The following is a 72,089-nucleotide window of genomic DNA, read 5'->3' on the forward strand; positions in this document are numbered from 1 at the left end:
GCGTTCAAATCCTCATACTCACCGCGGTAGAGGATGCAGTCATTAGGGCATGCATGTATCTTCTGCACCTCTAACCCTAGAGGGCAGCCAGCCTTCTTTGCTTCATACGTACTCTCGGGCAATTAGTTGTCCTTTGGAAGCATATTCTTTATCACTACCAGCAACTTTCCAAATCCCTTGTCAGATACACCATTCTCTGCCTTCCATTGCAGCAATTCCAGTGTGGTGCCCAACTTTTTCTTGTCAGCTTCGCAATTCGGGTACAACAATTTCATGTGATCCTCTAACATGCGCTGCAACTTCTTCTTCTCCAAATCACTTGCGCAGTTTCTCTTTGCATCGGCAATGGCCTGACCTAGATCATCAGCGGGCTCATCTGATGCCTCTTCTTCAGCTTCTTCCCGCATTGCCGGCTCAGCTTCTTCCCCCATTGTTGTATCATCGTATTCAGGGAACCCATGGCCAGGATAGCTGTCGTCGTCCTCTTCTTCTTCATTCCCTTCCATCATAACCCCTCTTTCTCCGTGCTTGGTCCAAACATTATAGTGGGGTATGAAACCGGACTTAAACAGGTGGACGTGAATGGTTCTTGACGTAGAGTAATTGTGACCATTCTTACAGACAACACATGGGGCATAAAACCATCCGCTCGCTTGTTTGCCTCAGCCGCAAGCAGAAAAGTATGCACGCCATTAATGAACTCGGGAGAGCATCGGTCATCATACATCCATTGTCGGCTCATCTTCATTACACAACACTGAAAAGACCAAATTAATACAAGTTCATACATATATATAGTTCATACAACACTTAAATGCAACAAACAAATAACTCTCTAGCTAAAGCATTTAAATGCAACAACAAATGCGATCAAGATCGCAACTAAGGTAACAATTGATCCAACAGCATAATAATACCAAGCCTCACTATCAATGGCATATTTTCTAATCTTTCTAATCTTCAAGCGCATTTCCTCCATCTTGATCTTGTGATCATCGACGACATCGGCAACATGCAACTCCAATTCCATCTTCTCCCCCTCAATTCTTTTCAATTTTTCTTTCAAATACTCATTTTCACTTTCAACTAAATTTAACCGCTCGACAATAGGGTCGGTTGGAATTTCCGGTTCACATACCTCCTAGATAAAAATATCTATGTCAACTTGATAGGCATAATTTGTCATAAACACGAAATGCAACAACTAGTTTTAAAAGAGAATATACCACATCTGAATCATAACAAGGACGAGGGCCGACGGGGACGGATATCAAAACCATGGCACTATGTATAACAAACAACGTACGGGTAAGATAATTATACGAGTAACTATATATCCAAATCACACAAACATTAATTTGGTAATGTAAAACATTCATGAACAAGAGGCTCACCACAAGCTAGGTGGTGCCGGTGATGGGACGGTGCGGGCGATCGACGGTGGTGACGACGGAGATTTAGAAGGCTCTAAGTAAACCACACCTACATATGCAAACTAATTAAGTGTTATTTTTGACCTCAAATTGCATATAAATCAAATACTAGCATAATTCCTCCCAAATACTATACAAAGCATTGCAAGAGCTAATCTAGCAATGAGAGATGAAAGGACAAAGTTGCTAACCTTTGTGATCATTTGAATGGATGGGGGCCTTCAAATCTTGACAAATTTTGGGCAAAATGTGTGATGAGCTCGAGAGGAAGAGGGGAAGAACAGAGGAGGAGAGGGGAAAGGGAAAGAACAGAGCGAGCTCGGGTGGATGAAGGGTTTATGTACGACGACCTTTAGTACCGGTTCGTGCCACGAACCGGTACTAAAGGTGCTGGAGGGCCCCCAGACTGACAACATCCTGACACCACTCTCTTTAGTACCGGTTCGTGGCACGAACCGGTGCTAAAGGTTCGCCACGAACCGGTACTAATGAGAGCGGCCGGCTAGCCGTTAGAACCGGCACTAATGGACACATTAGTGCCAGCTCAAAATCGAACCGGCACTAATGTACTTCACATTTGACCCTTTTTCTACTAGTGTCATCTTCTTCGTCGGAGGTGGCCGGCCAGAGGCTTGGTGATCGGATCTCGAGATCCATCATCTAGTCTCGGCTGCGAGTTGGGGAGACATGGTTGCCGGTGAAAACCGAACCGACGGCAGGCGATGGCGGCGTTCTACGCCGTTACCTTGATGGAGGCATTGTCGTGTAACTACGGTCGACCCACTCGTGCTGCTCTGGGGGAAACCCTAGGATCTAGTGTTCCAGGTCGGACGATGGCGGCACTGCGGTGTTGTTTCTCTCTTGGGAGCATCGTTTGTGGAGCAGGCGCTGGAAGACAGAGGCAGGAGGTGGAGCGGCTTCGTCTTGCACAGAGCTTCGGTGGAGATGTCAAGTCATGCCTGACCGGCAGGTGCTACGCACGACAGATGTTCCAAAGACTTCAAGCTGTGTCGGCTGGTGGTACTTGGCAGTAGGGTGCTGAGGTGTATCAGTGGCGAACGCGACACGTGCTCAGCTGTTTGCGCGCAGGGAGTTGGTGCTGTTGGGCGCCATGGTGGCGTCGACGACAGCTAAACCGAGCAAGGTTGATGCGTCAGTACAGCTGTGAAGATGGAGCGGTGGCAGTTGGCGTCGGCGGCCTCTGAGAGCGCGCCGGACTAGTGTGTGCCCCAGACCCGGCAAGTGGCTAGGTTGGGGCCTCGGGTCTTAGATGTTAGGCTTGGCTGCGAGGTCTGTGGTATTATGCCCGGACAATCAGCATCCCTTCATCAACTGGATAGGAGTAGCGACAGATGTTGTCTAGACGGTGGCTTCAGACTTACTGTTGTATTTCTTTGTAAGGTCTTTTATAAATAATTAATAAAATGGATGCATGCATCGCCCAGATGCAGAGGACGGGGGCCTTCCTCCTTTTCAAAAAAAAAGTGGAAGAGAAATTAAAACAGATACTAGGTGGCTGGAAAGTACTCCCGGCGTTCCATATTACTCATCATTTTTTGGGTGGGTTCATATTAGTTATCGTTGATTTGGCACAACTTGTAAATTAAAATTGATCAAGGCTTGTATGCCAAAATGCTCCGACCTACCATACGCCCATGTATCGATTGCCAAAGACTAACGTTGAAAAAATAGTTTTTAAACTAGACATTTGTTCAAATAAACAAAGAACAAATTTTAGATTATGAGCACTACTGTAGTCATCATGTGGTAAAAAAATAGTGTCATTGGCATATTACAAGGACTAATGTTAAAAATTTCGAAAAGATTGCCAAAGACTAACGTTGAAAATCTGGAACAGATTACAAGGACACTCTTTCTGGCAGGGGAATACAAAAATGTATTGTTATTTCATATGGTGAGATGGCTTAGAATATATATGTAGGGCTAGAAAAAAGGGGTGGTCTCGGAATTAACAACCTAGAAATATTTTAATGTTATAGTTTTGTTGTGCAAATGGTGGCGGAGATTGGAGACAGGGGAGATGGCATGTGATAAGGTATCGTTAGGAACGAATATAAGTTTCAGAATGGAATCTGTCATGCGAGCAGAAAGGCTGCTTATTCTGCCTCTTTCTGCATATCTGATCAAAGTCAAAGCCGTCATATCTGTTGGACAGAGCTTAGGGAGTTGCATATGGGAGACAGACTGATATCTGGTAGGATGTATGGTGGGGTTCAGCTGCCAGTCTGCCATCCATGGGACATCAGTATCCAGCCATATTTGATGCTAATAACGAAATGGGATGCACCGAACGTTAAGAAAATGGCTGATAACAACAGTTTTGGCACTGTAATTTCAGAAGATGGTTGAGCGAGAACCTGCAGCAGCTTGTGTTCTGTTTGAGAAGAAAGCTGATGAGACCATTTATATTATTTCATTTTGATCGCAGTATGATGATTCTCTCGGGTGGGATCAACCTGTGATGATGTGATCATGCTTACTTGTCAAACTGATTTTGACGTTATGATTAGGCAGATGACATGGACAGAAAAGTGGATCACGGTTGATGTGTGCGGTATATGAATGTCCTCTTCCGTGTTTGAAAGAATCCAGGGTTCGTGAAATGGCCCCTCTTTTATATATATATATATATATATATATATATATATATATATATATATATATATATATATATATATATAGAGTGTTAGTATTCATCACCCAGGGTGCACAATAAGTTATTCTCCACCCGAGGTAATCTTACAATCATTTCATAAATAAATTACATTTGAAATACAAATAGTTACATTCATATTGATTTACTAATATAGGTCAAAAATTGTATTTTATATATATATATATATATATATATATATATATATATACTCGCATCTGTGAACTAAAGCTTGAGCACGCAATCCTGACTGCCGATCGGAATGAGCCAGTGCTAGATCAAAAGCCTTTTGCTATGTTGAGAAACTTTGAACTTGTCAATCCACGTATCAGTCTGGCCAGAGAAACCAATAAGCATGGGCAGGGCAGAGTAAGCACTAATAAGCAGGCACAGCACACGTGTGGGCGGGGACACTGGGACGACACTGTAGGACGACAGAGCCCATGCATGCATGATGAATCCGTGATCCATCCGGCGCAACACCGCAGCTAGCTGCAACCTCTCTCCTGAGTTTTTTTTTAAACCAACTCTCTCCTGAGTTAATTGCACTGAGATATCACAATTAGAACAGTGTGTGCGGATTAGTATCATTTTTCGTAATTTTTACTCCCTCCGTTTCAAAATGAATGAATGAACTTTATACTAACTTTAAAGTTAGTACAAAGTTGAGTCATCTATTTTGAAACGGAGGGAGTACATGTCAGTATCATGTTTGGCCAGTTTGTTACAAAATAGTCTAAACCGCGTATAACAGTGTATCTGGTGCTGACATGGCATATTCTTTTGCGGAAAAGACCCTTACTTTTTATTTAATCACGCATCTATTTCTTGTTTGCAGAAAAAAGGGTCGTGCAAGGAAAAAAATAGTCGAAAGCTATACAAGAGCACGAGGCCAGGATACGAACCACCGCCGGGGCGTTGAAGCGAAAGCGCGTTCACCACTGCACCACTGCGACACTTTATTCAAGTTGCAGGCACATGTTTTTATACTATTGCTATTGACATGTCCTCGCTTTTTTATTGTTCCTTTTTTTGTATATGTGTTTTTTTGGATTTCTTTTATCTTTTTTCAGATCTTAGGTATTCTACGGGCCGTATGCAGTGTGCGTATCGTATATTAAAAAATTATGCACATTATGGACAGTGACTACAATTATATATTATACTGCCTACAAAAATTATAGTCACCGCGTATATATTGTATAATTACCTAATATACAATATAGGATGTGTATTTAATTATTTATACAAATAATATACAATATGTATATTGTCAACATTATAAGCAGTGACTATAATTATATAACACAATACATATATTGAAAAACTTATAGTATATCGAAAAATTATAGTATATTTAAAAAAATCAGATATCTACGTATACTGTATATTATACAGTTATGGCAGTGACTATAACTATATAATATACAATATACGTAGGACCCTTTTTCATAGATCATAACAGCATGCAGAATTGTATAATATACATAGCACCTTTTCTCAATACTGCCAACATTTTTTAAATTTACAATGAACATTTTATTATGCGATATTTTTCTGAAGTGTCAACATTTTTAAAATTTGAATGAACATTTTAGTATGCAATATTTTAAAAAACATATACACAAAATATGGAAGAGCCAAAAAGGCAAGGACATGTCTAAAGTGTATGAAAATTTATATGTCGTCTGTCCGAACATATATGTTTGCTTGTGTTTCCCTATTTACAAAAAAGTTCACCGTATATTACAAAAATGTGTATATTAAAAATGTCATATTAAATCAATGTTATATGATACTAAAAAAGGTTATACGATATTAAAAGAATGTTCACTGCATCGTATAATTAGGAAGATGTTCATTGCATCATACTATAAATGTATCGTATTTTCTGAAGTTCATCGTATATTGCAAAAGCATATCGTTTTTTAAAAAATGTTGATCACATCGTTCAATATATATATTAAAAAAAATATACAATGAACTTTTTGTGTATTATAAAAACCTTCATCGTATATATATTGAACATTTCTTAATGTATGATGTGTATTTGTATGGTGCGTACCCTGGGTGACACACACTATTGACACACACACACACACACACACACACACACACTATTCGTCACCCTGGGTGACGAATTATTATTCCTCACCCCAGCCAAACCATGCATGGTGCGTACCCGTAAGGAACAAAGGCTTGAGAGTTAATTTACTGTGCACAATGACGTAAGATTACGGGCGCAGAGTACAACCTGTACAAGAGTGTTGCACGGCATGACCATCGTAAGATACGAAGTCTTGCAACGTAAAATTACAACACCCATGCCTCCGTAGAGACAAGGAACCAACCTAGCCGCACCAAAAGCACCACCGTAAGAAACAAATCGTAAAACTACAACATGCATGCCTCCGTAGTTCACATATTTTAACAGATATAAAACAAACGGCTGAAACATCAGTGACGGTGCATTTTTTTTTAGAAGAAATTTTCTATCTCCTGTTTGTAGCTGTCTCCATAATTATTTGTTTTGTTTCTAGTTTTTGTTTTCTTGGAACACATCTCTGTTTCTTGCTTGATACTGCTACCTTCTCTTGTTTCTACATGAGATGATGCTCTAGCTCTAGCACCAGGTCTCATTCGCGCTCAACCCACGGAGAACGGGGGCTTCGACCTGGGCATCACTTCTCTTTATCTCTGGACGGAAATAACACTACTCAGCTGTAGAGTGGCCACCACGATTTGATCAGATCACATCAAACCGTTTACTTGCAGAATGGAAGGGCAGGAAGCTGGATCGGGAGATAGACTACAGTATATATGGACGACCCACGTCTATACATGCCTACAACTCATCAGATAAAGTAGACAAAATGCAGAACTACCATTTATTTTCATTGCTTCAGTGAAGAGATTAGCCTACACCCTTTTTCGTAAGTACAACAGTCTTTTGGATATCAAAAGATGTAATTAATAACTTCGGCAAATTTCTGCCATTTCATCAGCTCCAGACAACAGGATGTAGACCAACTAGAGTCCAGCCATGTTTCATCTGCATGCAAAGTATGAAACTCAATTAGATGAGCAAACTTACACCTTGTGCTAAATGAAACAAAACAAGTAGTTAGCAGAACCCGATATCACTAACAAGTAAAGTAAACTTGTACTGGATTCACAAATATCTTTAGACTCCTACAGTGCAACAACGGAAAAAACTAGGCACTGTCAATAGACAGTGCAAGACAGACAAACATGACGATCTTCTTGGGAGCAAGTCAATAACTAAACCACTTAGATCTTGTTACCTTGCTTGAGAAGATGCTCTGACAGCATCTCTGAAACACCGAGAGAAATTACGTTTTCATAGCCAAAGATATATTTAAGTCTTGAGCCACATAGTATGATCGTGCGATTTGATGGATCCTGCAACAAATTAAGCATAACAAGTAAGAATGTAAATGAGGTACTTTACAGAAGCTATATTTACATAGGATCGGTAAGTAGAACAACTAGATCGTTGCACAAGGAGCTTTATGTTGTGTACACACAAGAATAGATCCTAGAAAGTGGTTTCATTATGGGAGCTCCAGTTTTAGTTAGAAAAGGACATAATAATAGTATAGGGCCTCTTCCTGAACAACCAAATAAAAAATATGCCTGCTAGAGCCTAGAATACGTATTAACTAATACCTAGAAATCAAGATGCATCGACATACATAACTGAATATTCACCCATGAAACATCTCCATGATCCACATAAAGTACAAGGAAGATGACATGGTGAGCAGGGTTGGCGGAATGCACTATTTGACACCATAAATAAAGAAGCGTACAATCTGAGAGGCACAAATAATTTCATCAACATATTGCATACATGTTGATTTATCATTCGCAATGTCAAGCAAACAGGGAGAGAAACTATTAGGTGTGAAACTCTAATTTTCCAGTCAAGCCTTTTATGTACTCCTACTTAACATTCCTGGAAGACCAAAGTCATAATGAACATTTTCCAAAAATTCAAGGAAACTAACAAAGAATAATTACCAAAGGAAAAAATACATCAATCTTCTCCTGAGCATTGGGGTTAGCCAATTATGTTTACATGTAGATCTTATCGGCAAGCATTTGACACCAAAAAACAGAGACAATATAATATCTCAAAGAAGCACACAAACCTGAATGTTGTTAATTTGGCTCAGTCCAACTAGGCACTGTAAGAACTTATATTTACTTTAGTTAACTGCAGCTTTTCTCACTTCTTTGTCCAACCTGACTATGCTTTTGTCCAAACCAAAAACAGACCAAAAATAATGGAGATAACATCTACAGTACAATCCTACATTACCAATACATCAGTCCCTTGTATTTCCAATGCATATAGTAGAAGTAAATAGAACCACAATGACACACAAGTAGCGACAGAGTACTCAGGACAGTGATGGAGGCCTTGGCGCAAACCCTCGTGTGTTTAGGATGAAGCACGTGCAGCAGGGTTCAGAATGCCCATGAAGCAAGGACACGGACAATTCAGTGGCACCACGCCCGAATGCTATGGCAAGGTGGGTCGAGGCTGAGCCGGTGGTGGTGCACATCGATGCCTCTACTCGACCGTCAAAAAAAAAAAGAGGGGCGTAAGGGTCACACATACCATGATGTGTTGCTTGCTGGCCTGGAAGGAGAGCCTCAACTACGAAGTTGACACCCGACAGGAATGCGCCATACATGCTTGTTTTATCGCCAGGCACCAGCCACTCTGCTTTGGCCGTCAATCCATAGGTTCTTCCACCAGGCACATCGTCTCACCACCGTCCCATTTAGCCCAAATCCGGGGTCCAAACCCTAGTTGGGTGAAAGGGGGAGGTGCAGGGGAGCTCTCGGCTTCGAGATGAGAGGAGGTAGGCAGGGGTGGCGAGGAGATGGAGGCGAGGGTGGCCGGCCACGAACGAGGAGAGGCGAGGGTGGGCGATCACGGCGGAGGTAGGTTTGGGGAATCGATGCGGACATGCGGTGGCGAACGGCTCGGCGGAGTGGGCGCTCCTAAACCTCACGACCACATAACCGTTTACTAGTTGCATCGTTGCACACCAACGTAAAATTACATTAGTTGTGTGTGTGTGTGTGTGTGTGTGTGTGTGTGTGTGTGCGTGCGTGCGTGCGTGCGTGCGTGCGTGCGTGTGTGTGTGTGTGTGTGTGTGTGTGTGTGTAATTTTTTCTATATACGATATGCACACTGCTACGACCCAAAGAATACCCAAGATCTGAGAAAAGATAAAAGAGATACGAAAAAAAATGAAACGAACCAAAGGATGCAGTAGCGCACTGGCAATGACGGCACGTAGCGAACTCCATGGTTCAGGTTTGAATCCTCGCCCCGTGCGCGTTTAATTTTCGTGTATTTTTTTCCTGGCAGGAACCTTTTTTGGCAAACAAGGGATATATGTGATTAAATAAAAAGTAAAGGTTTTTTTTGCAAAAGAACATGCCACGTCAGCACATGAAAGGCGGGCCCCAACGGCCGGATACACACTGCCAATACACTGTTATTCGCGGTTTAAATTATTTTGTAACAGACTGCCTCAAATATGATACTGACATATAAATTTTTTGGAAAGTTGTACCAATTCGCACGCACTGCCCAGTTATGATGACCTTTCTCGGCCAGAATGATCTATTTTAGATTATCTTGTGAACGTCTTGTAATCCATGCATGATTCTCTTGGGATCAGCTCGACATAGTATGTGTGTGATCATGACGATACATGAGCGCTCTGTCTAATGACATGGACGACAAGCGACATGATTGATTCATGTGTGGTAGTACACGAGTTTTTCAACTTCAGACGTTGTGCATGATCTTGAGTTTTCACGAGTGGTCTGACCGGTGACACGGGCGGCATGGGATGACCCGAATAGGCATCTGTGTGGACTTCCTCGTGCGTGTTTATGTGGTGTTTACTCCAGTTGCGATGAAGAAAGAATCACGAGCTTAGTGCAATGGCCCCGTTTGTAAGCATGCAGAAGCTTTCAGGCTAACTGTGGCAGATACTTCCAGGATTGACACTGCACACAAACTCAAAAATATACAACAAGCATGTTCCGGTGCAAACCAGTCATGGATACTAATCATATTTGAAATTTTCCTATATAGTATATATGTACATAACTAATCCTTTTATTTACTAGCACACAAAATATATAAGCATGCATTCTGGAATCCTCGGTCAACTTTATATCTCTCTCTATTATGATATTTCACGAAACTATAATAGACATGGATGCCAACATACGCTTTTAATCCATCCAAGTGGCGCAAGTTAATCATTGATGATATACGCTAATTTTTTTTTCTTTTCTACTGTTCTCCGATCTACACAAGTTAAGCATTGAAGATATATGCCATTTTCTTTTCTTTTCTATGGTTCTCTGATCTAAAATAATTGGTTAAACCAAAAAAATAGTGATGCCTCGAGTAGGAAATAACTCAGTCAAACTCATGTGATATATCATTCAAATTTAGTTAAATTTTATTTCCAAACCCAATATTAAATATATATAATAACACATTGTATCTTAATACTTACTTGTACCATTATTACGTAAAATTGTACTAGTTAATACCACATGTTGAAAAGTTAAAAAGTTTAGTCTAAACAAATAAGAGAGTGCCCACATATGCAAGAGTAGACACGATATCAATTCCCCTGACTCACGGTTAGGGTCTTTTTCCTCCGATTTCGTCGCCTGCACGTCCTTATCCCGATCGAGTCATCTGCCCTAATTTCCTCTTGCGACCGAATCTTTTTTCTAATCGACTTATCAACCTGATCGAGTGTGTCCTCATACGAGTGTGTTCTCTTTCCCAAACTAGACCTCAACAGATGGATTGAGTCCCGCGATCAAGTATACCTCTCGCCCTCGTCCTTCCTGAGAGTGATGACATCTGCAGCGGATGCCCAATCGGAGAATAGCGGTGGCACGACTGTCGGAAAAACTAATTTGGTTGATTTTTTCGAGCAGCTGCATCTTAATGATGAAGCTTTTGATGACTTGGTGATACATGAGGATGATCCGGAGATCAAGAAGAGTGTGCAATGGATTGCCCCAGCTAGCGGTTCATATGAAAAAACTTTTAGTCAGGCCGCGTTCTATCGAGACATGTGTGATGCATGGAGTCCGGCGCAGCAGATATGCTTCCGCCCTATCAGACCAAATCTTTTCATGGTGTAGCCGTCTTGCTTGGGCGATTAGGAGCGAATGATGGATCAAGGCCCTTGGTTGTTGGGTAGTGTTGATGCGTCCGCACGACAGATTTAGCAAGACCGAGGACATGAGCATTGTGTTTATGCAAATCTGGCTTCAAATTCAGAAGTTGTCCGATGGCTATTGTAAGAGAGGCATTGTGGATAATTTTTTGTAGGATGCTGGTGAGATTATTGATACGAGGTTTAATGGGAATACATGGGGTGATTATATTCATGTTCGTGTGCGGCTTGATGTTCGGAAGCCCCTTACAAAATTTGTTAGTGTAGTCTGTGCAAAGGAATGCCAGGTCTACTTTGTGCGATATGAGAAGTTAGCAAGGTTCTGTAGTGTGGATGGTTTGGTTGGTCATGAATTTAAAGAGTGTGGTAATGGTGTGCATGATGAAAAGAGCAAAAAATGTGATCGCTGGCTATATGCAGATGCGCTAAGCAGACCACGTGAGGATCAGTTCGCAAGGGCTCCGGGAGGCTCATCGTCGGGCCGTGGTAAACCTGTTGATGTGATGAATCAGGCTGGGATGGGCACTATGAAGGAGCATATTTATCCGGAGGTTGCTGACTCTGTTACTAGCCCGAGCAAGAATGAGGCAGGACTCATGGACGTTTACTCAACGGTGAGGAAGAGGCTGCATATGGATGGCGATGGTACAAGTGTTGCTAGCACGGCTGAGGTGGCACCGGGTGGAATTCTGGCTCTGATTGAAGGGAAGGGGGGAGCCGTTTTTCTTTGGTTTTTCTTGCAGTGCTTGTAGGGCAGTAAAGTCAAGGGCGGGGGCAATTTTTCTTTGGTTTTTGGAACATTTTTTGTGTCAGTTTTAAAGAGCCGTTTTGATCAGTTTTATGTGTCTTTTCCCGCTTATTTTCATTTTTCCTTCTTTTTACCTTTTCCATTATAAAAAAGTGGAGTGTTAAGAAGACACTCGACAAGGCTTGGAAATAATTGATTTCCGAGGTGGCGGAACTATTTTATCAGTTCAGGTCAAATGGTAATTACCGACTGCATATTCAAGTGATTGGTAGTCGGTATAGTTATCGGCACAATAAGGCGCAGTGCAAGTAGTACATGCAAAGTTTTCGTGTTCGAATCTTTTTGAATAGTTTGGATTGCTTACCAAATGTGTCTAGTGGTAAGTTTGGATCTCTAGCTAACGCGCGTGTGGGCTTCGAATATTACGTAACACGCAAAGCCACTCCCCAGGCTGCAGCCTTGTTTCTACAGCGTATCTACAGTATCACATGTATCGTGGCCGTAGAATATGACCGTGGACACGCAAAGGGGCATGCACCCTGGGCCGGGAGTATCATGGCACAGTTTCACACTGTATCCACAGTATCACATGTATCATGGCACCTGGGTCGACTTTATGTTTTACGTAGCATTCCCTTTAACCTTTTTCTTTTGGCTTTGACAAGATGCATGCATGCATGCGCGACGCAAATAAGATGGAACGCCAACCCTTGAAACTAGCTACACTCTTGTTTCAGTGCCCTGGATCCAGTACGTACCTTGAGTGATTGGAGCGGTATGTCTGATATCTGGAGCGTTGTGCGATGGTGGGACGATTGGCAGCTGCGCATCCTGGTGCTGGGCAGCCTGGGCCTGCAGTGGTTCCTCCTGCTGGCCGCGCCCATGCGCAAGTACACCATCCCGCGCGTCTTCCGGACGTGCATCTGGCTCGCCTACATCTCCAGCGACGCGCTGGCCATCTACGCGCTCGCCGCCCTCTTCAACCGCCACGCCAGGGGCAGCAACTGCGGCGGTGTCGAGCAGTCGCGCGCCCTCGAGGTCCTCTGGGCCCCCGTCCTCCTCATCCACCTCGGCGGCCAGCAGGAGATGACCGGCTACGAGATCGAGGATAATGAGTTGTGGACGAGGCACACCGTGACCCTGGTGTCCCAGGTCGCAGTCGCCCTCTACGCCTTCTGCAAGTCGTGGCGCAGCTCCAGTGACTGGAAGATACTGGCGGCGGCGGTCCTTCTATTCGTCGTCGGCGTCCTCAGCTTCAGCGAGAAGCCGTTGGCCCTCAACAGGGCCAAGATCAAGAGGCTGGCGGCTGTGTCGGCCTGGGTGCAAGGGACAAAGAAGCCTTCCAAATGGAGGAAGCGCGTCAACCAGTTCTTCTTGTTCGAGGAGAGCAACTGCTTCACCGGGATGCCCCCACAAAGCAGTGGCGGTGGTGGAGAAGAAGGAGCCGGCGGGAAGAAGGAGCAAAAACCACCGGTGGTGGCCCTGACGGAGGCAGACAAGGTCTTGATGGTACTTTCGGACATGTCACTGCTAGCTGCTGCCAAGGACCTGGTGTCACGAAACAAGGCTAGCAAGGTGGAGGATGTTCTGCCGCCTCTACCTGTCGCCGAGAAGGCCTTGCCGCGCTGGCTGCGCAGTGCATTCGCCTTCATCTACACCAGAGCTACCGTAGTTGTCACTCCTCTCTACCTGCTCTACCACCTGCTGGTGGTCCCTGTCCTGCACATGGCCGCCCTGGCGCTATTCGCGGCAAGCGACAAGCACCCGTATCGGCGCGCCGACGTGAAGATAACCTACATCATCTTGTGCCTCACCGCGGCGCTGGATGTCCTGGCGGTGTTCATCCGGCAGCTGCTGTACCGGCTCATGTTCATGACAAAGGTCCCAGCCCTGTGCGAGACGGTACCCGGCTATAACCTCGTCGATGCGGCGCTTCGGGAAGGTGACAAGAGCATCGGGTGGATATACAAGTGTGCTAGGCGCATGGGCTTCAACTGCAAGGGGGGATGTCTTTCTTGCAGGCCTCAACTTGGTCAGCTGTACAAAAAGGTGGCACAAACCGTGATCGCAGATCTGGTGGATGCTCAAGACCGCGACCTTGCCAGTTACAGGATCTTGGATTCCAACAACTGGGCTCTGAATGAGGAGCTGCAAGGACACTGTGGCGAGGAGATGAAAGAAAGCTTGCGCGTCTCGTTCGACCGGAGTGTCCTCCTATGGCACATGGCCTCCGATCTTTGCTTCCGCTGCATTGACGGTGCCACATTGGTCGATGATGATGGTAGACAGGAAGGAGAAAGAGGAGGAGGAGCAGAAGAAAAAGGTGAAGGAGTAGAAGAAGAAGAAGAAGAAGAAGAAGAAGAAGAAGAAGAAGAAGAACAAGAAGAAGAAGAGGAAGAAGAAGAAGGAGGAGGAGGAGGAGGAGGAGGAGGAGGCAGAGCGGAAATAGAACAAGAAGAAGAAGAAGAAGAAGAAAGGAATAGTAGGGACCCGGCATTACGGCTCCATATCAAGTGCACGGTTGCAATATCCAACTACATGGCGCACCTGCTCAACTTCAACCCCGAGATGCTTCTCACCGGCAGCAGGCACCATCTCATCTCCGAAGCCGTGGAGGAACTCAAATCCTCCTCTTTGTCCAAGAACAAGGAAAAGTTAGGCCAAAAGGACGTCAATGAGCTCATTGCCAGCATACTGGACCGAGCAGCTGCCTCCGACCGACATGGGCAGTGTGACACTAGTATCACGTCCCAAGAAGTTTTCCACATCCTGGAGGCATGCAAGCTCGCCAAGGAGCTGCTGGAGATACGGGACCCGACGGCGCGGTGGATGCTCATGTACCGGGTGTGGCTGGGCATGCTCTGCTACTCGGCGAGCATGTGCAGAGGTTATCTGCACGCCAAGAGCTTGGGTGAAGGCGGGGAGTTCCTCTCCTTCGTCTGGCTCGTGCTCTCGCTCAAGGGGGCCAAGAGCTTGGCCGACAAGCTGCAGATGCCGCCGGAGGCTTCTGACACGGCCAAATCAAACGCGCCGCCGCCGGTTACTTGATTCTATTTTCCTTGCTTGGTTTCTAGTATGCCCCCGTTTGCTTGTTTGTGTGACGCCGCGCTGCATTTGCCCTTAATCTGCTTCTGTTTTGTGTGCTGCTTGCTGCTTGCTAGTCGATCTTGCTGTTTAATTGGTTGTCGTACGTGTGCCGCCAAAGATAGACTTCTCCCGCCTTGATGGATGTGCCTTAATATTTTGCTGTAATAATCTTGCAGACTATCAACCCTTACATTTGTCTGCCTCGATGATACTTCGAAACCTTTATCATTAGTACTAGATAATTATTTGACCGTGCGTTGCAACAGGATAAAAAAGTTCGGATACATTAGTCCCTAATTTAACTGTTCATATTAATGTGATTGTGTAAATAAATATTATCAAATTCTGCCCATGATATACGTATCTAAATATATATTAGTATATTATTTTTTAATCACTTATTGGCTTGCCGAGAAAACAAAATTTGTTTGGTAAGTCAGTAAAAGGTGTCACAAGTAGATTGATTTGTCTGGCTCTTGTTCCCGCTTCGATGAAATTTGACTAATGTGGCTGCGGAGAAAAATATATTATTTAGGTGGCAACTACAAAGTAAGTCCTTCCAGTACTGCTCACCAGAAATCTTTTCAGATGAAAAGTGAAAACCTAAAATAACAGCAATAGCTATTAGTTTTTTCTTTTTGAAAAGAAGAAGATTAAAAGCTCAACCTCTGTATTATGATACACACAACTATTTTATTAATTATTAAGCATAGTACAACTCAAAGGTAGTGAGGAAAAGGGTAGCCGGTGATCTTGGTGTGTGATCGTGGCTTCGGCAGCGGCGGCAGCAGCCCTCTTCTCTGGTTGGGTCGACAACCTTGGTACCATGGGTGACACGGGTGCGGCTCCGAGTGAAAGCTCGATGCTGCGGCGCCACCGACGGCAATGCATGCGGGGGTCGCTTCCCTCTTGGTGGTGTCGTTTTGGGTCCCCTCCTTGTGCTAGAGTTCCGAATGAAAACTCTAGTCTCACTTTTTGGGCTGGGCGGTTACCCACTACGGGGTGGAGTCGTGGAGTCCGGTACCTTCCGGTTGCAGCTCGCTAGTGACTTCGATCATGCTTTGATCCTGGCGTGTAGCTTTCTCGACTCTGGTGTGAGATAGTCTCGATTGTCTCTTATCTATTACATCTTGTTGCCATCGTTCTCAGTCGTCATGATCTCCTGGCAGCAACGGTGCTCCATGGCCCGAAGCACAACGGCTGACGACCCTCTTTGGTGATTGCTTGGTGTGTTCAGTGCAACGGTGACCGATGGTTTCCTAAGACTGTGTGATTCCTTTCTGAGCTGGTAGTCTTCGTAGCTTCTTGTTAGGTGTAGCATCTCCTGAATTATTGTGTAGCATCTCCTGTATTATTGCTTGGCTTTGCGTTGTTGGCGTTGCTACTCTTAAGAATTTCATTTCGCTTTCGATCTTTTTGTATGAGAATTTTCTCAGCATTGTATTGGTTCGTCCGTTTGAGCTTAAATTATAATGTGGAGCGAAAGGCTGCTTCGAGAGTAAATGCGACACTACGAAAAAGAATAACGAAATGCATGGCTGTAAGAGTTGGCAAGAATCTTCACGGCGTAAAAGGAACCGCAAGTGGAGGTGGAATCCCTTCCCTTTTTTTTGAAGGACAGGGTTTGGAATAATCTTTAGGTGACTCTTTGATCCTCTTTTCATGGCACTAAGTTTAATTTGGTTCCCTTTTACGATGCCGACCCCTTGCCAAATATTCGCCGACTTTGGTTACTGATCTATCCAAGTTCAAGTTTGTATCCGTGCTTATGAAGGATCAAATGAAATCAACGTGTTGCAAATGAGCATCTAGCTAACTAGGTTTGATAATAGGATTCTTACGTTTATTGAAGTATAGCGCCTTATTTATATATTTGTTTTGGTTTGTAAGATTTTTTTTTTGAAACAAAGAAAGGCTTCACCCCTTCCGATTTCCATTAAGGGAAACCAAACACCTCAGTTCTTCCTACTAACTACTCCCTACGTAAAGAAATATAAAAGCATTTAGATCACTATTTTAGTGATCTAAACACTCTTATATTTCTTATAGAGGGAGTATAGCTACTAAAGAGACTAAATAATTGCGACGAGCTGCTTTAGGCTGTAGTAGTGAGAATACCAAGGAAGGAGAGACAGGCGCACCGTGATTGCATGTGTGAACATCCATCTCAACTTTACTTTAATCGGTTCTCAAAAAAAAAAACTTTACTTTAATCGCCGTGACTGGCCGGCCAGCATCTATTCCGTCCCATCCAAACACTGAAATGTCGCTCTCTTATCATACACATACCCCACCAGCTTGAGGCCTAAGCTACAACCATCTATATATTGTCATCGATCACGCCGTGGGAGCAAAGGCGGCATCATGTCATTGACCACCAGTGTCGATGGTACGTACGTATGACTACTTTCCTAAGCTTGGCGATGATGGCTAGCTTGCCGACGGAATATTTTGTCCCGCCGTAAATATTTTAACTCTTGTTGTGTTGTGCAGTGTTTAAGGCGCCCCGCAGAGGCTATTACTGGAGTTATTACATCATCACAAGTTCTCTGGAGCTAGAGTCCGCCCTGGCGCACCCTCTAGCGCAAACCTATCCGGTGCGTCCGCAATCATTTTAACTGTTGTGTTTCTCTTTGGACTTAATGAATTTCTGAAGCTCTGATTTTTCTGTTTGAAATTAAGGTGGTGCTCATGTTCTGGGCGAGCTGGAACGAGCCATGCAGGGTGATGATGAGACCCTTCAGGGCCATGGCCGTGGCTAAGAGGAGGGCCGCCATATTCTGCCAGGTGGACGTCGACAAGTTCAAAGTATGACAACGTACGCGCGCGTGGATATTACTCCCTCTGTAAAGAAATATATTAACGCTCTTATATTTCTTTTCGGAGGGAGTAACTAATTTTGGATCGGATAACCAAACTGTGCATATATAACTCGATCACTGCGTACTGCACTGATATATATAACCACTTACACAGGATATCGTGGAGCGGTACCGAGTGGAGGCGCTGCCGACGTTCTTGCTGCTCAAGCAAGGTGTGGAGAAGGGCAGGGTCGTCGGCGCCAAGGTCGGGGACCTCAGCATCATCATCATGGCCAACATATGAATGATACAGTACTACTGGTACTAGATAGGATCTGTCGACTGATGGTCTTTTCCATCAGCCGGCCTTTCCGTTAGGTATATTATTGGTGAATCAACGGTTGAGATATGTATCAATTTATCTCGTCGAAAATCTCAATCACTTCAGCCCTGCGGCACTCTGTCATCTAGGAAAGTACTGTGCACACGACATATAGGGTGAACGACCATTGCACAATGGTCCGATAAGCGGTTTGCAAACAGTTTGTTGCCATGCATGGACGGCTTCACTGGATTGTGGTTCAAAAGTCGTCTACGCACTGTCGCCTCCATAGAAGACCAGATATAAATAGCATACTTACTGTGCCTGAGTTGTGCACTTGCCAATACAAAGTGTTTAATATTATTTTTTGAATGTATCTATTTTTATGAAGCATTAAGGTTTATCTATTTATAAACATATTATAGCATCAGAAAATCATTTATTTCTAATTTCAAGTTTTGCTGTCCAATTATTTCATTATATCTGGCATTGAATCGCTCCATACGGGTAAACCAAGCAACCATTAAATCCAAACAACACCAAAGAGAGACGATCGCACATCTATCTATCTATAGAGATACTAAGCTCCCTTGAATTGAAGGGTGCTTTGATGGTTGTGCGAGTCGCTGAGGACCCCACGCGCAAGTGTGTGGTGTTTAGTTTTTATTTCTTCTTTAAGATCCCCTGAATTGAAGCGTTCTGGTGCTTTGACGGTTGTGGTAGTCGCTGAGGACCCGACGCGTAAGTGTGTGGTCTTTAATTTTTATTTCTTCTTTTTCCATGTTTTAATTTATGAGTGTTTACTTAAATTTGTGTACTTGGAAAAACATAAACATATTTTAAAATCTTCTTCTGAGCTAGCAGTGGGGGCGAGCGAAATAAACAAGCGAGAGGACCAGGGAGCCTAGCTAAGCGAATGACCCGTGTGAGCGTTGTAGTAGCAATTCCATGGTTTTAGTGTGAAATAGGAGCAAACAATCACCACCGGCTGACACCAAGGCCGAAATGTGCAAAGATTTCACAACCACGCATCAAACACCTCACCTATCTTCTTAGAAAAATGTTGCAACAGCAACCCAACATGATAAACGAATAAAAAAACACCACCAATAAAAAATTAAAACACAAAGCTAACAAAGATAAAATCAAAACAAAACAACTGATTGCAAGATATAAAATAGTTAATTTCACTAGTGTAGAATGGTGTGGTGAAGCGTGCGTTAGTCTCTAGTATCGATTTTATTATATATTAAAAGTACATTACCGGCTAACCAGAAAAAATATCCCACCAAAAATTAGAAACGTCTATCCATTAGTTTCATGGACCTTTATTTAACTTGCTATTAGAACGTTAGGTCTTTGTGATAGATCCACTTGATCTAATGTGTAAACAAAATTCTCATGGAAATCCATTGACTATACATATATACATGCAATCTATCAACACATAGATGTGATGTGCAAGGAAACTCCATCCAAATTGAACATGTACGCTATGATGGAATTCTCATATACCCAAAATCAGAAACATCTGACCATTAGATTAGTGTGGACCTTTATTAAACTTGCTATTACAACCATTAGATCTTCGTAATAGATAGTCTTAATCCAATGTGTAAACAAAATGCTCACGGCTATCCATTGACTATAGGGATGTGAAATTTATCAACACAAAGTGACGTGCAAGGAAACTCCATGCAAATAGAGCATCTACGCTAGCTGTGATATAAAGTCTCATATACCAATCTGCATTTAGGAAATCAATCCTTTTATTATTATTTTTGAAAGAAAATTCAATCCTCGATTGCATCTGACTGACCCCACGCATGGCATCTGCTGCCCCCACGCATGCATAAATTGGTACCTTGTACCTGATCAAAGAGGTAAACATATCATTGATGTAAATGGGTGTATAGAGTCAAGAAAAAGGCAGATGACTTGATCGATAGGTATAAAGCATGTCTCATTGCAAAAGGTTTTGAACAATATTATGGTTTAGATTATGAAGATACCTTTAGCCCTGTTGTTAAAGCTGCAACCATTAGGCTTGTGCTAGTTATTGTTGTGTCTAGGGGTGGAGTTTGAGATAGCTAGATGTTTAGAATGTATTTGTGCATGGTGTTCTGGTAGAGGATGTTTACATGAGACAACCATCTAGGTATGCAGACCAGAAAACACCCCACTATGTATGCAAGCTTGACAAGACTCTTTATGGCTTGGAACAAGCACCCATAGTATGGTACTCGAGGTTGAGTTCTCAGCTAAGGCATCTTGGTTGATATAATTTTGTAACAACAGACAAGCCACACGAGCTTTTTATAATACATGAATTTCATACATCCACAGATCCAAATTAAATGCAGTTCGAAGTTTGGCTTAAGTCTATGAAACTGTGTGTTTGATTTGCTGATTTCATCCTATGATCAGATTACAATGTGACTCGATAACGTTATAACTGTATGGTTCGCATTGACTAGTAACCAGTGACAACATAATCAAAATACGACTCTATTCATTATCAATACGATCAAAATCTGTTGTAAAGAAAGTGATGTCGGAGTAAAATCTTACATGCTCATCTCGCCGCACCTGCCGCCCAGGCTTCCCTGCACAATGAGGTGTGTCGCCTTCCGGATTGCCCCCTCCTCCTCTATCGGGCAGTTTGTCCTCATGCAAGAAGGTTCTCCAGCATAAGTCGACACGGCTTGGTTTGGCTTTGCGAGGGAGTGTTCGATTTGGTTGCAAAGTATACAGACCTGGCTGGTGAGAACGAGATTGCTCCTATCAGCGAGGAGGCTACAAGGTCCATTAGGAGATGTTAACCCTTGGTGCGGAGTACGTCAATCATGGGTGGACCTAGTGGGGCTGCCATGGGTAGTGTAATTTTCATAAATTTTGAATCAAACTGTGGAAATTATATTGCTTATATATTGTGAATGTAACTATGGCACTCCCATTTTGAGATCCTAGGCCCGCCACTGACGTCAAGGAGGCGATGTTGCGCACGATTGACAGGGAATCATGTGCTTGTAGGTTGCCATTGTCCTTCTCTCCCCTCCCTTTTCTGATCCATCCAAGTAACTAAAAAGCAAAGTCAACAAGTCCACTCAAGATTTGCCGGCATGGCAAGTAGATGAGAGGGCATGCAACACTTATTTTAGAAGGGAGAACTAAAACCACAACACTTATTTGAAAAGATCCACTGGCCGATGCGTAGCGTGGCCCTATTTTAAAACTACAGAGGGAGTATGTTTTAGTTTGGTCAAACATAAATAAATCTGACATAACACACAACTAAAACTTTATTTATAATTTGAAAACAGACGTAGCAGCTGAAAAATGAAAGAAAGACATGTATCTTCCGTGCTAATACATCGCCTTTGCCGCAGGCACCACCACAGACCACATCACGCCACCCCGTCTGACATGTGATCCCCCCACCCTGACACTATCGGTGGGCCATCCAGCCTCCCTCCCCCACTCTCCTCTCCTCCTTCCTCACCGCCTGGCGCCACCTCTCTCTCTCCAGAAGCCCCGACCAAAAACCCCCCAACCAACCACACACCGCCGGGCAAAACCCTACCCCCCACCGCCACCGCCACCGCCACCGCGGCCGTGCGATTGTCGTCTCTTTCAAGCTCTCCCGTCGCGGCCGCCACTTCCACCCGCCGCCTCCCGCCTCCACACCCTCCGCCGACGCCCCGGACGAGTCGCCCAAGCCGCCGCCGACGCCGTGGGAGGTCAGCACCCTCGCCACGTCTCCCCCCTACATATATATACATCTCCGCTCACGATAAGTGTCGCCTCTGTCTATATCCTTCTTATTGTGAGATTTCATTGTGGCCGCGGCCGTACAACATGGTGCTACTTCTTGATCTTGCGTTGGTTTACCCTTAAAAAGGAAAGGGTGATGTAGCAAAGTAGAGCTAAGTATTTTCCTCAGCTTGAGAACCAAGATATCAATCTAGTAGGAGGAACACACAAGTCTCCAATAGTTGTTGCACAAACAAACAAATACTTGCACCCAACGCAATAAAAGGGGTTGTCGTCCCTTCACGATTAATTGCAAGGATGAGATCTGATAGAGATAGGTATAGAAGATAAATAAAAGTGCAAAATAAAGTAAACATAAATAAATTGCAGTAAGGTATTTTTGTGTTTTTGGTTTTATAGATCTGAAAATAATATGATGACAAATAGACCCGGGGGCCATAGTTTTCACTAGAGGCTTCTCTCTCGAAAGAACGCATATAGCGAGTAAACAAATTACTGTTGAGCAATTGATAGAAAAGCGCATAATTATGACGATATCTAAGGCAATGATTATGAATATAGGCATCACGTCCGTGACAAGTAGACCGACTCCTGCCTGCTTCTAATACTATTACTCCACACATCGACCGCTATCTAGCATGCATCTAGTGTATTAAGTTAACAAGAACAGAGTAACACCTTAAGCAAAATGACATGATGTAGAGGGATAGATCCAACAATATGGTATAAACCATATCTTCTTATCCTTAATGGCAAAAATACAAATATGTGCCTCGCTACCCCCCTTCTGTCACTAGGTGAGGACACCGTAAGATTGAACCCATTACAAAGTACCTCTCCCATTGCAAGATAAATCAATCTAGTTGGCCAAACCAAATAAGTAGATCGGAGAGAAATAAAAAGCTATCTTAATCATGCATAAAAGAGTTTACAGAAGACTCAAATAATATTCATAGATAATCTGATCATAAATCCACAATTCATCGGATCTCAACAAACACACCGCAAAAGAAGATTACATCGAATAGAACTCCAAGAACATCGAGGAGAACATTGTATTGAAGATCAAAGAGAGAGAAGAAGCCATCTAGCTACTAGTTATGGACCCGTAGGTCTGCGGTAAACTACTCACACATCATCGGAAGGGTGGCAAGGTTGGTGTAGAGGCCCTCCATGATTGAATCCCCCTCTGGCAGATTGCTAGAAAAGGCCCCAAGATGGGATCTCACGAGAACAGATGCTTGCGGCGGCGGGAAATTATTTTTGGTGTGCCCCTAGTATACGGGCAATATTTGGGTATTTATGGAGCTGAGATTAGGGTTAGAGGAGCCAGGGGGCGACAAGCTCATAGGGCGCCCCACTAGGGCACGCCTGGTCAACTTGTGGCTCACCCGTGGGCCTTCTCGCCTCCTCCAGAAGCTTCCTAGATTTCTTCTGGTCCAAGAAAAATCGTCAAAAAGTTTCGTTCCGTTTGGACTCCGTTTGGTATTGATTTTCTATAAAAGACAAAAACAAGTAACAAAACAACAACTGGCACTGGGCAGTAGGTTAATAGGTTAGTCTCAAAAAAGATATAAAATAGCATAATAATGCATATAAAACATCCAAGATGGATAATATAATAGCTACGGATGAAAATGGAGTGGAAACTTTCCCCTTTTCCGGAGGAAAAATGGAAACGAAGAGGAAATATGAAAATGGAAACGAAAATTTGCAAAACGGAAGTGGAAATGGAATTTTTTTATGCGGAAGCGGAAACAAAACAATACAGTATTTTCCGGTGGAACAGGCATGGAAACGGAACTTTCCGTCTCCGGGAATATGGAATTTCTGTTTCTACTGTAGATCTATGGCTGCTTTGTAGCCCAACCATCAAACAACACACAATGACACAATTAGTAGAATGGATCTGAGGCCCAACTTCCACTACCATACATGTACTCAACTTGACCCTATACATAATTGTTCGGTACTACTACAATACTACGCTAAGTTGCTAATATAATGATATTATTTTGTAGCCATGTTAACAACTCATTAAATTTGTTTGCTTTTGTGTGCATTTCTCTATTATTAAAGGGGTTTTTAAGTTCCGGTCAATGCCCACTTCTGTTTTCGTGTCCGCTTTATATTCGCTCTGTATCCGTTTCCGGTAGTATATGTTTCTGTATTCATTTTTGGGGTTTCTGTATTCATTTCCACTTTTGCAAGAAAACATGAAAACAAATGTGGTAGCACTCGGTTCCGTCCGTTTTTGCTCCATTTTCATCCCTAATAATAGCATGTAACAATCAAAAATTATAGATGCGTTGGAGATGTAGCACACGGGCGCTCACCATCTGACTGAAACCGTGCGTGCAGGCCGTCGTGGCAGGGCCGGCGCTCGGTGGCAGTGGCATCGTCGCCTGATCCTAGGCAGCGGCACTACCTCCTAGGCAGGAAGGCGGAGCCCGCGCTTTTATAGCATCCCGTACTGTTTCCGCACCAAAATCCCCCGCTCTCTTCTTCCATTCGCCGCTGCTCTCATCCCAATTCCCGCTCTTTCTTCCATCCTCTTCTTCCTTCTGTCATTGACGCATGGAACAGTTGGAGAATCTGTCGAAGATGGATCCGGCGGAGGTGCCGGAGGATCCGAGCATCACGCTCGCCTGGAAGATCAGCTTGGCGAGGATGCAAACTCGCCGTGTCAAAGCGAAGGCCATAAAGGAGAAGCTCAAGAAGTGGTTGGCCGCCGGTGGGCCTGGTGGTGGCGATGAGAGTGGAGCTCATGGCGGATGAGGCGGTGACGTGGCCGTGGCGGACACCGGCAGATGAGCGCGCCCATAGTACTGTAGGGGAACGCAGCAGAAAACAAAAAATTTCCGACCTACGCACCAGCCCAGGACCACTATGGAGACTGCATACATGGTTTGATCTTTTTCGTTACCGACTCGTAGTGCAGCGGGAAGTAGAGTCGATGACGATCGGCGGTGCAGATCCCCGCAGCTAGGATTTACAACATCCCAACCGCGAGGATGTATACCCTCATCTGCTCCTCAGACAGCCCTCCAGGAGGCGGTCGAACAGCCCCCCGGACGGTGTCGCGGACAGCCCTTCGGGAGGACCTTCGAAACTCGAACGGTCACTCGGACAGCCCTTCGGGAGGACCTTCGAAACTCGGACGGTCACACGGACAGCCCTTCGGGAGGCACTCATGAACTAAGACCGAAACTACGATCTCTCTACAGAGTTGCACACATACGGTGTCATCTATCCGGCAGGGCTTCGCCGTCCAGAACTAGTTCCTGCCGGAACCCAGACAGCCTTACGGCTCTACGAAACTCTTTTCGTGGGAGGGAGAGAAGAAGCCAGATAATGCATGGCATGTGTATGAGAGCAAGGGATGAGTGTGGAGGGCTGCCCCTCCACCTCTATTTATAGGAAATCCCAAGGGGGTAGGGTAGTTTCACAAAAAACCCAAAATGCACATGAATGAAGTCCTTCCACAAGGACCTAGGAGTGAAACCAAGGAACAAGAGGGTCCCCAAGGGGGGATACCCCATGTGGCCGGCCACACCCTCATGAGGGGCCCAAAAAATGGCTCCTATCCATCCATGTCATCCCCAAGATCTTTTGGAGCAAAGCCCCAAAAGGTGGCTTTCCATAAAGTAACCATAAAGCTGATTTTCACTATTCACGACGACATTTTTCAGCGTCTGATCGAACTGAAAATATTTATGTGGTCTAAGAACATTTCCAGTACCCACTAAAATGATTTTCAACGCGTTCCGAAACAATTCCGGTTTTAGTGATTTTCATCTGCGAAACGCATCTGATGTGGCTCCGGCAGCTCCAGAACATTTCCGGTTTTTATCTCAGAAAATTCCAAAAAGCTTCCAGAATGATTCTGGCATCCTCCAAGAATTATCAGGCATGTGCCGAAACCAATTTGACTTAATGGTGTATCCCGAAACAACTTTTCGGTATCATCGAAACTTATCCGATGACCTCTCTCTGCGGTACGATTCCGCTGTCCGAAACTTTTCGGTGTCCGAAACTTTTTCGGTGATTTTCTCTCAGACTCCCTGTCTAGTATTCAGCAGATAGATGACCCTTAAGTGTGTGACCCTATAGGTTCGGTGAAGTATAGACATGACCCGGAACCCCTTCCGATCAATGATCAACATCGGAGCCGTGGACACCCATATTGACCCCTATACCCACACGAATAAATATTCGAGTGAACCTCCAGTTGCCGTGTGCTATTCCTGTTGCTTCGCGATATGTTACAAATACCCGAGGTGAGACATGTTGGCATTCCCGTGGATCAACAACTTGTCCACTATGCTAGTTACCTCGTTACCGGTATTGTTCTCTTTTCTCGTTATCGTGTTCCGGCATCCCCGTGATCAAATCACAAAGTGCCTGGCCAGACGATGATGGATACCGTAACACCGAGAGGGCCCAGAGATATCTCTCCATCGTCGGAGGAGCAAATCCCAATCTTGAGCTATCAAGTTACTTGACACACTTTTCCATGAACCCGTAAGCCGCCGTAATAGCCACCCAATTACGGATGACGTTTAACAAACCCCAAAGTTCATGAAGCAAGCATGAAGAAACTCGATACTCTCATGGTCTAAGGAATCATGCAAACGTTAACCATCTCTGTGTTATGTACCAATAAACTTGTGACGAATGAATCTCATAGCATAACATCATGCCGGGTCGATTCAACACAAATGTTCTCTTAACATTATGCCCTCAAGGTTGCTGACATAGACATGCCCATGATCAGGAAAACATAACCATCATGCAACACTTGAGCTAGTCTTAGAGGCCAGACTAGGAATACATTTTACCGTTTATTATTCCACACGTGCATATGAGTCTTCCTCCGAGCCTCGTGGTTATTGCAGACTCGAGAACCATAGCAGTTATAGCATGGAACATAAACATAATTATGAACCCGGAGATAAATAATATCATTTATTATTGCCTCTAGGGCATATCTCCTACAGACTCCCACTTGCACTAGAGTCAATAATCTAGTTAATGCTAATGCACTTTACACCTGTGGCACACCGGTGTAAATATGCTTCGCTTGTGGTATAGCCTGATGTCCAACGGATCTGACGACTTCAGTTCCGTGTGTATCTTTGCATGTCCTCGCGTTTTCACGTTTTCACAAAAATTCATATTTTGTGTGGACTTGGCTTTGTATGTATGTGAATCACAGGTCGAACCTGGATTCCTCAGACTGAGTTATGGAGCAACTACCTGCAGTAGTGTCCCATTGTCAAAAGCCATCTTGGAACTATACTAAGTTCATGAATGAACTATATGATTCAACATCTTCTTTGTCGCTTCTAAAGCGTCAACATACTTAGCCCTTGTTATAGAATTCGCCACAGTAACTAGTTTGAACAAGTTCCAACTAACTGTGCCACCACATTGTGTGTTACACAAAACCCTTAACTTAAATCGAAAATCGCACGGTGAAAAGATGAAGACTATCGATGTAACATTTTACAACGAACTCTTCATGATCTCCGCTTGCAAGAAAACATATCATCAGTACTTACTCTAGTACTCAATGACATCTTTCACTGTTGTCCCACGATCAGTACTTTGATCACTTTAGTATCCATACTCGCAACACCTTGGGAGTATCGGACATATCTGGTTGTTCTACATACCATGGAATACATGATTAATCCAACCACAAAAGTGTGTGGAATCTGCATCATGTATTTTACTCATCAGTGTTTTGGGACACCGAGTCTTGCAAAAACTCCTTCCATGTGACTTTGGCAAGAATCACTCCTTGGCGTTTTAAATGCTAAAAGGTTTTAGCATCTTGTCAATATGTATTCATTGCTTAGCCCCATTAGGTAAATCTATCTCCATAGATCATCATGCCTAATATTGAGGCTATTTAGCCTAAGCACTTCATCGAAAAACTATTTTCAAATGAAGTCCTAATTCGTGTCAAGAAATTTATTTCCAATTACCAATGTGCCAAGCACATAAGGTTTTTAGAAATATTATTACGCTCCCACTTACTTTCTTGAATTACAAGCATCTTCGTTACCCATTGATGAAGTCAAAACCCCTTTGACCATTTCATCAAAACACGAAGATTCCAACTCCATTTTGCTCTCTTCTGTCCATTGCTGGAACTCTGAAGTTTGCATACCTACTAGCATCCTCTGGATCGACAAGTTACTTTGGACCGTATCATATACAAGTCCTAGCTTTCATTTCCATCAGATGGAAATCCTTTTATCATCCATGTTTCATATCTCATGATTGAAATATGTATTAATTGCTAGTTCAACCCGAACCGACTTTAAGCATCGCTACGATGAAAACAACCTCATCGTAGTCAACTCTTGAACTTGTTATTTCAACAAGTCGAGCTTTATGGATAAAACATTTTTATCCATATCAGTTTTAAGTTCCATAAATATTCGTTAGACTCTAAGTCTTCCGAAAGGTGTATCAAGGTTTTAATCTTGAATCACTTATATGGAAACCAACTTGGGTTGTATTGGCATTTAGCCAATTCCGGAGTCAGGGCCCATCAACGCTTCCTTGTGTATCGTAGGTATAATGTTGTCTAACAACAATATCTCGTTTGCGCACCTGAGAGGTTTGCACGAGCCTTGCCTACGTGGTTCAGCTGCAAGTTCGACCGAAGTTCATACATTTTATTGTAGAGACTTCCGTATCAGTCGCAGTAGGAAACTCTGGAATTACTTCCAAGGTCTCTTTCCTTTGATCTGATGACTTAGATACTGTTTATCTCGTCGAGTTGCACTATTCTCCCACTCACCTTTTTGAAAGAACCATTCTCTTTAAAAGCACACCGTTTCGCGGCAAAACTATTTGCCTCGGTATAGTGAGGGAGGAATACCCAACATTTTGGTATAACCTACAAAGTAGCACTTGTCTGATTTGGAATAGGTTTGTAACCTTTTACACAAGCCCCATATTCCAAATGTTAAGAAAAGATATAACATGGTTGGGCGTACCATACCATGGCTTCATTTCAACAGACCCGATGTAACTCTTTTCAGTGTAAAAGCCGCAGTCTCTAAAGCATCACTTTAAAAGGGATAATGGCAAATTTATTTATGTCATCTTTGACCTTACCATGTCATAAATGGTTTGATTACATCTCCACGGACTTTCCACTTGCAGTGGTGTTCCGGGAGGTGCAAGTTATGAAACCCCTTTCACAACTCATCAGACATTCGCTAAACATGTAACTCAAATATTCCTTTGTGCAATCAAATTGCAGAAACATAATTTTCTTGTTACAATAACTTCTACTTCATTTTTGAGAACCTTTCGAATGATTTCAAAAGATCCAGACTTACGTCTCATCAAGTAAATATCCATATATCTACTTGAGTCATTTCTGAAGATAAATAAATCCACCACTAACAACACTTATCGGACTACACACATCAAATGTATGATCACTAATAAGTTTGTTGTTCGTTCCTTATGGCCTGTGAACGGTATTTTAGTCACTTCACTTTTCGGAGGAAAGTTGCAAGTGTCAGATGATTCAAAATCAAAAAGACTTCAAAATCCATCATAATGGAATTTTCCATGCGGGTTTCTCCAATGTGACCAAATGTAGTGCCACACTTGTGTGGTATTCTTTTAGTCTTGCGACATTTAGCGTCAGTGTTATGGATGTATCATATTACCCTCAATATTCATAACATACGTCCCATCGATGATGGAAGTATGGCCCTTATGTTATTCATAATACTTAACAACAATTGTTGTTTTTATGAACAACTCTTTTGCAACAAACATTGTGCAATGGGCTAGAGTGTATGAAACTCCAAAATGAAATATGAAAAGTAAACCCAGAGGTATTGTATTATTATCAATATTCATAACATACATCTCATTCATAATGAAAGTATGGCCCTTGTGTTATTCATAACATCGAACATAAAAAGTTCTCTTATGAACAACCTTCTTGCAAGATGCCTTATGCAATGGGATAGAGTTTGTAAAACTCTAAATGAATTATGAAAATAAATACAGACGGCAATACACCGATGGAAGGTATAGTAACATTTACTATGTTCCATGTGTATACCTTAACCTCATTTCTAGCTAGTCTTTCATGCCATAGTAGTTCTTACATCGAGTTGCAACAGACTGCAATCGAGCGGGCATTTTTGTGATGAACTCACAATACCCAAGAATTAGTGATTAACATGTTTAACCATAATTCGCAAGAACTATATCTTTGACCAGCCTTCTATACATCAAAAACTTGTATGACATTCATACATGAGCTAGATATTCCAGTCTTCTTTCCTTTTGCCTTTATACTTCTAGCAGTTTAACTTTTAGTATTTCTCCTACTCTCAGAAGAAGCACCCAACTTAAGAGTGGCATTAGCTTACTAGGCGTGTAAGTCATACTAACACCCTTTGGACACTTCCTTTATCTTTAAGTTGTTGTTTTATTCACCTTTCATTATATGACAGGCATTCTTCTGGATCCCTTTCCCAACAGTCAAATGCATAGTAAACACTTTTACTAATACTTGCAAACAAACATTACTTTGTTTGTATCTGAAAATAATTTTCAGTTCCATGAATATCATATAACTATCCCAACTTTCGAAGTTTGGGTTTCATGGAAGCAAACATATTGCACTTGACTGAAACGGAATTATAGCTTTTGGATCAAAGGACGAGAGTCACATGATCCATAGCTTTAGCGGGAGGATACGGAAAGCATGCGATAGGACAAAGTCCTTCTCGGCACTTTTGAGGACAATCCTCATATTACGTTACCAATCGTAAAGTTTTAACCAGATATTTAACAGTTATTCAATTTTAATAGGGAAGGTGGAAACGCGAACCATTATTCTACAACTATTTTGCAAGAAACACTTAGACAGTGTTCATAATTAATTGCACTGAGAATTAAACATGTTAATTCAACAGTGCGCTCCCACTCAAATCAATATCTCTCACAATTAATTTTGAGTGATACAAGATCCAGACTTCAATTCATCGCCATAGAATCATCATCTCATAACGGGAATTTTAATCGGTAGGCCAACTTGCCGATCACATCTCTATGTGACTCTTGCTCATCTTTCGATGCATGTGTTCCGAGCTCAGGACGATCCTGCCATGAACGTCAAGATAACCAAGTGATCTTGCTGCGAGGTCTGACCTCACCCGCCTCACACTTCTCTAGTCGTTCGTACCCATGCATCCATGGCGCACCCTGAAAAGATAGGTGCCGTGACGGTGCTACACTTGGGAGAACACTAACTACTTGATATTTTAAGTGAGAGATCACCCTAATAAAAGCGACTACCGCGCAATCAAGAAGGGTGCATCATAAGGGATAAACATCTCAGGCAATTCATAATAGCATGATATGGTATAGCCCTTTCTGACGGAGAAGTATTTCATTTCTTCGTCTTCGGCATTCGCGTCGGTGTTCACCTTCGCGAAGATTGCCACCACCTTGTTGATGCACCAGATAATATTGCTATCTCTATAGCTAACAAAATAATGCATTACAACAAGGTTGACACGCAGGTCATTAAAGTGCAATCATATGGCTCCAGCCATCATGCCGAATCATGACACGGAGGTCATGTTAATAAAATTACATCATATAGTCATCTCATACATAATCGAATTAGTATGAGCACTGCTATACCACATCACATGCACATCCTGCAAAACCAAGTTAGACGCCTCTAATAGGTTTATGCAAAATTTTATTTTACGTGGCTTCTAAGGTTTTGACTTAAACCGCAGCTACCAACGTTTTATCATCAAGTATGATTATTCAAGTTGCTACATTAACATCTCGGGGTGTATGAAACACGAGATAATTAAATCTCGAGCCCCATACTAAACTTCGTCATACGCATGACCCCCATGCAGATAATATCTGCAATGCCCTTTCATCTGCGAATTTCATCTTTCTTTTGACTACGGCAGAACCCAAAGAACTGATAGCACTTCCATGATCAATCAGGATCACGGATTGCCAGAACTTTGTCAAATTCCACCATGCTGTCTCGAGATTGAGCAAACGCAAATTCTAGGGAAGCAACAAGAACCTCGGGTAACAGATTTCATCTGTCACCCGCATAAATAATTTTCAGCAATAGATCTCATCTACTACCTAATTATATTATGCAATACGCATACATCTCCATGTATTCTAGATCGAAACCTGCATCTACGCATAGCACGGCTCTTGATGCCACTGTAGGGGAACGCAGCAGAAAACAAAAAATTTCCGACCTACGCACCAGCCCAGGACCACTATGGAGACTGCATACATGGTTTGATCTTTTTCGTTACCGACTCGTACTGCAGCGGGAAGTAGAGTCGATGACGATCGGCGGTGCAGATCCCCGCAGCTAGGATTTACAACCTCCCAACCGCGAGGATGTATACCCTCATCTGCTCCTCAGACAGCCCTCCAGGAGGCGGTCGAACAGCCCCCCGGACGGTGTCGCGGACAGCCCTTCGGGAGGACCTTCGAAACTCGAACGGTCACTCGGACAGCCCTTCGGGAGGACCTTCGAAACTCGGACGGTCACACGGACAGCCCTTCGGGAGGCACTCATGAACTAAGACCGAAACTACGATCTCTCTACAGAGTTGCACACATACGGTGTCATCTATCCGGCAGGGCTTCGCCGTCCAGAACTAGTTCCTGCCGGAACCCAGACAGCCTTACGGCTCTACGGAACTCTTTTCGTGGGAGGGAGAGAAGAAGCCAGATAATGCATGGCATGTGTATGAGAGCAAGGGATGAGTGTGGAGGGCTGCCCCTCCACCTCTATTTATAGGAAATCCCAAGGGGGTAGGGTAGTTTCACAAAAAACCCAAAATGCACATGAATGAAGTCCTTCCACAAGGACCTAGGAGTGAAACCAAGGAACAAGAGGGTCCCCAAGGGGGGATACCCCATGTGGCCGGCCACACCCTCATGAGGGGCCCAAAAAATGGCTCCTATCCATCCATGTCATCCCCAAGATCTTTTGGAGCAAAGCCCCAAAAGGTGGCTTTCCATAAAGTAACCATAAAGCTGATTTTCACTATTCACGACGACATTTTTTAGCGTCCGATCGAACTGAAAATATTTATGTGGGCTAAGAACATTTCCAGTACCCACTAAAATGATTTTCAACGCGTTCTGAAACAATTCCGGTTTTAGTGATTTTCATCTGCGAAACGCATCTGATGTGGCTCCGGCAGCTCCAGAACATTTCCGGTTTTTATCTCAGAAAATTCCAAAAAGCTTCCAGAATGATTCTGGCATCCTCCAAGAATTATCAGGCATGTGCCGAAACCAATTTGACTTAATGGTGTATCCCGAAACAACTTTTCGGTATCATCGAAACTTATCCGATGACCTCTCTCTGCGGTACGATTCCGCTGTCCGAAACTTTTCGGTGTCCGAAACTTTTTCGGTGATTTTCTCTCAGACTCCCTGTCTAGTATTCAGCAGATAGATGACCCTTAAGTGTGTGACCCTATAGGTTCGGTGAAGTATAGACATGACCCGGAACCCCTTCCGATCAATGATCAACATCGGAGCCGTGGACACCCATATTGACCCCTATACCCACACGAATAAATATTCGAGTGAACCTCCAGTTGCCGTGTGCTATTCCTGTTGCTTCGCGAGATGTTACAAATACCCGAGGTGAGACATGTTGGCATTCCCGTGGATCAACAACTTGTCCACTATGCTAGTTACCTCGTTACCGGTATTGTTCTCTTTTCTCGTTATCGTGTTCCGGCATCCCCGTGATCAAATCACAAAGTGTCTGGCCAGACGATGATGGATACCGTAACACCGAGAGGGCCCAGAGATATCTCTCCATCGTCGGAGGAGCAAATCTCAATCTTGAGCTATCAAGTTACTTGACACACTTTTCCATGAACCCGTAAGCCGCCGTAATAGCCACCCAATTATGGATGACGTTTAACAAACCCCAAAGTTCATGAAGCAAGCATGAAGAAACTCGATACTCTCATGGTCTAAGGAATCATGCAAACGTTAACCATCTCTGTGTTATGTACCAATAAACTTGTGACGAATGAATCTCATAGCATAACATCATGCCGGGTCGATTCAACACAAATGTTCTCTTAACATTATGCCCTCAAGGTTGCTGACATAGACATGTCCATGATCAGGAAAACATAACCATCATGCAACACTTGAGCTAGTCTTAGAGGCCAGACTAGGAATACATTTTACCGTTTATTATTCCACACGTGCATATGAGTCTTCCTCCGAGCCTCGTGGTTATTGCAGACTCGAGAACCATAGCAGTTATAGCATGGAACATAAACATAATTATGAACCCGGAGATAAATAATATCATTTATTATTGCCTCTAGGGCATATCTCCTACAAGTACATACGACGCCGTGGTCAGAGCCTTATAAGCCTCCGTACTACTACACCGCCAAGTAGCTCGGAGCCCCATCCGGTATGGTGCCTTACATCGTCGAGGTTAACGCGACGCCACTCTTTTTCGAGTATTCTTCGCCGCAGCTTGTCCGGGCGCGAACAGTGGCCGGGGACCAAATGGGTGCCCGCACGCTGTTCGCTGCAATGCCTAGATCTGGGGAGCCAGCGTACGATGCGGACAGGGAGATGCTCGATAACATCCACGACGGAGGCGAGGGAGGAGGAGGGGCTATTAGGACGGGCAGCTGGAAGACTCGGATCCCACCTAGTTCGGTAACTGCCACTAGCGGCAGTCCTACACCCAGACGAGCATGCAGCAGTCCTACACCAAGACCGGCGATGGCACACAGCAACAACAACATTGGGCCACCGGAGAGCAGCAACCGGAGGGGGAGGAGGAGGACGGCGGTGATGATGATCTGGATGATATAGTCGGCGATCCGGAGAAGAAGGGTAGAGGAGAAAGCTTCAACTTGTGGGAGGATGAGCTGTTGTGTGATGCATGGTTGACCACTAGCATTGATCCGATCCATGGCACGGAACAAATGGGCAAAACCTTTTGGAGGAACATTCACATATGGTTCCATGAACACAAGCATTTCGCACCCTACTCTGACGCGCTCATCCACAACCATGAATGGAAGTCCCTCAACCATCGATGGTACACCATCCAAGAGGTCGTGTCCAAGTATTGCGGGCACTTGAAGCTTCTAATCCCACGATGGCCTAGCGGTGCACAAATCACCGAGCAAGTAAGTTGATCACTAGCCGGATATGCTTTAGTTTTGTTGATCACTAGCCGGACATGTAATGTTTTGTTGCTCACTAGACGGATACGCATTGTCAACATTGTTTCACTTTGTAGCTTACTTGTGCTTGTGTGGTGCACAAGAAGTGGGAGAAGAAGTCCTGCACCGTCATGCATGTTGGTTGAAGTTGAATGACCAACCGAAGTGGAACCTTTCCATTGCAAGACGCCGCCCAAGCCAACGAGGAAGAAACCGATGACCCTACCAACCCAATCTAAGAACCGCCTAAGGAGGTTAAAAGAAATTTACGCGTGAAGTGGGAGGAGGAGAGGGCGAAGCAGAAGGTGCAGCGGCCAAGCAGACGGAGACGTTCGAGGACATCTTGGCGAAGAAGGAGGAGGTATGCGTGAGGCGCACGGACATCAAGGAGGAGACGAAGAGTAGAGGTTCAAACTGTTGATGGAGGCGACAGACAAGAAGCTCAAGATCGATGAGGAGAGGACCTTGATCGAAGAGAGGAAGGCCGCCCTCGAGGAAAAGAGGGTGAAGATTGCTGCCAATGCGGAGGACGCCAAGATGTTTACCTTGAAAGACTCTTTGGATGCCGACGCAAGAATGATGTTGCAATCAGTCCTCTACTAGATTTTTTAGTGGCAGAATGATAAGTACGTGGTGGCGGACTATGAGGACGCGGAAGCGGAGGCTACCTACGCGGCGGTGGCGGCACCTCCTTGATTGGGGAGCAGACGACTGTGATTACCGGTCCGACAGGGCAGTAATGTACGGACTGGTATTCTTTTGGATTTGGGCATCTAAAAACTAAGCACATTTTCCTCTTTTTGGTTATGATCGGCCATGCGATTCGGCGCTGGTGTGATCCGGCACGCTGTGTGGATCGGAGTATATTTGAATTTGAATTTACTGACAGACATATACAGGATAGCGTTGGATGGTGGCTTCCCGCATCCGTGTCTGCGGACTGATTCCCTATCCGCGGACGGATGCGGAAGGAAATTTGTGGGTTGCCGTCGAAGATGCCCTTACACAGGGCTCCATCAGTGTCGATCCCGAAAATTTCTGCCATGGTATAACCTGAAAGTTTCTGCATGCTTACAATTGCAGCTATTCCATTAATCTCGTGATTCTTTGTTCATGTCAATTGAGTAAACACCACATATACATGCAGGAGAAAATCCACAGAGCTGCCTATCAAGAAAAACAGATCGTGCCAAGAGTTCAAACTTTTGCTTTGAGTCTTCTTCGTCGAGCTCTTCCCACTGGTAAACACGCAAGTTCTCCAAACACATTATGGAAGAGTGTCCTAGATGTGGTACTTTAGAGGATGAACTGCACATGCTTTTCCGATGTCCTTTCTCTAAAGCTGTGTGGTTCTCCTCTCCTTGGTTCATCAGAACAGATGTCATTGCATGCAGCATATAGGTTACGGATACTTTTGTAGAGATGAAATCCCTTCTTTTGTTTCGCGCTTCGCTGGTTGATATATAGCAGGTGCACGGTGGTTTGTCTATGCTCTGGTAGCCTTAGCTTGATGGCTACAATTTTGCGAAGTACCAAGGGGTAGACATGCTTAGGATGGCTACTGATGTTTTTGCTTGCAGCATTCTGTCATTGGCAGCTTGGTTGCTTGAGGCTACTCCTGGGCGGCTAATATTATACAGTACAGATTATGGAAACGTGGTTCAGGAATGGAGTTCTTTTTGTTCATACTTCCAACTATCCCAGCGACCTGAACTCCAGCATAGATTATGGAAACGGATACATTTCTGCGGACTGCAAGGGATAGTGGGATACACAAACTTGATGGGAGGGATACTGATGTTTATGCTTGCAACTTCCTGTAAGGGCCAGGTTGCTTCAGGCTCCTGGGCTACTTCCTCGTACGGTGTGTGTGTAAGTATCACAGAAACTTGTTGGTGTGACCAAACGAATGATCGTCTGTTGGTCCGTCACATTGATGAAAACTCCCTGTTTATCTGGGCAGAAACCTACAGCGAATCTTTTTGAACTTGAGTACACAAAACCTGTGCTATTTAATATCTCAGTAAAACTTCAGTTTCGCAATTTTGACTTCTACATGTGCATAAGAAGGCAACAACTTTCTATGACAGTTTGGGTGAAGATGAAAGGAGCATTCTCGATACGCCTAAAAGTTGTAGAAACAGCTGATGCAAATTAGCGTAACTTGCAACGAAATAAATAAACAAATCCATTTAGAAGTTTTTAGAACACTTTGCAAATGGCCTGGAACTTTACATGGACATGCTACCTTCTATGACAGTTTGGCTTTGCTAAAGATGAGCATTCTCGATACGCCCAAAAGTTGTAAAATCAGCTGATGCAAATTAGCGTAACTTGCGACAACATAAATAATCTAACAAATCCATTTAGAAGTTTTTGGGATACTTTGCAAATGGCCTGAAACTTTACATGGGCATGTTTGAATAGTTGGGTCCATCTAACTACAATTTGACAGCGCCGCAAGCAGTTTCAGATATTTCTACACTGAGCGGGCTACAGTATGAACGAATGCACATTTGATTTGATCTAACACTGGCATGCAACAGATCAATAATCTGTATAAATTGTGGAGCAACTCCCAAGCTTTTTAGTTAGGACCGTTCTTTTCAAACACTGGCGGCACAGCATTCAGTTAGGACCGTTCTTTTCAAACCGAAGCTGAGGAGCACACACAAGCATACAAAAACATGGGGCAGAAACTCTCCTGGCTAAAGACAAGATCTGCCAAGCACACGCACTTAGAAAAGGCAAAGACAGGATCAAATCCGACTTCAAATAATACTAGGATAGTTAAGCTGAAATTTCCCCCGGATCAGGTATTCAAAAGCATCTTGCTACATTACATACTACTTGGCTAGACTAAGGCACGATAAGTTTTTGCAGATAACATACAAACGCAGCTGATCTATTGGAGCGATGCGACAAACTCAGTGACAACTAACAACCCCAATTGATGTGATGCGACAAACTTAGTGACAACTAACAACTGCATCATCCCTTCTTCAGCTGGAGAAAACAAAAGCGTTAATATGTTAGTAAACCTCATGCAGATACTGACAAAACTTAATAGTAGCACCAAGGCGTATGCAACAGCGTATGAACAATGTGAACCTAATAGTAGCATGTAATAGTGTATTATGAACAAGGCGAATCTAACAGGGGTATGTAACTCATGATCAGTCCAGCAACATAAAGTAGAGTTATATCATATCTCCTCGAAAAAAGCAGACTCAAATCATATTACTAGCTATATATGACAACAAAATAAATCCTTCAGCCTTCTCATACAATTTTTTTAAGGTGATGGAGGCAACACAAGAGAGTTACTGATATAATGCTTTTCTCAACAAAAAAGAATGAGGTGACTGATGTTTGTAATAGCAAAATGGGCTACTAACATATTATGTGGATCATCTGCATATCATTTATGATCCGACACTCAGCCTCGGCATCATTATAATGGTTTCTCTGTGTTACTAGCATGTGTGAATCCAAATCTCTTCCACGTGGACAGTTGTTTGAGGGTGCATATTATCTTCCAAAGAGAAAATAAATAAATAAAGGTCAAAATCTCACAAATTATATTCAGGAGATCTTCTTACCTGTTGAACCGTTTCAGCACATTAGCACATCAAATCATCCTAACATTTCAGCTCCATTAGTTCCACCAGCAATGGCTGTGTCTAGAAGCATAAGAATCATGACAATTAACAACAGTTCCACAATAAAAGACAAATGGATAAGAGAAGGCCGATAGGAAGATGAGATGGCAAATATAACTCGAGCAAAATAATTCACTTTTATAACTTATTTTTATAAATGTGTTAAAAGTCACTTTCAATACTGGCAATACATAAATAAAACCACATCTCTTGTAAAATGCAAGGAACATTCATACAAAGCAGTATACAAAAGTAACTCTTGATACTACCTCCAAAATTTATCATTTGACATTTCAATTGATATTTTCAAATACATAAAAAGAATAATGCAACACGGCGATAAACTCGTCCATCTAGCAAAAGTAATAATTGCTAGCTAAGTTTTATGACAGAAAAATGCTTGTTAAGTTAAAGTTGTAAGTGCAACATTTAAAAGTTACAATAACCATATGCAAGCAATCATGTAAAATATAAAGACCAAGGATGAGCAATCACCTAGTGGGTAGAAACTCCTGAAAGGATGAAAATAATTTGGAGACGGTGTTCCATTAAGTTTTCTGGATTGCATTGACTTGATTTGAACCATGTAGACGCCGTATGGTCTAGCTAAAAGGATTACATCTGTATCCTCATCATACCCCGCCAATTTGAGAGACTCCGCGCTCCTCCCAGTCTGAGGAGGGATGTTAAGAATGTTACGCAATGCAACAGTCTTGCCCCGAAACCATACGGCAACACCCTCAGAGTTGACCTTCCTCTGCCACATTTGAAGGTTATTGTGATGCAAGATGGCAACACCAACAGTTCCGTCCGCTGCCCGGATGATCTGAAGTTTATTGTAATTATACGCACTGGGAGGCCCGTCAATCACGGTAAGGTTCTGTGTGTCCAAATCAAACCGAAATATGGTGGTGATCAAAGACAACACTGACGGCCAGTAAAGGGCATTACCAACAAGGGTGCTAGAATGACCGCGAGACACATATGGAGGAAGCTCCCTAGAGATGAGAGGACCCCATGTGTCGGTCTCGGGGGCGTAAACGCCGGTGAGGAGTTGGTTCTCATCAAAATGATGGCACATCAAGACCACTTTGAAGGGGCTGGAGTGGCAGGCGCCGTGCACATGGCCCTGTTGGCCGGTGGCACAGAGCACCGCCCCCCGTAGCTCGAACTCGGCGCTGTCAAGCAGAGCCTCCGGAGGCACCACCTGGCGCACCATGCTGGAAATGGGGTCGCACACAAGGAGGTTTCCCCAGTGACGGACGAGGAGGAGGCCGTGGCGGCAGTCGAGCACCTCGGAGCAGCAGTGACGTTGTACAAGGGAGAGGACCCCAGGGGGGATGCGGTTGCGAGTAGTGGCGAGGGCGAGGGTGGGGGTGGGGATGAACACGATCTCCTCCTTGTGGAAGGGGCGCTTCTGGTATACCCCGAGGAGGGGCGGCTTGCGGTGGCGCGCGTAGAACCGGCGGAGGAACTTGGGGTCGGCGAGGATGCCTCGCCAGCGCCTGCAGACGGCGGAGGCGCGGGGGAGCGAGCATAGGTCGAGAGGGAGGCGGAGGCGGATCTCCCGGAGCATGTCTTCGCCGTCCAGGACCGAGGCAGGTGGCTCCGGCGATGTCCGGCGGCGGCGGCGGATCTTGGGACGGAGGCGCTTGCTGCGGCTGCGAGACACTCCGGCAGCCTCCTCAATCGCGTGGATCCGGCGCGAGCCGCGGCGGTGGCTGGCCGCTCCGGCGCCATGCCCAGTGGCGTCGATCTGGGCGCGGAGGCGCGCGCTACGGCGGCGGGCACCCTCGCATTGGGTTGGGTTGGGCCTTGACCGATCCAATCCGATCCACCAAGTATTTATTGGGCCCTCCAGCGAGTGAACCATTTATTATTACTCTCAAATCAAGGAAAAAGAATTGCTCAAAAAAATTCAAACAGAAAGAATATTTTTCACAAAACGAAAACAAAAATCAAAGAAAAAAGAGTAAAAGAGTGAGTGAACCATGGAGACATACATAGTTACATTGCTGGATGTTAGCGTAAACCCGAAGATTGTTGTTATCAAAATAGCCCAAGCTCTGGTTAACACCTTTGAATGGAAGTTATAAGTCCCCTAGGTTAGACCGAGGGTTTCTCAACTCCTCTGCTAGCCGTACACCAAGTACTCCCTCCGTCCGAAAAAACTTGTCCCTCAAGGATGCATCTAGCACCAAGTTAGTGCTAAATACATCCATTTGACAAACAAGTTTGCGACAAGTTTTTCCGGACGGAGGGAGTACCTGTGATGATGAGTCAGGTGCACGGTGGTTTGTCTACACTCTGCTAGCCTTAGCCTAATGGCTACATTTTTGCGAAGTACAAGGGGTAGACATGCTTAGGTTCGGCTACTGATGTTTTTGGCTGCAACATTCTGTCATGACTCATGAGCAGTTTGGTTGCTTGAGGCTCCCCCCTGGGCGGCCAATAGTATACGGTGTATTATGTGAAAATTCACTGAAACCTGCTACAATTGAACCAATGATCGTCTGTTCTGTTGTATTGCACTCTTGGTATGTCACATATCAAATGGGAAAGACTAGAGAGCTCTTGCTGGTGCATCACGTTGCTCCGTTTGACAGTCTGTAATGTCCAAATGGGGCAGAAGACTAGAGAGGATTTCTGGAAGTTTAGTACATGTATAAACGTTTCTTAAATCTGGGTAAAATCTCCTATCAGTTCTGGAAAAAAACCGTGAAATGGATCCTGCATGTAGATAAAGAGATGACAACTTTCTCACAAGATAGAGAAAAAAAAATATAGCGACTTGTCTATGAAAGTTGTCATAAAATGATTGGAGCATTTCTTTCAAACCGTGCAAAAAATTATAAATTCACTTGATGCGAAATGTCGTACTCAGCAATGAAGAAGATAAATCTTTTTCATTATTTCTGCACAGATAAATTTTCGAACGCCACTCTTTGTTGCACAGTATCCCGACCCTTCTCAACCAGAAGCCCAACTATGACTCTTCATCGGTGATATCGGGAGGTATAAAGTGCCGGTTCAGGCAACTGGCACCCACTGCCGCACCTGATGGGGCGGCCCAGGAACATGCAGTGTATTTGTAGAGTGAAAGACCTCCCAAATTTTTTGCTCCCGTGAGGATTCGAGCTGACGTCGTTTAGATATAGTGCATGTTGCCTAACCACTAGAGCAACTAGGAGCTAGTGAATTATTGCAGCGCGGGAAGTTTCAAACGTAGCCGCGCTATTTCTCGCACATACATATTAGAAAAAGCATGATTTTTTGGAGAAAAAAATGCGAACAAAATTAGAAAAACATGAATTAGAAAAAGTCATGTATTCAAAAAAAGTTCATCGCTTTTGAAATTGTTTCATCATGTTTAAAAAAGTTCACAAATTTGAAATAATTTCACTGAGTTTCAAAAAAAGTTTACAAATTAAAAAAAAGTTCATGAATTTTCAAAAAGCTTCATTTACTTTGAAAAAAGTTCATCAAATTTCAGGAAAAAGTTCAATGATTTGGAAAAAAGTTCATCAATTTCAGAAAAAAGTTCAACGGTTTGGAAAAATCATTGATTTTAAAAACGTTTGTCGATTTTGGAAAAAAGTTCATTGATTTGAAAAAAATCTCATTGATTTAAAAAAATCAAATTAGAAAAAATATATTAATTTTGAAAAAGTTCGTCCATATTGAAAAGAAGTTCATCAATTTTCAAAATAGTTCATCAATTTCGAAAAAATTCATCACGTTGAAAAAAAGGCATGGATTTGGAAAAAGTTCAAAAAATTAAGAAAAAGGGAGAAAGAAAAAAGAAAAAGAATAGAAAAGGAAAAAAGAAAAAAAAGAAAATGAAAAAAGGGAGACGTAATCACAAAAGGCAAGGTGGCCCGGGTGGCTACTCCTGTTTATCTAGTACATGGAGCTTGTTGGTTTGAGTCACTGCAAACCTACCTAGCGAGCACGCGTTTTTGTAGTTTAAACAGAAAAAAAATCTAAACGGGCCGACCCAGCTCAGCAGGGAGGGGGAGGGGTGCACCAGTTTGCATTTGACACATTAGCGGGTGCAACGGCCGTCGTTTAGGAATTATCGTATTAAAGAGTCAGAAGAAAAGGACAACCAAGTTGAAGAATGGACTAGGAAAATTAAGGAGGGGGTCCTTTAATCGGAGATACTCGTGCAAGGATGAATGAATTACAAACAATTATTGAAACTTCGCTAGATCAGAAAGAGCTGGTGTGTGGTGTGCCTTGAGAGAGGGAGAGCTAACTGTTTGCTTCACGGCTACAGTATACACCCTTCTTTCATAATGTCGCGTCAGCAACCACATTAAGAAACTCTTGGATGACACGAGTCTCTCGAGACAAGGAACGAACGAATTGAATGGTCGAATCACGGGGCATTTTGTGGATTTGTTTACGTTGCAGGTACAAGTGCCGAACGTCAATGTTCTATCTAAAGTCCATCGACGGGTGTCCAATGCGATGAATAACACTCTCATGGCCCAATATTCAGAAGATGAAGTAAGAAAATAGTTGTTTGCAATTGGAGATTTCAAAGCTCCGGGCCTGATAGGTTGCATGCCATTTTCTATAAAAGATTCTGGCCGATGCTTGGTGATGATCTTATCCAGGAGGTTTTGGAGGGAATATATTCCAGGGTGGTGCCACAAGGTTGGAATCGTAGCACTATTGTTTTGATTCCCAAAGTAAACTCCCCTGAGAGGGTAAGCCAGTTCAGACCTATAAGTTTATGTAACATTGTCGATAAATTTATCTTCAAGATGCTTTCCACAAGACTTAAGGTTGTACTTAGAATGTTTATTAGCCCTACCCAGAGTGCCATTGTCCCAAAGTATTTAATTAGAGATAATGTTCTAGTTGTGTACGAGAACCTTCATGCTATCAAGAAGAAGAAGGTAAAGATGTGATTTTATCTAGATAATCTACATGGCACTGGTGAACACTATTACATGTACCTTGTAAACAAATAGTTGTGAGAGATGCGTCCAAATAATCCCATGACCGACTGCTAGCCGCATCAAGATTCTATTGTCCAACCAAGACCCTCCCGACTCACGGGGTTACCTAAGTTATAAGGATATATTGTACTAATGCATTGGGTGTTTAGTGATTGCAGCATATGTGCCCCCATAGACTTGATTCTAGCTACTGTACTAGGCATAATCTTCCACTCATCTCTTCCGGCTTTCTTTGTTTCGATCTTCTGCATCTCGGGTGTACCTCCAAGCCCTAGGATCGAGTAGAGGCAAGATACCAAATCATTAGACAAACATAGTAATAACATTCTCTTAAAGTAAACAACAATCCTTTTATGCACGTTCATGGGCTGTACATGGAGCCACAAGGCTACGCCTTTGCCTTAGCCCAAGGGGGCTACTCACACATTGCGAATAGATCACAAACAAAAGACATTGTCAACAAAGATATCTTAAAATGAATTATTAAAGTCTTACAATGCCTCTAATTGGGATTTACTCTCGATTACAAGTAATATGACTAATGGAGATGGAGGTAATGGTGGTGGGGATGATGATAGCTATGGAGATGGCGGCAAGTGTACATTGGAATGGTGCCAATAGCTGCTAGGGTGAACTTGGCGAAACTCCGAAACACTTCTTTCCAAAGGATATTCTTCTCCTTATATAGTGCAGACGGACGGAATTGGGTCGTCTTTGATGCAAATCAGCCCTCCCCTTCACGGAAGTTGTCAAATATAACATCTCGGTGGTGGCACCACACTACTAGGGAAAACCCTATACACAGAATCTTAGCAGCAGCGCGGCTCAAAAAGAAGCGCTACTGCTAATTAGCAGTAGCGTGGGTAAGCAAAACTCGCTACTGATACATATTTAGCAGTAGCGCGCAGCATAACCCGCGCTGCTACAAATATCGACCGACAGTACCCACCAACCTAAGTTTAGCAGCAGCGCGGTGTCACAACATGCGCTACTGCTAACGCAGTAGTAGTAGCGCGCTTTTTACTCACATCGCTGCTGCTAATTTTAAAATTGGGCACACTGTTGGCCCCGCTTAGCAGTAGCGCTTGTGTGGAAAGCGCGCTGCTGCTACGCTCTTACCAGCAGCGTGTTTTACATCCCGCACTACTGCTAGGCCGCAACACCCCACCACCTTTCCCCACCCGTCCTCCCCTCCTCCATCTCCTCTCTTCCCTTTTCCCTACATCCCACATCCTCCCTCTCTCATTCTTCTTCTTCCTCAATACTTCTCCCCCCATTATTCTCCCTCTTCTACCTACCTTTCTCTCTCTTCATTACTCCTAGCTAACTACACCACCTCCATTAATGCATCTCCTTTCTCTTTTTCCTTCCCCCTCCACTAGTTGAAGTTGTCTCCTCCCAAATTAGCTAGCTAGGTAGATGTAGCATTTAGTTAAATGACCTATTTGCCCCCTAACTAGATCTACCTTTGTCAAGAAGATCTTTGTGCACTTTTGTTCTCCCTACATCATCATCTCCACCGTGTGCTCGATCTCGAGATAGAGGTGATTAAAATTTCATGCTTTTGCAAAATGGAAATATGTTTATGTGTGTGTGATATGATAATTGGGAGATATGATGGAAATTGTGTGTGTGGCATGAGTTGACGCCAAATTGTGCTTTTGAGTTGCCTATGTTTTGCCGAAATGTCGATTTATTTACTTTTCGGCGAATTCCGGGCAAACTCTAGATCTATATATGTCCTATTTTTAGGGAAGGTCATGCCGAATTTTTGTATGACTTTGATGCATGCACGCATTTTTATAATCAATTTGTTTATTATTACCGTGCAGACGTTCACGATGGTCAGTGGAACGATGGTGGACAGGTGGTTGCGGTCGGCGGTGCAGGACATGAAAGAAAATAACCGGACAGAGGTTTTATGTCCGTGTCAAAAATGCAAAGGAATAGTTTGGCTCGACCCCCATGACGATGGTCGTGTCGAAGCGCACCTGCTCATGACTGGTTTCATGAATGGCTATACTCGACGGATAATTGAAGATGAGGATGACGATGTTGAGCACGCCGACGGGGCAGGCAATGATGACACGGGGCAAGACGAAGAGATGATCGATAATGGCGGCAGGGAAGAGGCCGGACATGGCGGCGGAGAAGGGGCCGGACATGGCGGAGGCGAAGGGGACGGACATGGCGGCGGAGAGAACGTGGACTCCACGCAGCAGAGTCCGTCGGTACTAAGTTCAATCGTGCGGGACCCTCATGTTCAAGCACTGCTTCGCAAGGAGACGAGTACTGAGAGAGCTGCTTCTAGAGAGAAGGCTAAGCTAGAGCAACTGGTGGTAGACTTGAACACTCCATTGTATGATGGTTGCAATCCTGAGGTGACCCGCTTGAGTTTCACGCTCCAACTCCTGAAGACGAAGGCTAAAAACAAATGGATCGACACTAGCCTCGATGAGCATCTCAAGTACCTAAAGGATGTTCTTCCCGCGGGGAATCTATGTCCTACTAGTGTTGATGAGGCCAAGAAGATCGTGTGCCCTCTTGATCTGCCGCACGTTAGATACCATGCATGCATCAACGATTGCATGCTTTATCGGAAGGAGCACGCGGAAAAAACAAGCTGTCCGGTGTGCAATGCTTCTCGATACAAGAAGGCCGAGAAGAAATGTCCCCAGAAAGTTGTATGGTACTTACCGATCACTCCCCGTCTTCAGCGGTATTTCGTAGATCCCAAGGAAGCAAAGCCAATGCGCTAGCACGCGGAGAGGAAGAAGCCCGACGATGGAGATGATCCGAAGCTGATACACGTCAAGGATGGAAGCCAGTGGAGAGCGTTGAACAGCTTCTATCGGTATTTCGAATGCGATGCAAGGAACATCATGCTCGGCACGTGTACCGATGGCATGAATCCGTTTGGCAACCAGAACACCAACCATAGCACATGGCCCGTGTTTGTATGGATGTACAACCTCCCCCCTGGTTGTGCATGAAGTCGAAGTACATTCACATGAGCATGTTGATTCAAGGGCCGAAACAACCAGGAAATAATATTAATTTGTATCTGGGGCTACTTCAAAAGGAGTTAGACACGTTATGGAAAACACCGGCCAAGACATGGGACGCTAGCAAAGGCGAGTATTTCTACATGAGAGCCACGCTGATCACGACGGTGCACGACTATCTCGGTTACGGATATGTCTCAGGCCAGGTGTGCCATGGATATTGCGGATGCACGCGGTGCATGGATGATACGACGTCTCAGCAGCTAACGTCAAGGAAAGATGGCGGGTCTGGAGAAATCGTGTACACGGGGCATCGAAGATGGCTCGAACAGGACGACCCGTGGAGAAACCGTGAAGATCTATTCAATGGTCACGCTGAGTAGGGATGGGCATAAAAACCGATGAACCGAAAACCGAACCGATGCCGAAACCGAATAAACCGAATTTTCGGTTTTTGATGTTTGTACGGGAAATTTCGGTTTTTACATATACTAACCGAACTTGATTAAATCGGTTCGGTGTATCATGGATAACCGAACAGATAATCCGAACATACAGCAGGAGTCTCACAACAGCCCAACGACGCTTTTTCTCCCGCTCCCACGTCCCTAAAAGCGAAGTATTCCCGCGCCTAGTACTAGCAGCCAACGCGTCATATTTTTTCGGAGGAATAGCAGCCAACGCGCATGTTTTTTTTTTAGGGGAAAGCCAGTTCTTTATTGATCGAATTCCACAGAAAGTGGGATAATGCTTACATCATGTGGTTGGCCAAACCACACATGACGCCCAGGTGCTAGATTAAGAGCGTATCTAGCTAGGCGGTGAGCTTCTACGTTGCTATATCGACTTTCAAAAATAAAACTACAGGAAAAAGCAGTAGAACGGGCTTTGATCTCGTGGACAATTGCGCCATGTTTGCCGTCGGAACCTTCAGCAATATCTCTCACCACCTGTTTTGCGTCTGACGCGACCACAAAACTCTGCAACAAAAGATCCTCAGCTGCACAAAGTGCCTCCCTGCATGCTATCGCCTCCAAAATCATTGGGTCATCCACTCCTTGCACCACCAGGGCTGTGCTGCCCAGGTAGTTTCCTTCGGCATCCCTGCATACCACTGCTGCCGAACCACCTCGCCCTGGTCTGACAGCCAACGCGCATGTGAGTTTGTGACAGGGACGTCACTCCCGTGGGCCAGCTTACCCGCATGAAAGGCCCACACTTTCATGGGCTGACCACTTTAGGCTTCCTGCATGTACGTGCTCGTGACCAACAGCACGCCAAAGTTTTGTTCGTTGGTTTTGTCCCACCTCGCCTATTTACAAAGAGTGGGAAGGGGAGCTCAACTATTTAAGAGAGTGGCCTACAGTGGTCGCTGGAACCACGCGACTGAGCCAGTCTTTCGGCTTGTTCGGTGTAAACTGAATACCGAACCGAAGTTTCGGTTAGCCGAACATTCGGTTTCCAAAAATAATATGTTATTTTTGGTTATCAATTTCACTAACCGAAATTTAAAAAATACTAAAATTTGCTAACCGAAATTTTGGTTTAAACCGAATGCCCAAGCCTAACGCTGAGCATCGAGGACCTCCACGTAAGCGGCGCTAAAATTTGCTAACCGAAATTTTGGTTTAAACCGAATGCCCAAGCCTAACGCTGAGCATCGAGGACCTCCACGTAAGCGGCGCGGCGCCGAAATCGATGAGTTGTTGAAAACTGGAAGGAGTGCCCCGCGCCGGGAAAGACGATGAAAAAGGCGCGGGAGCCACTGCTGAAGGTATGGAAGACGAGGTCTGTGTTCTGGGACTTGGAGTAGTGGCACAAACGCGATACACCTCATTGCCTTGATCAAATGCATATATGTAAGAATGTCCTTGAGAGCTTGCTCGCGACACTGATGAACATGCCGGATAAGACCAAGGATGGGCCGAAGGCAAGAAAAGACTTGCAAGAGTTGAATATCAGGGAAAATCTGCACATGCCGCCCCGTAAAAAGTCAGACGAGACAGAGACGGAGACAGAGGAACGGGAGAAGAAGGGCAAGAAAATAAAGAAAGAGGATTATTGCCCCCCTTCTTGCTTCACCCTAAGTCAGGCTGAGATCGATCTATTCTTTAAGTGCCTTACCGGAGTCAAAGTTAGTTCCGGTTACTGTGGCAAGATAAGCAGATATCTAGACACGGACAAGAAAAGGTTCAGCTGGATGAAGTCCCATGACTGTCATGTGATGATGACGCAGATACTACCTGTTGCCCTTAGAGGGATAATGGACAAGCACGTCCGTGACACGCTTATTGGTCTCTACAACTTTTTCGACGTCATCTCTCGAAAGTCGATCAGTGTGAAGCAGCTCCGAAGGCTACAGGAAGAGATCGTTGTGATACTGAATGAACTTGAGATGTACTTCCCGCCCGTGTTCTTTGACGTGATGGTGCATCTCTGTGTCCATATTGTGGACGACATAATAGACCTGGGCCGTCATTCCTGCACAACATGATGCCGTTTGAGAGGATGAATGGGATCATCAAAGGATTCGTTCGTAACATGTCCCGTCCAGATGGAAGCATCGTCCAGGGCTATGTGACACAAGAGTGCATCTCTTTCTGCGAGAATTTTCTATATGGCGCACACCAGCCGCCTGGTGTTAGTGTTGGTTTGCCCGTTAACAAGCACGATGGGAGGCTCGAAGGAGAAGGTCACTCCAACGGTCGCAGGGAACTACACGTGGCATACTCAGATCGACGCAGCGACTTTGACAGAGCAAACTTGGTAGTGCTACAACACCTAGACGAGGTAGATCCTTTCGTGGCACTGCACAAAGAAATTATCGCAAAGAAGTATCGTGACCGGGGCGTATGCAGGACGGACGCCGAAGTTACTAGAGAGAAGAACTCCACTTTCCTGCATTGGTTCAAAGAGCATATTATTGCTAATCCCCCGGAGGAGGGCTCTAAGGACGGATTGCTCATACACGCACTAGTAGAAAAAGGTCCTATTGTCTCGGTTCGTGAGGGCCTTCTGTCCCGGTTTATGAACCGGGACTAAAAGGTCGTTACTAATGCCCTTGGTCTTTAGTTCCGGTTCTTACATGAACCGGGACAGATGGTCCTCCACGTGGCCGCTGCGGCCAGCCCAGGCAGGGGGGCCTTTGGTCCCGGTTGGTGTCACCAACCGGGACCAATAGGCATCCACGCGTCAGCATCTGGCTGGAGCTGAGTTTTTTTTGAAAGGGGCTGATTTAGGGGTTTTGGGGGGTTAATTTAGGTTGTTATTAGGTAGCTATTAAAGAGAAGTGTCCTCTCCTATATCTCTGTGCTTGGTTTACCAATGCTACGTACTGCTATGCCTAAACATGGCTTAGATTGAAGTGAAGGCAACATGTGGTGCATGTCGAAAGTAATACTAATCCTAACTTGATCAAGTTTGGATTGTACTACTTTCAACATGCACCACATGCATGTTGCCTTCACTTCAATCCAATCCATGTTCATTTCACCCGCTGATATATAATAACTCTTCATGCTCGCATCATGCATCATCATATATAATAACAAGTCCTACTAATCATCATCATACAACTTCTACTCGTTATTAATAACAAGTCATATGATCATCATCCTCCTAGTCATCGAACCAACCCTACTTAATTGTTCTTAGCACATGATAATCAGTATTAGGTAGGACCGAAATACCCTCTTTAAGGTAAAGTAGCATAAAACAATATAGACCCTGACTCTCCATTATGGAGAATGGAGATCATCCTGTCTCCAATTCTTGCGCTTCGCTTCCTTTTGCTTCCAAGAACCTCCTTACGACTGTCCATACATTTTTTCCATTCCTTAATTTGCATGTCTCCACTTCTTTTAGAAATCCGGTATGGACAGTTGAGATTTGTAGGATGACCTGGACGTATGTACAAAACATTAAGGCGACCACTCTGATACATCAAATGAGGCACACAATCCTCTGGGATTATCTGTTGAAAAACATAGTAATAACTTCATAGTTAGAAATGATGTACTCGTTTTAGAAGTATGCAAAAGATGTACGGATGTCGTAATAGTAAAAAATCTTACCAGGGTATCTCCATAGTAGTTACCGTAGTTCAACACGTGCACTAGTGGCACGTATTGACCATAATGTGGAGGAGTTTTACAATAGATCTTGTAATTCTCAAGATCAGTACAAAATCCGACCAGATGATTTTTCTCCTTATAAGTTAACTCAGAGCCATCGGTGTAGTAGGTTCTGTCTACCATGTTCCGCACATTGTTTAAACAATCAAAATAAGTTGTCAATGGAAATAAGCTGTCAACTATTTTGAAATGAACAATATAAATTAGTTAATAACTATGTTTGAGAAACTCACATAGCGGTAGAATTGGAGGCGTATCAACAAGGACCCAAATGTACATATTGTCTTGCTCGATGTCAGGATCACCAAGATCCATGGTGACAAGCATACCCTCATCAAAACCATACATCTTGCAAAGTGCTTCCCATTTTTTGCAATCAAAATGGGTTACGCTCTCAGAATTGTACAACTTACTTCAAAATCCACACCATGGTGGGTCCTTAGGTGAATTTTCTTTGTTTCGAAACTTTCATGGTCTTCAAAACCCATCCTCTCCAAGACATAGCGTCTTGCATGGCATGGGATAAGCTAGTCGAATTGTAAAAGATGAAAAGTACACGTTGAAATATTTGAAGTCGTGCTTAATTACGAAAAAATAACACTTGTCGTCGTTGTGTACCGTTTCAACATCGAAGGTCTCCTCCAGCTTAATGCTGAAGCGCCGATCTTCGTCAAGGTGAGGCCTGTCGCACATACCTCGGTCGTCGTGGCACCAGTCGCACTCCCCCGGGCGGTTTTCGTCGTCCGAGTACGACATTTCCTATGTTCATAATTCAAATATTAAACTTTTACAATTAAATATATGGTGGAGAAGCTACCCCACAGGAATGAAGGAGAAGCTCACCCCACGACAACAGTCGGGATTCTTCGTCCTCTCATATATGGTGGAGACTCGGCAGACTTACAGTCAACCCGAGGACTCATATTATAGGACTCATATTGACATGGAGATTTGGCTGGTCTCACCTCGAGGTCGGAGGGGGGTCGGTGACGGTGACGACGGCGTGGATGATGGAGGGGGCTCCTAGATTTTTGTAAAAACAAAAACCCTATAAGCTATCAAGTAATCAAATGCATACGTCTTGCATAGTGCTCTCCAATTTTAGCATTCAAAGTACATAGGAGTACTTTTCTAATTTGAGCATTCAATAAGCAAAACCAAATCGTAAAATAAAGTAGTATTCAAATTAGCATGCATTCAATTATAAGCAAAACTACATCATCTCTTGCGTCCGTACATCGTCGAATATTATCACTAATTAATACACCTCGAATACTATCATACATATATAGTATCGCTAATACAGCTAGAACCGTAGCGCCCGACGGGTATCGGCGCGGGCAGTGGACACCCAAAGAGAAGGATCATAGCTCCAGTGAGATCCTTGAAGAACCTGCCAGGTATTGTCGGACCTGCCCTCCAACGCAACCATGTAGCGACGGACGTGCTCGTCCTCCTCGCTAACACGGTGACGTACCACCTCCGCGGTGTCCGGAAGCCTCGGCACCGTCAATGGCCCACGCGACTGCCACCAAACAAGGATGGGGTCAACGACGGGCTGGCTCCTCACCAACCTACGCCCCCCCAGAAGGTAGCACCTCCCAATACCAGCCCGGCGGAGCCCAGTCCCGGACATGGCCCCTCTGATCAAGCCGGCCTCCTCCGCCGAGTCGACGACGAGGATGCGGGATAGGCATCGTCGACGTCGATGCGAGATTAATTGCTTGAACAAAAAAAAAACTAGTTCTATTAGTTTTCTTGCTAAAAATAAACTACTTCTATATATAGTAAAATAAAGTAGTTTTATTAAATAAACTAGTTCAACTACTAAGCACTTACTATAAATAAATAAAAGAAAGTAGTTCTTACTAAAAATAAACTACTTCTATATATAGTAAAATAAAGTAGTTTTATTAAATCAACTAGTTCAACTACTAATTAAGCACTTACTATAAATAGAATAAAGTAGTACTTACTAAAATAAACTACTTCTATAGTAAAATAAAGTAGTTTTATTAAATCAACTAGTTCAACTACTAAGTACTTACTAAAAATAAACTTGTTTAACTAGTTCTATTATATTTAACTAGTTCAACACAATTTTTTTCTAAATATGAACATATATATATATATATATGAACATATAGATACATAAATTGACAAAAAAACATCTAATCCAACTAATCTAAAATACATGGAAAAACATCTAATTCAACTAATCTAACTAATTTTATTAAACACTTACTAGTATATATACATGGAAAAAATACATATACGAAAAAAATTGAAAAAAAAGGATTCGGGGCGGCGGCGGCGGCTCACAGCGGGGCCGGCCAGCTAGAGCGACGGCGGGGGCGGCGACGGCGTCTACGACGGCGACAGTGGGGGCGGCGGACGGCGTCGGCGTGCAGAGGATCCGGGCGGGTGCGCAGAGCAGGGCACGGGCGACGCCGTTGGCGTGGGCGGCGGATGGCGTCGGCGTGGGCTCCGGGGCAGGGGCGACGGTGACGGCGGGGGCGGCGGACGGCGACGGCGTCGGCGTGGCCTCCGGGGCGGGGGCGACGGCGACGGCGTCCGGCAGCCTGGCGGCGTCCTCTCCGCGCGCGTCGTCGGGGGCGAACTGCAAGAAGCTTTAGTCCCGGTTCTTGTCACGGACTGGGACAAATGGCCCTCTTTGGTCCCGGTTGGTACCATCAACCGGAACCAAAGGCCTCTTTTCAGCAGCCCAAAGGGCGGGAAGCAAAGGGCTTTGGTCCCGGTTGGTGGCACCAACCGGGACCAAAGCCCTCTGCTTCCCGCCCTTTGGGCTGCTGAAAAGAGGCCTTTGGTCCCGGTTGGTACCATCAACCGGAACCAAAGGCCTCTTTTCAGCAGCCCAAAGGGCGGGAAGCAGAGGGCTTTGGTCCCGGTTGGTGGCACCAACCGGGACAAAAGGGTGGGCATTGGTTCCGGTTGGTGCCACCAACCGGGACCAAAGGGGAGCATTGGTTCCGGTTGGAGCCATCAACCGGGACTAAAGGCCCTGTGCTGGCGTGGTGCGGTGGGAAGTTTAGTCCCACCTCGCTAGCTGAGAGAGCTCAGCATATAAGCTGCGTTGCAGCTCAGGTGCTGAGCTCCTCTCTAATATGCAGGCATTACATGCCTACCCTTGTCACTGCCATGTTGGACCTATTGGGCCTGCGGGCCTGCATTCTGGCCCATGTACAAATGGGTTTCTAGTCGTATGCAGGCTGTGTGGCCCATTAGGCGGCATTTTTTTTATTTTTTCCAGTATTTGTTTTGTTTTTTGAATTATTTATTTTCTTTTGATTTTTGCTTTATTTTTATTCTTTATGCTTTTAGCTCAGAATAATTATAAACTTTCTGTTTCTCCATTAGTTTCCAAATTTGAATAGTTTAAATTTTAATTCTTTGAAATTTGTGTGAATCACTAGTTTGTGAATAACTTCACTATAAAAATATTTTTTGAGTGATTCTTTTTCCTGCTATTTAATATTACTGCGTTTTATCATTATATTCAAAAACAGATTTTGTTATTTTAGTTTCTATCAAAAAAATTCTTTACGAAAATTATTTTTGCTACTAAAGTTTCTAACAAATTTGTTTTTATGATAATTCTTTCTGCTTTTCATGTTTTGATCAGAAAATACTTTGATAATTTTAGTTGCATAAATTTTATATAATTTTAGTTTAAAAAATACTAGAGGTTTATAAAAGCTTTTTAGTTGATTCCTTTTGCTATTAGAGTTTATAAAAGCATTTCAAATGAACTCTGAAAAGGTTGAAAGTTGGACGGTGTCATCATTTCATCCACATAGCATGTGCAAGAAAGTTGAGAGGGTTACGGCAAAAACTGGATGCACTTCATGTACAAAACGGACGATCTCTTTCGAAGTATCAGGATTTATACGGAAACTTGTCTGTTACAACAGGCATTTCAAATGAACTACGAAAAGGTTGGAAGTTGGCATTGTATCATCATAATAGTTGTGGAGAAAAAGTCTTCACTTTTTCTTCGCTTGTTTCCTTTCCGTATTGCGCCGTAACCATGGATAATATTCATCATTTATCAGGATGCTCGGGTCAGCCTTGACTTTGAAGGGAGGAATTTCATGAAACTTATCATAATCTTCGGACATGTCTGTCTTGCCCTCCACTCCCACGATGTCCCTTTTTCCTGAAAGAACTATGTGGCGCTTTGGCTCATCGTATGATGCATTCGCCTCCTTATTTTCCTTTTTCTCGGTTTGGTAGACATGTCCTTCACATAGATAACCTGTGCCACATCATTGGCTAGGACGAATGGTTCATCAGTGTACCCAAGATTGTTCAGATCCACTGTTGTCATTCCGTACTGTGGGTCTACCTGTACCCCGCCTCCTGACAGATTGACACATTTGCACTTAAACAAATGGACCTTAAAATCTACTCCGTAGTCAAGTTCCCATATCTCCACTATGTAACCATAATATGTGTCCTCTCCCCTCTCGGTTGCTGCATCAAAGCGGACACCGTTGTTTTGGTTGGTGCTCTTTTGATCTTGGTCGATCGTGTAAAATGTATTCCCACTTATCTCGTATCCTTTGTAAATCATTACAGTCGAAGATGGTCCCCTGGACAATGAGTACAACTCATCACAAACAGTGTTGTCACCTCTAAGACGTGTTTCCAGCCAACTGCTGAAAGTCCTGATGTGTTCACATGTAATCCAGTCGTCGCACTGCTCCGGGTGTTTGGAGCGCAGACTGTTCTTGTGTTCATCGACATACGGGGTCACCAAGGTAGAGTTCTGTAGAACTGTTTAGTGTGCTTGAGACCAAGAATATCCGTCCCTGCATATTATTGGGTCCCCTCCAAGCGTGCCTTTTCCAGTTAGTCTCCCCTCATACCGCAATTTAGGGAGACCTATCTTCTTAAGGCCAGGAATGAAGTCAACACAAAACCCAATGACATCCTTTGTTTGATGGCCCATGGAGATGCTTCCTTCTGGCCTAGCGCGGTTACGGACATATTTCTTTAGGACTCCCATTAACCTCTCAAAGGGGTACATATTGTGTAGAAATACGGGGCCCAGAATGACAATCTCGTCAACTAGATGAACTAGGACGTGCGTCATGATATTGAAGAAGGATGGTGGGAACACCAGCTCGAAACTGACAAGACATTGCACCACATCACTCCTTAGCGTTGGTATGACTTCTGGATCGATCACCTTCTGAGAGATTGCATTGAGGAATGCACATAGCTTCACAATGACTAATCGGACGTTTTCGGGTAGAAGCCCCCTCAATGCAACCGGAAGCAGTTGCGTCATAATCACGTGGCAGTCATGAGACTTTAGGTTGATGAAATTTTTCTCTGGCGTATTTATTATTCCCTTTATATTCGACGAGAAGGCAGTCAGGACCTTCATACTAAGCAGGCATTCAAAGAAGATTTCCTTCTCTTCTTTGGTAAGAGCGTAGCTGGCAGGACCTTCATACTGCTTTGGAGGCATGCCGTCTTTTTCGTGCAAACGTTGCAGGTCCTCCCATGCCTCAGCTGTATCTTTTGTCTTCCCATATACGCCCAAGAAGCCTAGCAGGTTCACGCAAAGGTTCTTCGTCACGTGCATCACGTCGATCGAAGAGCGGACCTCTAGGTCTTTCCAGTAGGGTAGGTCCCAAAATATAGATTTCTTCTTCCACATGGGTGCGTGTCCCTTAGCGTCACTCGGAACAGCTTGTCCGCCGGGACCCTTTCCAAAGATTATGTGTAAATCATTGACCATAGCAAGTACGTGATCACCGGTACGCATGGCAACCTTCTTCCGGTGATCTGCCTCGCCTTTGAAATGCTTGCCTTTCTTTCGACATTGATGGTTGGTCGGAAGAAATCGACGATGGCCCAGGTACACATTCTTCCTGCATTTGTCCAGGTATATACTATCGGTGTCAAGTAAACAGTGCGTGCATGCGTGGTATCCCTTGTTTGTCTGTCCTAAAAGGTTACCGAGAGCGGGCCAATCGTTGATGGTTACAAACAGCAACGCGTGCAGGTTAAATTCCTCCTGTCTGTGCTCATCCACGCACGTACACCGTTTCCATTCCACAGCTGTAAAAGTTCTTCAACTAATGGCCTTAGGTACACATCAATGTCGTTGCCGGGTTGCTTAGGGCCTTGGATGAGAATTGGCATCATAATGAACTTCCGCTTCATGCACATCCAAGGAGGAAGGTTATATATACATAGAGTCACGGGCCAGGTGCCGTGATTGCTGCTCTGCTCCCCGAAAGGATTAATGCCATCGGCGCTTAAAGCAAACCATACGTTCCTTGGGTCACCTGCAAACTCAGCCCAGTACTTTCTCTCGATTTTTCTCCACTGCGAACCGTCAGCGGGTGCTCTCAACTTCCCGTCTTTCTTACGGTCCTCACGGTGCCATCGCATCAACTTGGCATGCTCTTTGTTTCTGAACAATCGTTTCAACCGTGGTATTATAGGAGCATACCACATCACCTTCGCAGGAACCCTCTTCCTGCAGGGCTCGCCGTCAACATCACCAGGGTCATCTCGTCTGATCTTATACCGCAATGCACCGCATACCGGGCATGCGTTCAAATCCTTGTACGCACCGCGGTAGAGGATGCAGTCATTAGGGCATGCATGTATCTTCTGCACCTCCAATCCTACAGGGCATACGACCTTCTTTGCTGCATACATACTGTCGGGCAATTCGTTATCCTTTGGAAGCTTCTTCTTCAATATTTTCAGTAGCTTCTCAAATCCTTTGTCAGGCACAACATTCTCTGCCTTCCACTGCAGCAATTCCAGTACGGTATCGAGCTTTGTGTTGCCATCTTCACAATTGGGGTACAACCCTTTTTTGTGATCCTCTAACATGTGATCGAACTTCAGCTTCTCCTTTTGACTTTCGCATTGCATCCTTGCATCGACAATGACCCGACGGAGATTATCATCATCGGGCACATCGTCTGGTTCCTCTTGATCTTCAGCAGCTTCGCCCGTTGCAGCATCATCGTGCACATCGTCTGGTTCCTCTGGATCTTCAGCAGCATCACCGTATTCAGGGGGCACATAGTTGTCATCATACTCTTCTTCTTCACCGTCTTCCATCATAACCCCTATTTCTCCATGCCTCGTCCAAACATTATAGTGTGGCATGAAACCCTTGTAAAGCAGGTGGGTGTGAAGGATTTTCCGGTCAGATTAAGACTTCGTATCCCCACATTTAGGGCATGGACAACACATAAAACCATTCTGCTTGTTTGCCTCAGCCACTTCGAGAAAATCATGCACGCCCTTAATGTACTCGGAGGTGTGTCTGTCACCGTACATCCATTGCCGGTTCATCAGCGTGCATTATATATAATTATGTGTGTCAAAAGTAAGAAAATTAGACAAGTATCTATGTAAAGTAAGAATTTTTTTCTTTCAGAAAGAAGATAAGACCAAGAGGTTCACCACGGTGGTGCCGGCGACGAGATCGGTGCGGCCGATCGACGGCGGTGAAGATGGGGACGGGGCGTGACGGACCGCTAATATAAACCTAGACAAATCTTGGGAAAAATGGAGCTCGGAGGTCGAGCTTCGAGAGGAGAAAGCTTAACTAGCATGGCTCGGGCATTTCATCGAACACCTCATGTGCATGGGAGGTGAGCTAGAGCACCCAATGCCCCCCCTCGCCGGCCAGCAAAAAACAGAGCACTGTGGAGTGCTCTGCTGCAGCGATGGGGTATATATAGGCAACTCATTTGTCCCGATTCGTGGTATAAACCGGGACTAAAGCCCAGCTTTCTGTCCCGGTTCGAGCCAAGAACCGGTACCAATGTTTGTGGGCCAGGAACGAGGACCATTGGTCCCGGTTCGTGCCTAGAACCGGGACAAATGGGTCGAAATGAACCGGGACCAATGCCCACGAGGCCCCGACCGGCCCCCTGGGCTCACGAACCGGGACAAATTCCCCCATGGGTCCCGGTTCGTGAGTGAACCGGGACTAATGGGCTGGCTAGGCCCGAACGAAAGCCCTGCTTTCTACTAGTGACGCCTTAGCACATGGCCCCTCGCCCAACCTCGTAACCTATCAGGCATACGATATCAACGGATACTCATTCTACACGGAGGCCAAAGATATGGACAGTGATGATCAGAACTCAGGGGTGATGATGGAATGCATGACCGGCAGCGACAATGGTGCAACTGAAAGATTTTATGGAAGGGTCGAGGAGATCTGGGAGCTTAACTACTCTGGACTGCACAACACGATGATGTTCCGTGTTAGATGGGCTAAGAATGTCGAAAGAGAAAACCGGAATTTCACTACCATGACTATACCCGACGCCAAGAGCGCTACCGTGAACATTATCGCAAAAAACGAGCCATGGGTACACCCTAAGCACGTGACACAATGCTTCTTCATAACCGACCCGCGCAATCCTAGCCGTGTTGTCGTGATGAGAGGCAAAAGGAACATCATTGGAATGGACGGAGTCACCAACGAGGAAGAGTACGATCAGTGCAACCCAGTGAGGGAAGATGACGATGATGATGAAGTATACGTCAAAAGAAGAATCAATACTACATTACCTAAGAAAAATCGTACTCCATGGAAAAGGCAAAGTCACAATGAGGGGCTCAATTATTCTTCAACGAACAAGAAGGGAAAGAAGCTGACTCAAAAACGAAAAAACGTCAACGCTGAGGAACTGTATGTTATCGGTTAAATGATGTAATATATATGTTCCTATTTTGTATACCTACTTAGCCATTATTATGCATGGGTCCAATGATGTAATATATATGTTCCTATTTTATATATATACTTAACCGTCAAATGATGCAATATATATCGCCTTCCCTTCGTTCACTGCCCTCGAAAAAGAAAAGTGAGAGAAAATAAAGGAAAAGAAAATAGAAGGAAACAAACAGGAAAACTGTTATATAGGTACTGGTTATAGCAGCAACGCTTTTGTGAGAAAAGAGCTACAGCTAGTCAAGTTAGCAGTAGCGGTTTCTAAGAAAACAGCTATAGCTACCTGTACTAGCTATAGCGCATTTCTCGTAAATGCGCTACTGCTATTACCACTTAACCCCCCAAATCCCCACTCCTCTCTTCGTCCCGCCTCTTTTCTCCCAAATCCCCACTCTCTCTACCCCGTCGCGCCGCCGGAGCCCTGCCCTCGCCGCGGCCCTGCACTCGCCCCGACTCCGACCGCGATCCCGGCGCCGGCTCCGGCCCCGGCCCCGACCCAGGCTCCGGCCCCGACGCTCGCCCACGGCCCCGGCCCTGACCCCGACCCCGGCTCCGGCCCCGACGCTCGCCCACGGCCCCGGCCCCGAGCCCGACCCCGGCTCCGGCCCCGGCGCTCGACCCCGACCCCCTCCCAACCTCGGCCGTCGTCGGGCCTGCACCCTCTGTAAGCCCCCCACCGCACCTCCTCTCTCTGGTAGATAGGGTTCTTTGGTTAATTTACTTAGGTTTTAGTTAGGGCAGATGGTTAATTAGGTTATATATTTAGTTATGAATTTAGCTAGGTTTTTTCTTCAAGTTATATATTTTCCTTCCTTTTATATGCAAATTTGAAGTGGACATGTGATATGTGGACATGTGATGTTTTGGACATGTCATATTTGAAATTTGGACATGTCATTTGGACATGATGATTATGTGCAGGGTAAATGATCCGAGTGGCCTATGTTACGCCGGAATGTTGATTCATTTCCGTTCCGGTGAATTTCAGGCGCTCGATATGTCCATTTTTTAGCAAAGGTCATGCCGAAATTTTCTGTGAATTTTGGCATGATTTGTGCTAGATGGTAGGCATATCGAGTGCTGGGAGTTGCGGGGAAACAACATTCCGGCAAACATAAATTTCCTTTTTATGTCATTTCTCATTTTTTTCATAGTTTTAGAATTAAACAAGGAGACTTAATCATAGGAAACATGTCGAACAACGAAGAAACTGGGCCTTCTGACCAAGATGCAGACGAGATGGATTATGAGGGTGAACAAGAGTACCTCGACTATTTGACTGCTAAGCAAAGTCAAGGTTTGTAGGTCGGCCTCGATGATGGTACTGACGCCGACATCGACACCGACGGTGCCGGCACCGATGGCGGCGCCGGGACCGACGGGGAAGGTACCGGCGGGGAAGATACCGGCGGGGAAGGTACCGGCGCCGATGCCGCTACCGAAAATAAGAAGCAGAAGAAGCAGAGGATATAAAAACCTAGCAAACTAGGGATTGGACGACTGGTGATCACAAAGATGGCACCTGGCAAGTTTGAGCCATTAGAGCCGGAAGAACCTCGCAAGTGCTATGGGAACCAAGTAGGATGCATCCTACGGGAATGCGCGAGCATCAATGACGATGACTTAAGGAGTAAAGAACATTTGACGCAGTTGCTCCTGGCGAAGTTGCACAAGAGATTCAAGTTCCCCGATCGGGATGATAACATAGAACAACCGTGGGATGATCCGAAGATGAAAAAGATTAACAATCACGCCATGGGCATGTTCAGCAATGATTTGGCCTCCTGGAAAGGGAGGGTGAAAAGAGCTATTGAGGCTGAGGAACCCTTGTCCAAGATTCTGGAGGAAAATCCGACACTTACGGAAGAGGAGTTCGAAAAGCTCAAGCACACTTGCGCTACTGAGGCAGCCAAGGCTAAGGCTGCGAAATTCAAGAGCCTTCAGCAAAGGAACACGGGGAAGTATCGCCTCGGAAGCCGTGGCTACCTCGGCAAAAGGCCCATATGGGATAAGGAGGACGCGGAACGTGAAGCCGCAGGTCTCCCAGACCCCTTCGTGAAGTTCACCAACCCCTTGGAGTGTGACTTCATCAGGGCCCGCTACAAGTGGGACAAGGAAAAGAAGGTTTTTTACACACACCAGATCACAAGGAAATTGATCAGACTACTGGTAATTATTCTTTTACCACCTTACATTTAGCTCCAGATCTAGTCGACTACACATTCCTAAACGGTTCACGCTCCTTCTGCAGGAGAAGCAACACCAGCTTGCAGCCGAAAGCCCTACTTCTTCGATGAGGCCCAAGTGGGACACCCCTCTCAACCGGGCCTTGAACGAACTTAAGGGACTCCCTTTGGACCAGCGGCCGCAATATGGTCGTGTGCACGACGCTGGAGACGGTGCCATGTGGAAGGTGTTTTACAACGAGGGCCCAGAGGCCAAGAAGCAGAAAAATAAGTTTAGTCAGGCGGACATCGACGAGAAGGTGAAGCTTGCGGTCGAGAAAAAAGCAGTTGAGGACGCGAAAAAATCAGCCGAGGAGAAAAATGAGTTGCTACAGCAGGCAGTCAATGCAGCTGTAACTGCCTGCAGAAATGATTTCGCTACTAACTTGGTTTCAGCTATCATCAACTGGACGAAGGAAAATCCAGACAAGACGGTACATGATTTCCCATTGCTCAGTTTCGTAGAGAGCAACTCCGTGAATATCAACACCACCGCACCATCACTTGCTCACGCAACCGGGCCTCCTATCGCACTCGCTCCCGCTCATAGCAGCCCGTCCTCGGTCTCTGGCGCGCTAGGTGGGCCTTCGTCTTTGGCTGAGTTCGACGCCCTCACGGTAATTACATGTCGCACCAAACATATATATATATATATATATATATATATATATATATATATATATATATATATATATATATATATAGAATATTCCATTTTCGTTGCCTTTCGGATGTTTTACGCCACAGACATGTGTTTGCAGGCCGAAGAAACCCCGTGCACCATACTCTACTTGATCAGAGGCCAGAAGGTGGACGTGGGAAAGGGGATGATAATGAACCCCTTGCAACCCACGTTCCACAACCAGCCGATCCCCGCTGGGCACTTCAGGGTTAACTTGTCCAGTGTGAAATCGGGGCACGAGGATTTGCCTCCTCCAGTACAGCATGTGGGAGAGGACGATGAGACCCCGCCGCGGATTGGAAGCTGCAAGGGTTGGGTGCTGCTATGGCCGAAGAATCTTATTCGTCTAGAGCCGGCCGAGAGCACACCAATAACCACACATCAACAAGCATGTGCGGAGACCACCACCGCGCCTACGCAATTACCAGCTCCTGCAGTGCCGGGTGAGAGCGGCGGACGACGTGATGAAGGGGGTGCAATAGTACTGGCTGATGTAATCGGGCCTGCAGAACAGAGAATGGATGATGAGACGGAGGTCGACCCAATGGGTTTCCTCAATACAAACGCGTACGATTGTGACATAGATATGATGAGTCAACCATATGACGAATCGGGCTATCAGCATGCTAATGAGGATATGGATGATCTGCCCGGGCAGGAAGGTCGTAGCAGGGATTGCAAGAAGTCTCTCTTCATGAAATCCTCACAGGACACGCTTGAAGATGCCGCCTCAACACAGGCTCAACTAGCCGGGGGTCGTACAGTGCTTAGCCCGGCAACACTGGGGTAGGGGTTAAGGAAGGGTCTGGAAGGTGTGCCCAAGAAAAAAGGAGAGGAAGAGATCGGGGAAGATAACTGCCTCCAAACAAGCCAGAGCACATAGCAGCCAGAAGATGGATTCTGAAGAGCGTGTACCCGTGAAAGGTGCGGCCATGTTCCATCTCACGGGCGAGCCGATGCTACCGCCGAAACCGCTGGAGGCACTATTCGGGGATCTCAGGAGACTGCACGACCATGTGATGTCGACTGAGAAAAGCCTACTAGCCTCGAAGACCAGGATATCCGACATACGCGGCTCGTGTGCCTGAGGGGAAGTGCTTCGTCGACACACGGCCCGCGGAGGTGTTCTTCCTGCGGTTTGACCATATCTTTGAGATGTTTCTGATAAGGCGGCTCGATTATACAATCGTCCGCCTTTTTGCGCTACATATGAGCTCCATCATGAAGAGAGAAGAAGTCTCGCAAATCTATGTGGCGGATCTGTACTACATGCACGAGTCTTTCTTGAGTCTCAGCGACTTTGAGCGTGAAACTGCTAGGGACTACCGCCAAAACTTCATGGTACAGAATAAGGACCAGGAAATTGTCCTCCTGCCTTATCATCCAAAGTAAGTCAATTCCGGACAACCCTTTCGTACATTTCAATCATTCCTTCTCGCTCATATGGAGAATAATTTGAGGTGTCTTTTCCCCGCAGCAACGGGCGCGCCGTCCTTATCGTTCGTTACCCGCGAGTCTCCCACCCCGTGTATTTCGACCCTTCCAGAGACTACGAGAAGAAGGACTACACCCACATCTTCCTGGTCGCTAAAAGGAAGTGATTTGTAGACTTATGTGGTCCCATGCGCATCGGTGATTTTTCTCTCGCCGACGTGAACCTAAGCTGCTAACCGCCTCTACAAGCTGCAAGGGTTTCAGCCTTCGTATTGTATTTTGTAAGCATCTTCTTGGTCCAAGTCAAGCACTCCAACCCTTCATGTTGTGTTTGTTGAAGGTATTCCATAGAGTTTGTTGACTTCTATTTGGGGGAAAAGTTTATGATTTACTTTTCGTGTAGGGTCCACTGACGGTGATGCTCACACGTCGTTCCCTTTCCTTGAAACATCATTTTTGGAGCACATAAGCTTTTACTCTGGGTTGCCATCACATATTATTATGTTTTCCCAAAAGGGTAACATCCATTTATTAAGTAGCACGCTTGCTTACCAAAAAAACCCTTCTTTTTTTTGAAAGATCCAGCCCAGCTGGCATTAGCAGATAGAAGGCGGGAAACGAGTGTTGATCAAGTGATCAATGGGGTGAAATAGAAATGGTACAAGTGGCCAGCTTAGCGGCTATGCTGGCACTGAGAGCATCGGCCTAGCTCTCACGGTACGTCCCCAAAGGGGTGCTCTATGCAGGCTGCTCCTGCGATCCTCCACTGCTCCATGTAACGGCGGCAGGCTTCAATGATGGTGCGAGAGCATGGCAGCTTATCGCGAAAGGTGCATGCATTGCGCTCAAGCCATATGTGCCAGGCGATGAGTGCAAGTATTTGGTGGCCTTCCTGTCGGTTGGGCTTGCCTCATCTGTGACCAGCCTCACCCTTTCGTGTGCAAATAAATACAAGCAGTTTTCCCGGTCAACTTCATGTGCAAATAAATAACCATATAAAATGGTGGAACAAATTTTCCAATCGCTCAGCTCCCGTAGCTCAGTTGGTTAGAGCGTTGGTCTTATGAGCCGAAGGTCGCGGGTTCTAGCCCCGCCGGGAGCATAACTATAACCCACCAGAACGTATATTTGTTTCCGTACTGCTAATAGCTTTTGAGACAACAGCGTGCTGTTACAAAAGAAAGCTTGTGTATACCACCTACGTATTTGCATGGTGTTGCAAACACTTTAAACAAACCTAATGGTATAGTAATTTGCTCAATTATCCAGTTAAAATGTCCATTCAATGAAATCTAAAAACTTCCAACAATTGCCATCAGATCGAGAATGTAAGGTACAGATGAAAAGTGGGAATCTACCAGCCACTTAAACATAGTTTTTCAGGTAACCGCGTACCCTCACGTGCTAGCTTGGTAATGATTCAAAAACATTGATAGATTTAGGGTTTATATTCTATGGTCAGGGCGTGTGCAACTACCTATTGGGGCAGATCATGACATCATGGACCTAGTCTTTTGATTAGGGATTTGTTCTAGATAACTATATGTTAACTTCAAAATTGAATTATCAAATGTCATACATGAAGAGGTTTTTGATTAATAGAGCAAGCAGTGAAAATGCGAATTCAACTAAAAATATGTGAATGATGCGCAACCCGAAACACAAGCAGAGCTATATTTTTACGGTAATTAATTCGGATTACTATACTTTTGCTGGCAACATGACGAGTTTTGGTTCTATGCATGGCTTGGTTCCATGACTTCTGTTGTGCTCACAACTTTATTTTGGTCTATGAAGCTGCATACTGATATATTATATATTATTTCCTCCGTCCCATAATATAAGAGCGTTTTTTACACTAGTGTAGTGTCAAAAATGCTCTTATATAGTGTAAAAATGCTCTTATATTATGGGATGGAGGGAGTAGTTCATACATTTGTATGATTACTATGTTTATATTTTTAACTTCTTTATTAAGTGGATTGTGGTTTGGAAATTTGAGGCTATTTTATGTCTTGCGTATTCAAACACCTGATTCCGATTTCAAGCTTAGGCACTTAGTCTCAAGTTTGTCCGGGCTTCACAAAGTTCCGTCTACACCACTGGTCTCTAGCAAAGTAAGAATGAGCATTTCTGGCACCGTGGAAGGGAGTCACGCTACAAAGATAAAAACAAAAAGTTCTATACCTACGATGAACCTATATAAGTTTCACAAATCTTTGCAAATGAAATTAAATCATTACTAGAATCGCCGCCGATGCCGAGTTTCCAAGGTTCCCCGAGTTCTTTTATCGGGAGCTCGGCAGTGTAAGGTGTCTGCCAATTTTTAGGAAATTGAACTATGTAGTGCCACAAAACTCGGGAAATATCACTGTGTGCCTAGTGCCCGTAAAAAAGGACTCGGCGACAAGGAGAAACTAGACGATGTCGCACATTCGCCGGGTTTCACCCGTGAGAAAATTAGGCAGTGCCCTGAAGGTGGGCCCCACCAACGATAAGGCTATAGAGACGTGAGGGTGGTCTATGTTTACTGGGTTTGCACTAACGAAAAAACGACAATATTTTTGTCTTTTTTATTATTTTTACTACAGAATTTCAGGGGTCATGACGATGTCGAGCTCTCATGGAAAAAAACTCAGCAGATACCTGGCAGACGGGCCCACGGGCTACGTGGCAACGGCTATTGGATGGGTGGACTTCCTATGTCGAGTTCCAAACTCGGAAAAGCACTAACCCTTCGTCTACCCCGCACATATAAACGTGGGTGCGCATGCATCTCCCTCCTCCACCATCTCCGTCCTCTGCCTCACATCAAAGGGAAAGTTATACCACAAATATTCCTTTCTTGCAAGCTACATGTCTGAATTTGAATTCATTCCGACATTGGTCTGATTTTTTTTACTGCATTCTAAGGTCTGTCTGAATTTGACAAAGTTCTAAATGGTGTTGAGCAAATGTACATTTACATGTTTTGTCCTACTACAGAACACAACTGCACAAAGTGTTGATCATCCTCTATTCCGAATAAGGTACATCAGTAAGTACAGTGGCATAATTTTTTTTGGAGAATCTACTGTAAGTAATTGATAGAGCATGTTATTTCATTTACAATGTCTTTTATTCTTCCAGGTGTTGAATGCATCTTTCTGTCATGATGCTTTTGTAAATACTGCATGTTATTATCAGATGAGCTACCATGTAACTTTGATTGCCTTCTTGGCAGCAAATAATTGAAGGTTGGATAAGATCTGACCAGGGCCGAGTAAAATTCGTTGTATATCGTTATGTTCTGAGATCGATATGTGCAGGAGAGGGGCTTTACTTGCACTTGGTTTGTCGTAACCATGCGTATCAGCTCCATGAATGGCATGGTAGCTTATTCGGCGCTGGGAGGGCCTGTGCCGATGTACTCAAAACCGACGACGAGGAATGCTAGGCCTTGAATGAAGAGGTAGATGTAGTACCCTTTGTTTGCGTAAAGCACGTCGTAGCAACCACATATAATTATGCAGGTTCCAACAAAAATCTCTGAGCAGTTGTACCTGATAAAAGAACACACAAATCAGGCTTTATTTGACAAAACTAGAAAACTTTCAAATCGGTAGTTTATATACAGTAAACCAAAGTAGTATATGAGAATTCATTAGCTTCGAGACAATAGACTTTGCTTACTTGTCCCATAATCATGTTCGCCTCTTCTCGAGCTTTGGTACTAGGGGTGTCGTTAGCTCGACATCTATCACTTGCACATCATCTAATTCTTCGATGGCTGGCTCTGTCTTGTTGGCATCTCCCAATTTCTCAGTGACCACCCACTCATTGACTCGTCTAGCGTCGAGAAGTCCAGTTATTGTGGCCTTTATCCGGTGCAACGACATCACATTCTCAAAGAGGACCCAGAGGATCACCAGATGAAATGAACTGAAAGAGTGGCTTTCTGGTGTTAACTGAATGTAATAAACATTACAACTCTCATTCGATCTTAGGGTGCGTGTTACCTTGGTGATCCAAGAGCCTTGCAGAGGGTGATAACAGTTGGAACGTAGACCACGCCCCACAGAGGTATCTGAATCTCAGGGAAGAAAATAGACACCGGGATCGCAAAGCAATAGTAGATGAATGTCACTGTATGAGCAGCAATCTTCCCAACGAAGAAGAAGTCGTACAACAGGTGGAGTTTGCTCCAAAATGACACTTTCTGCACAGAGTAAATTAAATTTCAGGCAACAAGATGGTGTGTGTGGTGATGTATCCTCCAATATCAAATAAATATAGACCTTGTTCTCTAGAATATCTACCAGCATTTTCTTGAACAGGTTTGCTGGTCCACATGACCACCTGTGCTGCTGAAATCGGTATTCCTTGAATGTGCTTGGCAGCTCACTCCTGACCTAACCACGCACAGGTCCGAGCATCGTTAGGTTTGTTTCTCTATGGGTTTGATTATTTCTGAATGAGAAGCAACTAAGTAAAAGAGCATTATTTTTGGCTTACTTTGACAGCGCCTACATACACGAACTTCCAGCCCAGCAGCGCCGTGCGAACAGCCAAGTCCATGTCCTCCACCACCGTCCGGTCATTCCACCCTCCGGCATTATTCATTGCCGAGATCCTCCAAACACCGGCTGTCCCTGGAAGATGCAAAAATCCCCAACAAATCACTCAGTCAACATGCTCATTTGGATGCTTGAGCTATATATATTTATGATATGGTTGTGTGCATCACAATGATGCAGAGCCCTGAGGTGCATCACAACATGGATGGAGGCGCGTGCTACGGCGGGGGGCATCCTCGGCCGCGCTCATCTCGCCGGCGGCGGCGGCAAGACCTAACCTTTTTTGAAAGGAACACAAAATGCATTCCATTAACTTACACGAACTGGACATATGCCAGCAACAAGGTCTTTTACATAGGATGGAAGCGGGTCAAACCATACTTGATAGTTACCCCTTTCTAGACCCACACCAAACGCCGCAAGACAGTGAGTTGGTATTACAGACTCTAGGACAAACCTCTATTTTACAACACTGGAACGAGTACCTAATAACAGATTTCATGTCCATAAATAAGACACCTAGTACTGAATTGTCATATGCCTCGCTTGTCATTGCTTGCTTCAGAATAGTGGCCTCAGTTCAGTTTCCAGTATAATCTTTTGACAACCCATTCTTGCTGCTTCATGGATTGCGTGAAACATCGCTGCTGCCTCTGCATGCAAGGAGTCAGCAACAAATGTTAGATTTCCTGCTCCTGCCACCAGAGTTCCCCTAATTCATTTTTTATGGTAAAACCCCATCCGCCAGAATGATTTGATTCTGTGAATGCCCCATCTGAGTTTATTTTCAAGAAATCCTTGGGAGGAGGGGACCAAACCTGTATCTTAACTTGCCTATTCTCTTTCCTCCTTTTCAAGTGCTCCCAGTACTCTGTAAAAAGGAGTTGATGAGAGAATAAAATTTCATTTAGGCTCCTAATTTTCTGTCCTTGGTTGGCTTTATTTCTTTCAAGCCACCAAGTCCATAGTAACGCACATACCTTTATACATGTTTCTTCATTCAGTTGGAGGATCTGTATCGTTACCCATTTAGCATTCGGGCAGTTCATCAAAAGTAGCCTTGTATCTTCCAACCCCGCAGACCTCCAAAGAGCCTTCACCAATTTGCATTTCAAAAAACAGTGCCCACCGTCTTCATCTAGTCTGTAACATGCTGGGCACCTCGTGTCAAGCTCAATTCCCCTTCTCTTTAGTTTCATTCTGAGTGGAAGGCTATTATTTGTGAAACGCCATAAGAAGTGCTTTAGTTTACCTGGTAATGGTAACGCCCATAATTTCTTCCATGGTAGCTTGATATTCCCTTCAGGAGTGTCTGTTGCAGACGTTGATGCCTCATCCGCTTCGCTTCCCTGATTGTCCAGAACCACTTGGTATGCTGATTTTACAGAGAAGTTCCCCTTTTTATCAAAATGCCATGCTATTATGTCTTCTGCTCCCTCCTGAATTGGGATTGAGATTATAGTATTTGCATCTTCTTCACTGAAGGTCTGCTCGATAAGTTGTGCATCCCATGAGTGAGAAACTGGGTCAATCAAATCGGCGACTTTTGTGAGTAAATGATTTCGTCTCATAGACTTGACCCTTCTTGAGCTATCTCTTGGGAGCCAAGGATCCGTCCATATGTTAATGTTCTTCCCATCCCCTACTCTCCAAATAATACCATTTTTCAGCACTTGAACTCCTTTCAGTATGCTTCTCCAGCAATAGGAGATTCCACTCTTCGCTTCGGTATTTAGGAGATCTCGGTCCGGGAAGTATTTAGCTGACAAAATTTCGGCGCACAGGGACATGGGATTCTTTAGAATTCTCCATGCTTGCCTTGCTAGCATGTCGAGGTTGAAAGAATGCAGATCTCTGAATCCCAGCCCGCCATCTTTCTTTGGCCTTGTCATATTTTCCCAACTCACCCAATGTATCTTGTTCTCTTTGTCCATATTACTCCACCAGTATTTTCCTATCATCGAGTTGATCTCATCACACAATGATTTAGTAAGATCAAAACATGCCATGGCATAAACAGGTATGGCCTGCGCAACCGCCTTGATTAGGATCTCCTTTCCTGCTTTAGAGAGCAATTTCTCTTTCCATCCCTGCAGTAGCTTCCACACTTTCTCCTTTAGGTATTGGAATGCCTTTACTTTAGATTTACCAATGTACACCGGCAGTCCCAAATATTTCCCTAAGAAGCCTTCCCTTGCAATGTTCAGCTGCTTCATCAGGTCACCTTTATCTTCAACTTTCGTATTCTTGCTAAACAGGATAGCTGATTTTTCTTTGTTTACGACTTGACCTGAGCAGGCTTCATAATTGCTTAATATTATGTTCACTTCTTGCACACTATTTCTTTCTGCTTCGATGAGGAGGAGTGAGTCATCTGCAAACAATAAATGGCTTACACTTGGGGCATTATTGCAAATTTTTATTCCTTTTAATCTTCCTTTTCGTTCAGCTTCATGTAACATGGCCGAGAAACCCTCGGCACATATTAGAAAAAGGTACGGGGACAAGGGATCACCTTGGCGAAGCCCACGCTCTGGAATGATGGTCTCTGTTACATCCCCATTCACCTTAATTTGATATCTGACAGTAGTGACGCATTTCATTAGGAGTTCAATCCATCTTCTATTGAAACCCAGTCTCAGCATCATTTCTTGTAAGAATTTCCACTCCACCCGGTCATATGCTTTACTCATGTCTAATTTAATTGCTGCATATCCTTTCCTTCCACCTCGTTTCCTCTGCAAGAAATGTGTCAGCTCATAGGTTAGAAGAATATTGTCAGATATCATTCGTCCTGGGACGAAGGCACTTTGATTTGCCGAGATAATGTCAGGAAGGATTAATTTAAGCCTATTTGTAATCACCTTGGAAATTAGTTTGTAAACCACATTGCATAGGCTTATTGGTCGCAGATCCTTCAACTCTTCCGGTGTTGTAGTTTTCGGGATGAGTACTATCATTGTGTTGTTCCAGCCATCTGGCATTTCTCCTCCATTGAGTACTTTAAGTACTTCATTTGTAACCTGATTGCCAACAGTATTCCAAAATCTTTTAGAAAACACCGCCGGCATGCCATCAGGTCCTGGTGCTTTCAGGTCCCCAATGCTTGCTAAAGCATTTTTAACTTCTTCTGTGTACTCCGAACAGAGGGTGTTATTCATTTGTGTCGAAACTCAGGGCTGAACTGCATGAAGAATTTCCTCATAATTTTGTCCCGCAGCCGAAGAGAAGATACTAAAAAGTAGTTTGCAATGTGTTGCTTCAGTTGGTCTGTTTTATTTATCCATGGACC

At 44.5% G+C, this 72,089-nt stretch overlaps 3 protein-coding genes and 1 non-coding gene across 4 annotated transcripts; 3 read left to right on the forward strand and 1 right to left on the reverse strand.

Annotated features, from left to right (window-relative positions):
- Nucleotides 1-12,719: 12,719 nt before the first annotated feature.
- Nucleotides 12,720-15,165, forward strand: LOC120975459 (uncharacterized). The gene is made up of 2 exons (XM_040402034.2): nucleotides 12,720-14,556; nucleotides 14,632-15,165. The coding sequence occupies exons 1-2, from the start codon at nucleotides 12,895-12,897 to the stop codon at nucleotides 15,163-15,165; spliced, it is 2,196 nt and encodes a 731-aa protein (XP_040257968.2). The 5' UTR covers nucleotides 12,720-12,894.
- Nucleotides 15,166-17,560: 2,395 nt separating this feature from the next.
- On the forward strand, nucleotides 17,561-18,652 carry LOC109776792 (thioredoxin H-type). Its single transcript, XM_020335451.4, has 4 exons — nucleotides 17,561-17,593; nucleotides 17,698-17,801; nucleotides 17,887-18,012; nucleotides 18,181-18,652. Exons 1-4 carry the CDS (start codon nucleotides 17,569-17,571, stop codon nucleotides 18,307-18,309), a joined length of 384 nt encoding a protein of 127 aa, XP_020191040.1. The 5' UTR covers nucleotides 17,561-17,568; the 3' UTR covers nucleotides 18,310-18,652.
- A 20,367-nt stretch (nucleotides 18,653-39,019) lies between these two features.
- Nucleotides 39,020-40,913, reverse strand: LOC109786783 (uncharacterized). The gene is made up of 2 exons (XM_020345344.1): nucleotides 39,660-40,913; nucleotides 39,020-39,061 (listed from the first exon to the last, which is right to left on the reverse strand). Exons 1-2 carry the CDS (start codon nucleotides 40,911-40,913, stop codon nucleotides 39,020-39,022), a joined length of 1,296 nt encoding a protein of 431 aa, XP_020200933.1.
- A 24,356-nt stretch (nucleotides 40,914-65,269) lies between these two features.
- On the forward strand, nucleotides 65,270-65,343 carry TRNAI-UAU (transfer RNA isoleucine (anticodon UAU)). The gene has a single exon. It is a non-coding gene; the product is annotated as a tRNA-Ile (tRNA).
- The last annotated feature ends 6,746 nt before the right edge of the window (nucleotides 65,344-72,089 follow it).

This window comes from Aegilops tauschii, chromosome 3 (assembly GCF_002575655.3).
Source record: "Aegilops tauschii subsp. strangulata cultivar AL8/78 chromosome 3, Aet v6.0, whole genome shotgun sequence".
In the NCBI taxonomy this organism is placed as follows: Eukaryota; Viridiplantae; Streptophyta; class Magnoliopsida; order Poales; family Poaceae; genus Aegilops; species Aegilops tauschii.

What these genes read in the sequence shown, in the direction of transcription:
- LOC120975459 (XM_040402034.2), top strand. Translation starts at nt 12,895, where the DNA reads ATGTCTGATATCTGGAGCGTTGTGCGATGGTGGGACGATTGGCAGCTG. An exon ending in GAGGAGGAGGAGGAGGCAGA is followed by an intron (nt 14,557 to 14,631) that starts GCGGAAATAGAA and finishes CTCCATATCAAG; the next exon opens with TGCACGGTTGCAATATCCAA.
- LOC109776792 (XM_020335451.4), top strand. Translation starts at nt 17,569, where the DNA reads ATGTCATTGACCACCAGTGTCGATG. An exon ending in CTCTAGCGCAAACCTATCCG is followed by an intron (nt 17,802 to 17,886) that starts GTGCGTCCGCAA and finishes TTTGAAATTAAG; the next exon opens with GTGGTGCTCATGTTCTGGGC. An exon ending in TGGACGTCGACAAGTTCAAA is followed by an intron (nt 18,013 to 18,180) that starts GTATGACAACGT and finishes CCACTTACACAG; the next exon opens with GATATCGTGGAGCGGTACCG.
- LOC109786783 (XM_020345344.1), bottom strand. Translation starts at nt 40,913, where the DNA reads ATGGTTCACTCGCTGGAGGGCCCAATAAATACTTGGTGGATCGGATTG. An exon ending in GGTATGATGAGGATACAGAT is followed by an intron (nt 39,062 to 39,659) that starts GTAATCCTTTTA and finishes TTATGCTTCTAG; the next exon opens with ACACAGCCATTGCTGGTGGA.